We start from the raw sequence: 72,089 nt of genomic DNA, 5'->3' as shown, positions 1-72,089 counted from the left end.
TCCGAATATAGCCGACATATTTCCTGGATGATACAGAAGACGGCTTATATCGTATATGTAGTAGCAGATTAGTCAAGTATGTTTTGTACGGTATATTCGACCGTGAATGTAATATTTGATGTTATATTTTGTTGTTGTGTGAGACGACACTGTAGGATGAATTAAGTTTTGTAACAGAAGATATAAACCAAGAGAAAGGTCGTTATTGAGCGATTATACAGTACGAAGCATTTTAATTTTTATCATGTACTGTGAAGAGTTCTTTTCCGTCGAGCCTCAGTAAGCGTCATTTTCATTTAGCTTGTTTATGTACGATTGGTATAACTGTGTTATGGCAAAGTAAATCCAAAGGGCAGAACTCTTAATCAGTGATTGTTTCTCCCAAGGAAAGTTCGACCATGGAAAGACTGCACTTTTGAGGACATGCATGCAATCCTGGCTTTCCCGCCGAGCGAGTCACGCGGGCGCTCAAATGCGACTTCACCCTTACGGGGTCGTCTCACATTTTCGAATGGTCATTTATCTATTTCAATTCTGTCGATTTTCTAACCGTTCACGGGTCCCCCACCCCCACTCCTTTTTTTCGGCACTAGTTGTGCTATATATGTAACTTTACCTGAATAAAGAAAATGTACTTTTCACTTTGGTGTTATTCAGTTGCTGTATATTTTCAACAATCCCCACCAAGTAAACAGTTTACTTTCTTGACTAGCATTAACACACACACATATATACTGGAAAATATTTCGATTTCTACACAGCACAGTGACAGAGGCTTGTGCGGTTAGGTTAAATAAAGTGTGTACAAACAATACATGTACTTTCAATTTGTGCCCACATTATCAAACATATATGGACCGCCTCGGTGGCCTATTGGTTAGAGTGTACATCCCGAGGTCAAAATGTACCAAAGGCATTAAAATAGCACTTGTTGGCTCCAATGGTGCACAGCGCTAAGAGCTTCGAGCGGGGAGACCGGACTCGTCAGCCCGATGTCAGCTTATAAAATGATTGGCTGAAGTGTCTGGTGTCTTCGGTATGGTATTTCAGTGGCGGCAGCACTTTGACCGTATTCGCCCTGCCGATCCAATAATACACGGACCGTATAACATGACTAAGTTAACGTATAACGTGGCCACAGTAAAGAAAAATGGGCATGCGCAAAACAAAGATAACTTTTGGAAATACATATACAAGATACACTGGTTGAGCCAATCGCTATTGCAGTGCAAACCAGACAGATAGGAGAACATATATATGATGCATACTCTTCGCACCCATCGATACATTGTATTACACTACATAGCTTGTAACTGTCCCAAATGTGGTAAATATGCCTTTGGACATTACTTGAAAACGTATATGTCCTGTGTTTGTTGAAACAGATCACAGATTTTCAGCACACATAGAGTACATGGGTAGCGCTTTGCACTCAGTAATTTTCAGCTTTACAGCTGTAACGGTTTTCTCTTAACAGACCTTCAAATATGGTGGGAATTGCGCTTTTTCGCGTTTTCAACACAATTTGAGGTAAAACTACACGTCGCCAGAAAGTGCAGATTCATGATCAGGACGTCAAACTACGTCGGGTAGCATGCTTACAATGTTTGTGCCTTCATCCTAGACGCAAATGCATTTAAAATGCATCGTATAACATGGGGGCGTCAAAGTGCCAGATATAACAAGTCGGCCTTTGGACAATATTTGAAGCACTGCAACTCCCTCATCTATTGACACACTTCCATGATTTTCCGCACGCCTACAGTACACATATAACCCTTTGCACTTAGTCATTTTCAGCTCCACAGCTGCAGCAGTTTTTTGTCACGTGACCTCCAAATATGGGTGAAAATTCCACTTTTTCACACTTTCATAGCAATTGGCGACAAAACCGTGCGTGGGAAAAAACCACCAGATTCGTCATCAGAACATCGAACTACGCCTAGCAGCCAATTTAAAACATTGAAATTGACAACATTTTCATCGCCTGACAAATTGCCGAAGCTGGGATCGAATTCTGACATGACTGACAGGCGTCACGGGAAGGAGAAAACATAGACAAAAGAACAATTAAAGTTTGTACTTTCATGTCTCAATCCACGACCTGCCATGCACAGACACACTGCTCTACTGATATCTAGGCCGTTGTTAGAAAGTCAACACCTGGACCACAGCACATGGCGATGTCTGTCAATCACCCTGGCCTGGTTAGCGTATAGTAAAGAACACAAAGCCTGCGCAAAACAAAGCCTGCGCAAAACAAAGCTAACTTTGACATGTTCACGTCGTTTGCTGTTGTAGTTAGATCACTACGTCATCTAATAGAGTACTGTATAGCTAAATGTCATCCCACAACCGTTTCGGGAGATCACGGCCAGTGTAGTGAAAAATTGCGCTTTTTCGCCTTTTGATCGCAATTTGCGGCAAAACTGTACGTCGCCATCAAGAAATATGCCCAAATTCATGATTAGCACGTCAAACTACGTCTGGTGGCATGCTTACAATGTTCGTGTGTTCATCCTAGTCGCAAATGCATTTAAAATGCATCATATAACATGGGGACGTCAAAGTGCCAAACATAGCCAATCGGCCTTTCGACAATTTTTCAAGCCCTGCAACTCCCACATCCATTACGACAGTTCAACGATTTTCAGTACGCCTACTGTAACCATATAGCCCTTTACACTCAGTCATTTTCAGCTCCACAGCTGCAGCAATTTTGTGTCACGTGACCTCCAAACATGGTCTAGAATTGTACTTTTTCGCACTTTCATAGCAACTGGCGAAAAAAACAGTGCGTCGGAGAAAGAAAAAAAACACCAGATTCGTCATCAGAACATCCAACTACGCCTAGCAGCCTACTTAAAACCTTGAAATTGACAACATTTTCATCGCCTGACAAATTGGCTAAGCTGGGATCGAACTCTGACATGACTGACAGGCATCAGCGGTAAGAAAAAAGAAAGAAAGAAGAAAAATCATAGTTTGTACTCTTATATCTCAATCCGCGACCTGCCATGCAGCTCTACTGATATCTAGGCCGTTGTTTGAAAATCCACGCCTGGACCAGAGCACATGGCGATGTCTGTCAATCACCCTGGCCTGGTTAGCGTATAGTAAAGAAGACAAGGCCTGCGCAAAACAAAGCTAACTTTTGCAGGTCCACTTCGTTTGCTGTTGTAGTTAGATCTCTACGCCTTCTAATAGAATACTGGAGTTAGATGGGAACTGGAATCAATGTCATCCTACAACCGTTTCGGGAGATCACGGACAGTGTAGCCGAAAGCATCAGGTCAAATACTACAAACCCAGTCCAGTCCCCATCTAACTCCATGTTAAAGCTATAGGATTCCCATCTTTTTCTAAACAAAAAACGGTCTTGTCATTAAAACGCTTGTAGCGAAAAAACTCTTGATCGGAGCTCAAATCCGTTGACGAATGCTCAAAAGAGCATGTCTTGGGCTACAATTTCGTGCAGGTTGCACATTTCTAACTGCCATAGTTCTCGAGTTACAGTTCATTGAAGTTACGTCACTTTTTTGAGTTTTTTGCTTATATCTCAAAAACTTACACAGATATACAGAAAATACAATCAGATTCGGAATCAGCAGCTCAAGACACATCAGAATACGTTGAGAACAATTGAACTTTGAGAACTTTTTGTGACGTCACAAATTCGACCAATGGCGAACTTCCAGAATTTTGACCAGAAGTGAACCATTTTCGCAAACTTTAAAGAACTCGTGACTTACTTGCTGCATGTCAAATTTGAAAAGAATCGGTTCAGTGGTTCTGGAGAAGAAGATTTTCAAAAGTTTTACACAAAATCCAACATGGCGGCAAAACTACGTGACATGAAAAAAAAATGGAGAATTTATCCCTGGAAAATCTCCGCCAGAATTTGTGTGCAAAATTTGAGACCTCTATGTTGAACGGTAAAAAAGTTTCCTTGCTAACAAGGTCGGTGAAAAAAAAATAATAATAATAATAATAATAATAATAATAAGAAAAAACCGAACAATTACAAAAGGGATCCCGTTCGGGAGAACGGGATCCCTAATAATAATAACTAGAATGGATCTGCGAATAGCAGATCCTAGGCCGGGATCCCGGATCGGATCGATGACATTTCCCCTGCATGTCCTGTGGTTGTTAACACAGATCAAAGATTTTCGGCACACATAGTGTACGTATTTAGCGCTTTGCACTCGGTGATTTTCAGCTTTACGGCTGTTACGGTTTCCTCGCAATAGATCTCCAAATATGGTGAAAAATTGCGCTTTTTCGCGTTTTCATCGCCATTTGCGGCAAAACTATGAGTCTCCGGAAAGAAATAATTCCAGATTCATGATCAGGACGTTAAACTACGTCGGGTAGCATGCTTACATTGTTCGTGCCTTTATCCCAGTCGCAAATGCATTTAAAATGCATCATATAACATTGGGACGTCAAAGTGCCAAATATAGCCAATCGGCCTTTGGACAATATTTGAAGCATTGCAACTCCCACATTTATTGACACACTTCCATGATTTTACGCACGCCTACAGTGCGCATATTGCCCTTTGTACTCAGTGATTTTCAGCTCCACAGCTGCAGCAGTTTTGTGTCACGTGACGGCCAAACATGGGCAAAAATTGCACTTTTTCGCACTTTGATGGCAATTGGCGAAAAAACCATGCGTCGGACAAAGGAAAAACAACCAAATTCGTCATCAGAACATCGAACTACGCCTAGCAGCCTACTTGAAACCTTAAAATTCACAACATTTTTATCCCCTGACAAATTGGCTAAGCTGGGATAGAACTCTGACATGACTGACAGGCGTCACACCACGCAGACGGAAGACGGTTAGCGTTTAAATCCTTGTGTAATTAGGTCAAGTCTTAGAAAATTTCGCCAGCATCTCCCCTACCACCCACACTATTGTATATCTCACGTAGTCCCCAAGGAAGTCGCAAACCTCACTTCAAGTCTACATACAAATTTTCTTTATGCTTTCATCTTTCATATGAGAACATAAGTTATTGGTCGAAAATCAACACATAACTAGCTACAAGGCTTTTAAAGTCTCCATGCGACCTTACACCGTTTGTCACTGAGGCAGTCGGCCGGTCATTCCCTATGCGACACTATGCCCAGTGAAAAACGGTTATTCCTTGGCAGACTTGGCTGGCTTTATGTAAGGAAGAATGCAAAAACACAGCCCGTGTAACAGCAAATTTGAACTTCCACGTCTCAATCCACGACCTGCCATGCACAGAATCACAGCTCTACTCATAGCTCGGCTGTTGTCAGAAAGTCAACACCTGGACCACGGCACATGTCCATATCTGTCAATCACCCTGGCCTGGTTAGCGTATAGTCAAGAAAACAAGGTCTGCGCAAAACAAAGCTAACTTTTACAGGTCCACGTCGTTTGCTGTTGTAGTTAGATCTCTACGCCATCTAATAGAGTACTGGAGTTAGATGGGAACTGGACTGAATGTCATAGCACAACCGTTTCTGGAGATCACGGACAGTGTAGCCGAAAGCATCATGTCAAATACTACAAACCCAGTGCAGTCCCCATCTAACTCCATGTTAAAGCAACAGGATTCCCATCTTTTTCTAAACAAAAAATGGTGTTGTCATTTAAACGCTCCTAGCGAGAAAACTTTTGATCCGAGCTCAAATCTGTTGACGAATGCTCGAAAGAGCATGTCTTGGGCTACACTTTGGTGCAGGTTGCACATTTCTAGCTGCCTTAGTTCTTGAGTTACAGGTCCTTAAAGTTACGTAACTTTTTTTAGTTTTTTGCTTATATCTCAAAAAGTTACACAGATATGCAAAAAATACAAGCAGATTCGGAATCAGCAGCTCAAGATACATCAGAATACGTTCAGAACATATGAACTTTGAGAACTTTTTGTGACGTCACAAATTCGACCAATAGCGAGCTTCCAGAGTTTTGAACGGAAGTGAACCATTTTCGCAAACTTTAAAGAACTCGTGACTTACTAGCTGCATGTCAAATTTGAAAACGATCGGTTCAGTGGTTCTGGAGAAGAAGATTTTTAAAAGTTTTATACAAAATCCAATATGGCGGCCGAACCACGTGACTTAAGAAAAAAACAAAAAATATACCCCTGGAAAATCTCCGCCAAATTGTGTGTACAAAATTTGAGACCTCTATGTTGAACGGTGTTTGAGTTCTGCTGCTAACAAAGTCGGTGAAAAAAAAATAATAATAATAAGAAAAAACAGAACAATAACAATAGGTATCCCGTTCGGGAGAACGGGATCCCTAATAATAAGAAAAAACAGAACGATTACAATAGGGATCCCGTTCGGGAGAACGGGATCCCTAATAAGAAAAAACAGAACGATTACAATAGGGATCCCGTTCGGGAGAACGGGATCCCTAACTAGAATGGATCTGCGAATAGCAGATCCTAGGCCGGGATCCCGGATCTGATCGATGACGTTTTCGCCTTCATGTTCTGTGTTCGAAGGACACATGTTCCATATACACGGCTTTCAAAGTTTCCATGCGACCTTACACCGTTTGTCACTGAGGCAGTCGGCCGGTCATATGCATTCCCTCGAATAGATCAGCGACCTTGATGATTGTACGCTATGCCCAGTGAAAAACGGTCGTCCCTTGGCAGACTTAGCCCGCTATTTGTAAGAAATAAGGCAAAAACACGACCAGTGTAACAGCAAGTTTGTACATTAACATCTCAATCTACGACCTGCCATGCACAGATTCACAGCTCCACTGATAGCTCGGCCACCGTTAGAAAGTCAGCACTTATACCAGGGCACATGTCCATATCTGTCAATCACCCTGGCCTGTTTAACGTATAGTAAAGAGGACGAGGTGTGCGCAAAACAAAGCTAACTTTTACAGGTCCACGTCGTTTGCTGTTGAAGTTAGATCTCTACGCCATCTAATAGAGTACTGGAGATAGATGGGAACTGGAATCAATGTCATCCCACAACCGTTTCGGGAGATCACGGACAGTGTGGCCGAAACATCAGGTCAAATACTACAAACCCAGTCCAGTCCCCATCTAACTCCATGTTAAAGCAATAGGATTCCCATCTTTTTCTAAACAAAAAACGGTGTTGTGATTTAAACGCTTGTAGCGAAAAAACTATTGATCGGAGCTCAAATCTGTTGACGAATGCTCGAAAGAGCATGTCTTGGGCTACAATGTCGTGCAGGTTGCACATTTCTAGCTGTCATAGTTCTCGAGTTACAGGTCATTGAACTTACGTCTATTTTTTTACTTTCTTGCTTATATCGCAAAAAGTTACACAGATATACAAAAAACACAAGCAGATTCAGAATCAGCAGCTCAAGATACACCAGAATGTGTTCAGAACATTTGAACTTTGAGAACTTTTTGTGACGTCACAAATTCGACCAATAGCGAACTTCCAGAATTTTGACCGGAAGTGAACCATTTTCGCAAACTTTAAAGAACTCGTGACTTACTAGCTGCATGTCAACTTTCAAACTGATCGGTTTCAGTGGTTCTTGAGAAGAAGATTTTTAAAGATTTTACACAAAATCCAATATGGCGGCCGAACCACGTGACATAGCAAAAAAGTTGAGAATTTGTCCCGAGGTATTCACCGCCAAAATATGTGTGCAAAATTCAGACCTGTATGTTGAACGGTAAAAAAGTTTCCATGCGAACAAAGTCGGTGAAAAAAAAAATAATAATAATAATAATAACTAGAATGGATCTGCGAATAGCAGATCCTAGGCCGGGATCCCGGATCGGATCGATGAAGTTTTCCCCTTCATGTTCTGTGTTCGAAGGACACATGTTTCACATACACGTCTTTCAAGTTTCCATGCGACCTTACACCTTCCGCCATTGAGGCAGTCGGCCGGTCATTTCCATTCCTTCGAATAGATTGGCGACCTTAATGATGCTACGCTATGCCCAGTGAAAAATGGTCGTTCCTTGGCAGACTTAGCCCGCTAATTGTAAGAAATAAGGCTAAAAACACGACCAGTGTAACAGCAAGTTTGTACATTCACATCTCAATCCACGACATGCCATGCACAGACTAACTGCTCCACTCATAGCTCGGCCATCGTTAGAAAGTCAGCACTTGGACCAGTTCACATATCCATATTTGTTAATCACCCGGGATTGTTTAACGTATAGTAAAGAGCACGAGGTCTGCGCAAAACAAAGCTAAATTTACAGGTCATGTCGTTTGCTGTTGTAGTTAGATCTCTACGCCATCTAATAGAGTACTGGAGTTAGATGGGAACTGGAATCAATGTCATCCTACAACCGTTTCGGGAGATCACGGACAGTGTAGCCGAAAGCATCAGGTCAAATACTACAAACCCAGTCCCCATCTAACTCCATGTTAAAGCAATAGGATTAGCACCTTTTTTCTAAACAAAAAACGGTGTTGTCATTTAAACGCTTGTAGCGAAAAAACTATTGATCGAGCTCAAATCTGTTGACGAATGCTCGAAAGAGGCATGTCTTGGGCTACAATTTCGTGCATGTTGCACATTTCTAGCTCCCACAGATCTCGAGTTACAGGTCATTGAAGTTACGTCACTTTTTTTGAGGTTTTTTTGCTAATATCTCAAAAAGTTACACAGATATGCAAAAAATACAAGCAGATTCAGAATCAGCAGCTCAAGATACACCAGAATACGTTCAGAACATTTGAACTTTGATAACTTTTTGTGACGTCATAAATTCGACCAATGGCGAACTTCCAGAATTTTGACAGGAAGTGAACCATTTTCGCAAACTTTAAAGAACTCGTAACTTACTAGCAGCATGTATAATTTGAAACCGATCGGTTCAGTGGTTCTGGAGAAGAAGATTTTTAAAGATTTTACACAAAATCCAATATGGCGTCCGAACCACGTGACATGGCAAAAAAGTGGAGAATTTGTCCCGAGGTATTCACCGCCAGAATATGTGTGCAAAATTTCAGACCTGTATATTAAACGGTAAAAAAGTTTCCATGCGAACAAATTCGGTGAAAAAAAAATAATAATAATAATAATAACTAGAATGGATCTGCGAATAGCAGATCCTAGGCCGGGATCCCGGATCGGAAGGATGAGGTTTTCCCCTTCATGTTCTGTGTTCGAAGGACACATGTTCCACATACACGCCTTTAAAAGTTTCCACGCGACCTTACACCGTTAATCACTGAGGCAGTCGGCCGGTCATTTGTATTCCCTCGAATAGTTTGGCGACCTTAATGATGCTACGCTATGCCCAGGGAAAAACGGTCGTTTCTTGGCAGATTTAGCCCGCTATTTGTAAGAAATAAGGCAAAAACACGACCAGTGTAACAGCAAGTTTGTACATTCACATCTCAATCCACGACCTGCCATGCACGGACTCACTGCTCCACTGATAGCTCGGCCATCGTTAGAAAGTCAGCACTTGGACCAGTTCAAATATCCATATTTGTTAATCACCCTGGATTGTTTAACGTATAGTAAAGAGCACGCGGTCTGCGCAAAACAAAGCTAACTTTTACAGGTCCATGTCGTTTGCTGTTGTATTTAGATCTCTACGCCATCTAATAGAGTACTGGAGTTAGATGGGAACTGGAATCAATGTCATCCTACAACCGTTTCGGGAGATCACGGACAGTGTAGCCGAAAGCATCAGGTCAAATACTACAAACCCAGTCCAGTCCCCATCTAACTCCATGTTAAAGCAAAAGGATAGCACCTTTTTCTAAACAAAAAACGGTGTTGTCATTTAAACGCTTGTAGCGAAAAAACTATTGATCGGAGCTCAAATCTGTTGACGAATGCTCGAAAGAGCATGTCTTGGGCTACAATTTCGTGCAGGTTGCACATTTCTAGCTTCCACAGATCTCGAGTTACAGGTCATTGAAGTTACGTCACTTTTTTGAGTTTTTTGCTAATATCTCAGAAAGTTACACAGATATGCAAAAAATACAAGCAGATTCAGAATCAGCAGCTCAAGATACATCAGAATGCGTTCAGAACAAATGAACTTTGAGAACTTTTTGTGACGTCATAAATTCGACCAATAGCGAACTTCCAGAATTTTGACCGGAAGTGAACCATTTTCGCAAACTTTAAAGAACTCGTAACTTACTAGCAGCATGTCCAAATTTGAAACCGATCGGTTTCAGTGGTTCTGGAGAAGAAGATTTTTAAAAATTTTACACAAAATCCAATATGGCGTCGAACCACGTGACATGGCAAAAAAGTGGAGAATTTGTCCCGAGGTATTCACCGCCAGAATATGTGTGCAAAATTTCAGACCTGTATGTTAAACGGTAAAAAAGTTTCCATGCGAACAAAGTCGGTGAAAAAAAAATAATAATAATAATAATAATAAGAAAAAACAGAACGATTACAATAGGGATCCCGTTCGGGAGAACGGGATCCCTAATAATAATAATAATAATAAGAACTAGAATGGATCTGCGAATAGCAGATCCTAGGCCGGGATCCGGATCGGATCGATGACGTTTTCCCCTTCATGATCTTTGTTCGAAGGACACATGTTCCACAAACACGGCTTTCAAAGTTACCTTGCGACCCTTACACCGTTTGTCACTGAGGCAGTCGGCCGGTCATTTGCATTCTTTCATATAGATCGGCGACCTTAATGATGCTACGATATGCCCAGTGAAAAACGGTCGTTCCTTGGCAGACTTAACCCGCTAATTGTAAGAAATCAGGCAAAAACAACATCGTTGGAAAGTCAGCACTTGGACCAGGGCACATGTCCATATCTGTTAATCACCCTGGACTGTTTAACGTATAGTAAAGAGGGCGAGGCTTGCGCAAAACAAAGTTAACTTTTACAGGTCCATGTCATTTGCTGTTGTAGTTAGATCTCTACGCCTTCTAATAGAGTACTGGAGATAGATGGGAACTGGAATCAATGTCATCCTACAACTGTTTCGGGAGATCACGGACAGTTTGGCCGAAAGCATCAGGTCAAATACTATAAACCCAGTCCAGTCCCCATCTAACTCCATGTTAAAGCAATTGGATTCCCACCTTTTTCTAAACAAAAAACGGTGTTGTGATTTAAACGCTTGTAGCGAAAAAACTATTGATCGGAGCTCAAATCCATTGACGAATGATCGAAAGAGCATGTCTTGGGCTACAATTTCGTGCAGGTTGCACATTTCTAGCTGTCCTAGTTCTCGAGTTACAGGTCATTGAAGTTACGTAACTTTATTGATTTTTTGGCTGATATCTCAAAAAGTTACACAGATATGTAAAAAGTAAAGGCAGATTCGGAATCAGCAGCTCAAGATACATCAGAATACGTTCAGAACAATTGAACGTTAAGAACTTTTTGTGACGTCACAATTTCGACCAATGGCGAGCTTCCAGAGTTTTGACCGGAAGTAAACCATTTTCGCAAACTTTGAAGAACTCGTGACCTACTAGCTGCATGTCGAGTTTGAAAACGATCGGTTCAGTGGTTCTGGAGAAGAAGATTTTTAAAGATTTTACACAAAATCCAATATGGCGGCCGAACCACGTGACATAACAAAAAAGTGGAGAATTTGTCCCGAGATATTCACCGCCAGAAAATGTGTACAAAATTTGGGATCTGTATGTTGAACAGTAAAAAAGTTTCCATGCGAACAATGTCGGTGAAAAAAAAATAATAATAATAATAATAAGAAAAAACAGAACGATTACAATAGGGATCCCGTTCGGGAGAACGGGATCCCTAAAAAACAGAACGAATACAATAGGGATCCCGTTCCGGAAGAACGGGATCCCTAATAATAATAACTAGAATGGATCTGCGAACAGCAGATCCTAGGCCGGGATCCCGGATCGGATCGATGACGTTTTCCCCTTCATGATCTGTGTTCGAAGGACACATGTTCCACATACACCGCTTTCAAAGTTTTCATGCGACCTTACACCGTTTGTCACTGAGGCAGTCGGCCGGTCATTTGCATTCCCTCGAATATATCAGCGACCTTAATGATGCTACGCTATGCCCAGTGAAAAACGGTCGTTCTTTGGCAGACATAGCCCGCTATTTGTAAGAAATAACGCTAAAACACGACCAGTGTAACAGGAGGTTTGTACAGACTCACAGCTCCACTGATAGCTCGACAATCGTTAGAAAGTCAACACTTGGACCGCAGCACATGTCCATATCTGTCAATCACCCTGGCCTGTTTAATGTATAGTAAAGAGCACGAGGCCTGCGCAAAACAAAGCTAACCTTTACAGGTCCACGTCGTTTGCTGTTGTAGTTAGATCTCTACATCATCTAATAGAGTACTGGAGTTAGATGGGAACTGGAATCAATGTCATCCTACAACCGTTTCGGGAGATCACGGACAGTGCAGCCGAAAGCATCAGGTCAAATACTACAAACCCAGTTTTGTCCCCATCTAACTCCATGTTAAAGCAATAGGATTAGCACCTTTTTCTAAACAAAAAACGGTGTTGTCATTTAAACGCTTGTAGCGAAAAAACTATTGATCGGAGCTCAAATCTGTTGACGAATGCTCGAAAGAGCATGTCTTGTTCTACAATTTCGTGCAGGTTGCACATTTCTAGCTCCCACAGATCTCGAGTTACAGGTCATTGAAGTTACGTCACTTTTTTGAGTTTTTTGCTAATATCTCAAAAAGTTACACAGATATGCAAAAAATACAAGCAGATTCAGAATCAGCAGCTCAAGATACACCAGAATACGTTCAGAACGTTTGAACTTTGAGACCTTTTTGTGACGTCATAAATTCGACCAATAGCGAACTTCCAGAATTTTGACCGGAAGTGAACCATTTTCGCAAACTTTAAAGAACTCGTAACTTACTAGCAGCATGTCAAATTTGAAAACGATCGGTTCAGTGGTTCTTGAGAAGAAGATTTTTAAAGATTTTACACAAAATCCAATATGGCGTCCGAACCACGTGACATGGCAAAAAAGTGGAGAATTTGTCCCGAGGTATTCACCGCCAGAATATGTGTGCAAAATTTCAGACCTGTATGTTAAACGGTAAAAAAGTTTCCATGCGAACAAAGTCGGTGAAAAAAAAATAATAATAATAATAATAACTAGAATGGATCTGCGAATAGCAGATCCTAGGCCGGGATCCCGGATCGGATCGATGAAGTTTTCCCCTTCATGTTCTGTGTTCGAAGGACACATGTTTCACATACACGGCTTTCAAAGTTTCCATGCGACCTTACACCTTTCGCCATTGAGGCAGTCGGCCGGTCATTTCCATTCCCTCGAATAGATTGGCGGCCTTAATGATGCTACGATATGCCCAGTGAAAAACGGTCGTTCCTTGGCAGACTTAGCCCGCTAATTGTAAGAAATAAAGCAAAAACACGACCAGTGTAACAGCAAGTTTGTACATTCACATCTCAATCCACGACATGCCATGCACAGACTAACTGCTCCACTCATAGCTCGGCCATCGTTAGAAAGTCAGCACTTGGACCAGTTCACATATCCATATTTGTTAATCACGCTGGATTGTTTAACGTATAGTAAAGAACACGAGGTTTGCGCAAAACAAAGCTAACTTTTACAGGTCCATGTCGTTTGCTGTTGTAGTTAGATCTCTACGCCATCTAATAGAGTACTGGAGTTAGATGGGAACTGGAATCAATGTCATCCTACAACCGTTTCGGGAGATCACGGACAGTGTAGCCGAAAGCATCAGGTCAAATACTACAAACCCAGTCCAGTCCCCATCTAACTCCATGTTAAAGCAATAGGATTAGCACCTTTTTCTAAACAAAAAACGGTGTTGTCATTTAAACGCTTGTAGCAAAAAAACTATTGATCGGAGCTCAAATCTGTTGACGAATGCTCGAAAGAGCATGTCTTGGGCTACAATTTCGTGCAGGTTGCACATTTCTAGCTCCCACAGATCTCGAGTTACAGGTCATTGAAGTTACGTCACTTTTTTGAGTTTTTTGCTCATATCTCAAAAAGTTGCACAGATATGCGAAAAATACAAGCAGATTCAGAATCAGCAGCTCAAGATACACCAGAATACGTTGAGAACATTTGAACTTTGAGAACTTTTTGTGACGTCATAAATTCGACCAATGGCGAACTTCCAGAATTTTGACCGCAAGTAAACCATTTTCGCAAACTTTAAAGAACTCGTAACTTACTAGCAGCATGTATAATTTGAAACCGATCGGTTCAGTGGTTCTGGAGAAGAAGATTTTTAAAGATTTTACACAAAATCCAATATGGCGCACGAACCACGTGACATGGCAAAAAAGTGGAGAATTTGTCCCGAGGTATTCACCGCCAGAATATGTGTGCAAAATTTCAGACCTGTATGTTCAACGGTAAAAAAGTTTCCATGCGAACAAAGTCGGTGAAAAAAAAATAATAATAATAATAATAAGAAAAAACAGAACGATTACAATAGGGATCCCGTTCGGGAGAACGGGATCCCTAACTAGAATGGATCTGCGAATAGCAGATCCTAGGCCGGGATCCCGGATCTGATCGATGACGTTTTCCCTTCATGATCTGTGTTCGAAGGACCCATGTTCCACATACACGGCTTTCAAAGTTTCTATGCGACCTTACACCGTTTGTCACTGAGGCAGTCGGCCGGTCATTTGCAATCCCTCAAATAGATCGGCGACCTTAATGATGCTACGCTATGCCCAGTGAAAAACGGTCGTTCCTTGGCAGACTTAGCCCATTAATTGTAAGAAATAATGCAAAAACACGACTAGTGCAACACAAAGTTTGTACAGACTCACAGCTCCACTGATAGCTTGGCCATCGTTAGAAAGTCAGCACTTGGACCACGGCACATGCCCATATCTGTCAATCACCCTGAACTGTTTAACGTATAGTAAAGAGCACGAGGTCTGCGCAAAACAAAGCTAACTTTTACAGGTCCATGTCATTTGCTGTTGTAGTTAGATCTCTACGCCTTCTAATAGAGTACTGGAGTTAGATGGGAACTGGAATCAATGTCATCCTACAACCGTTTCGGGAAATCACGGACAGTGTAGCCGAAAGCATCAGGTTAAATACTACAAACCCAGTCCAGTCCCCATCTAACTCCATGTTAAAGCAATGGGATTTCCACCTTTTTCCAAACAAAAAACGGTGTTGTCATTTAAACGCTTGTAGCGAAAAATCTATCGATCGCAGCTCAAATCCATTGACGAATGCTCGAAAGAGCATGTCTTAGGCTACAATTTCGTGCAGGTTGCACATTTCTAGCTGTCATAGTTCTCGAGTTACAGGTCATTCAAGTTCTGTCACTTTTTTAGTTTTTTGCTTATATCTCAAAAGGTTACACAGATATGCAAAAAATACGTGCAGATTCGGAATCAGCAGCTCAAGATACATCAGAATACGTTCAGAACAATTGAACTTTGAGAACTTTTTGTGACGTCACAATTTCGACCAATAGCGAACTTCCAGAGTTTTGACCGGAAGTGAACCATTTTCGCAAACTTTAAAGGACTCGTAACTTACTAGCTGCATGTTAAATTTGAAACCGATCGGTTCAGTGGTTCTTGAGAAGAAGATTTTTAAAAGTTTTACACAAAATCCAATATGTCGTCCGAACCACGTGACATAGCAAAAAAGTGGAGAATTTGTCCCGAGATATTTACCGCCAGAATATGTGTGCAAAATTTCAGACCTGTATGTTGAACGGTAAAAAAGTTTCCATGCGAACAAAGTCGGTGAAAAAAAAATAATAATAATAATAACTAGAATGGATCTGCGAATAGCAGATCCTAGGCCGGGATCCCGGATCTGATCGATGACGTTTTCCCCTTCATGTTCTGTGTTCGAAGGACACATGTTCCACATACACGGCTTTCAAAGTTTCCATGCGACCTTACACCATTTGTCACTGAGGCAGTCGGCCGGTCATTTGTATTCCCTCGAATAGATCGGCGACCCTAATGATGCCACGCTATGCCCGGTTAAAAACGGCCGTTTCTTGGTAGATTTAGCCCGCTATTTGTAAGAAATAACGCAAAAACACGACCAGTGTAACAGCAAGTTTGTACATTGACATCTCAATCCACGACCTGCCATGCACGGACTCACTGCTCCACTGATAGCTCGGCCATCGTTAGAAAGTCAGCACTAGGACCAGTTCACATATCCATATCTGTCAATCTCCCTGGTCTGTTTAACGTATAGTAAAGAGGACAAGGTCTACGCAAAACAATACTAACTTTTACAGGTCCACGTCGTTTGCTGTTGTAGTTAGATCTCTACGCCCTCTAATAGAGTACTGGAGTTAGATGTGAAATGGAATCAATGTCATCCTACAACCGTTTGGGGAGATCACGGACAGTGTAGCCGAAAGCATCAGGTCAAATACTACAAACCCAGTCCAGTCCCCATCTAACTCCATGTTAAAGCAATAGGATTCCCGTCTTTTTCTGAACAAAAAACGGTGTTGTCATTTAAACGCTTCTAGCGAAAAAACTATTGATCCGAGATCAAATCTGTTGACGAGTGATCGAAAGAGCATGTCTTGTTCTACAATTTCGTGCAGGTTGCACATTTCTAGCTGCCATAGTTCTCGAGTTACAGGTCATTGAACTTACGTAATTTTTTTGAGTTTTTTGCTAATATCTCAAAAAGTTACACAGATATGCAAAAAATACAAGCAGATTCAGAATCAGCAGCTCAAGATACATCAGAATACGTTCAGAACAATTGAACTTTGAGAACTTTTTGTGACGTCACAAATTCGACCAATGGCGAGCTTCCCGAATTTTGACCGGAAGTGAACCATTTTCGCAAACTTTAAAGAACTCGTAACCTACTAGCTGCATGTCAAATTTGAAAACGATCGGTTCAGTGGTTCTGGAGAAGAAGATTTTTAAAGATTTTACACAAAATCCAATATGGCGGCCGAACCACGTGACATGAAAAAAAAATGGAGAATTTATCCCTGGAAAATCTCCGCCAGAATATGTGTGCAAAATATGAGACCTGTATGTTGAACAGTAAAAAAGTTTCCTTGCTAACAAAGTCGGTGAAAAAAAAAAAATAATAATAATAATAATAATAATAATAAGAAAAAACAGAACGATTACAATAGGGATCCCGTTCGGGAGAACGGGATCCCTAACTAGAATGGATCTGCGAATAGCAGATCCTAGGCCGGGATCCCGGATCGGATCGATGAAGTTTTCCCCTTCATGTTCTGTGTTCGAAGGACACATGTTCCACATACACGGCTTTCAAAGTTTCCATGCGACCTTACACCTTTCGCCATTGAGGCAGTCGGCCGGTCATTTCCATTCCCTCGAATAGATTGGCGACCTTAATGATGCTACGCTATGCCCAGTGAAAAACGGTCGTTCCTTGGCAGACTTAGCCCGCTAATTGTAAGAAATAAGGCAAAAACACGACCAGTGTAACAGCAAGTTTGTACATTCACATCTCAATCCACGACATGCCATGCACAGACTCACTATTCCACTCATAGCTCGGCCATCGTTAGAAAGTCAGCACTTGGACCAGTTCACATATCCATATTTGTTAATCACCCTGGATTGTTTAACGTATAGTAAAGAGCACGAGGTCTGCGCAAAACAAAGCTAACTTTTACAGGTCCATGTCGTTTGCTGTTGTAGTTAGATCTCTACGCCATCTAATAGAGTACTGGAGTTAGATGGGAACTGGAATCAATGTCATCCTACAACCGTTTCGGGAGATCACGGACAGTGTAGCCGAAAGCATCAGGTCAAATACTACAAACCCAGTCCAGTCCCCATCTAACTCCATGTTAAAGCAATAGGATTAGCACCTTTTTCTAAACAAAAAACGGTGTTGTGATTTAAACGCTTGTAGCGAAAAAACTGTTGATCGGAGCTCAAATCTGTTGACGAATGCTCGAAAGAGCATGTCTTGGGCTACAATTTCGTGCAGGTTGCACATTTCTAGCTTCCACAGATCTCGAGTTACAGGTCATTGAAGTTACGTCACTTTTTTGAGTTTTTTGCTAATATCTCAGAAAGTTACACAGATATGCAAAAAATACAAGCAGATTCAGAATCAGCAGCTCAAGATACACCAGAATGCATTCAGAACAAATGAACTTTGAGAACTTTTTGTGACGTCATAAATTCGACCAATAGCGAACTTCCAGAATTTTGACCGGAAGTGAACCATTTTCGCAAACTTTAAAGAACTCGTAACTTACTAGCAGCATGTCAAATTTGAAACCGATCGGTTCAGTGGTTCTGGAGAAGAAGATTTTTAAAGATTTTACACAAAATCCAATATGGCGTCCGAACCACGTGACATGGCAAAAAAGTGGAGAATTTGTCCCGAGGTATTCACCGCCAGAATATGTGTGCAAAATTTCAGACCTGTATGTTAAACGGTAAAAAAGTTTCCATGCGAACAAAGTCGGTGAAAAAAAAATAATAATAATAATAATAATAAGAAAAAACAGAACGATTACAATAGGGATCCCGTTCGGGAGAACGGGATCCCTAATAATAAGAAAAAACAGAACGATTACAATAGGGATCCCGTTCGGGAGAACGGGATCCCTAATAATAATAATAAGAAAAAACAGAACAATAACAATAGGGATCCCGTTCGGGAAGAACGGGATCCCTAATAATAATAATAACAATATATTATGCCACACTCCAGCGACGTCATACCAGAGGGAGGAAGTCTGCACTAATACCATAAAGAAAAACCAAGGGATTTCTCCAAGGATTGAGCCCATGCTGTCTGCGTCTACAGTACAATTTATAGGGGAAGAAAACTTAAAACAATGACACTATAGGCTGAAAAGGGCACATTTTTTCTATCTGGTGGTGTCTGCTGCATAATTTTGCAATTTTTCCTCACCTTACACGTAAAGTCTGAATACGGCAAAGCTGGCATAAATCGCTGAGTTCATCGGGTCCATCTTTAAAACCCTGATGTGTGTTTCCTCTTAGCCAATGAGAGTTGTTAAAACTGCCGGCTTGTTAGTGTAAAGTCGGAGCCTACGTCCAACATTCCGGTTTCCCGATCGTCAAGCGGAAAACGAACTGCACTATTCGCTGCCTTCTTGGAAGAAGAATTCTACCGGAAATGTACGAACTGCACTTCGGCGGTTTCCGACAGCAGTTTTCCCCCTAACACAGTCAACCACTCTGTCTACTCTGATGACTACAGGTATATGCGCAGTCAACCACTCTGTCCATTCTGATGATTACAGGTATATGCGCAGTCAACCACTCTGTCCATTCTGATGATTACAGGTATATGCGCAGTCAACCAGTCTATTTATTCTGATGATTACAGGTATATGCGCAGTCAACCACTCTGTCCATTCTGATGATTACAGGTATATGCGCAGTCAACCAGTCTATTTATTCTGATGATTACAGGTATATGCGCAGTCAACCACTCTATCTATTTTGATGATTACAGGTATATGCTCAGTCAACCAGTCTATCTATTTTGATGATTACAGGTATATGCGCAGTCAACCACTCTATCTATTCTGATGATTACAGGTATATGCGCAGTCAACCACTCTATCTATTTTGATGATAACAGGTATATGCGCAGTCAACCACTATATATTTTGATGATTACAGGTATATGCGCAGTCAACCACTCTATCCATTCTGATGATTACAGGTATATGCTCGGTCAACCAGTCTATCTATTCTGATGATTACAGGTATATGCGCAGTCAACCACTCTGTCTATTCTGATGATTACAGGTATATGCGCAGTCAACCACTCTATCTATTTCGATGATTACAGGTATATGCGCAGTCAACCACTCTATCTATTCTGATGATTACAGGTATATGCGCAGTCAACCACTCTATCTATTTTGATGATTACAGGTATATGCGCAGTCAACCACTCTATCTATTTTGATGATTACAGGTATATGCGCAGTCAACCACTCTATCTATTTTGATGATTACAGGTATATGCGCAGTCAACCACTATCTATTTTGATGATTACAGGTATATGCGCAGTCAACCACTCTATCCATTCTGATGATTACAGGTATATGCGCAGTCAACCAGTCTATCTATTTTGATGATTACAGGTATATGCGCAGTCAACCACTCTATCCATTCTGATGATTACAGGTATATGCGCAGTCAACCACTCTATCTATTTTGATGATTACAGGTATATGCGCAGTCAACCACTCTATCTATTTTGATGATTACAGGTATATGCGCAGTCAACCACTCTATCTATTTTGATGATTACAGGTATATGCGCAGTCAACCACTATCTATTTTGATGATTACAGGTATATGCGCAGTCAACCACTCTATCCATTCTGATGATTACAGGTATATGCGCAGTCAACCACTCTATCTATTCTAATGATTACAGGTATATGCCCAGTCAACCACTCTATCTATTCTGATGATTACAGGTATATGCGCAGTCAACCACTCTATCTATTTTGATGATTACAGGTATATGCGCAGTCAACCAGTCTATCTATTTTGATGATTACAGGTATATGCGCAGTCAACCACTATCTATTTTGATGATTACAGGTATATGCGCAGTCAACCACTCTATCCATTCTGATGATTACAGGTATATGCGCAGTCAACCACTCTATTCTAATGATTACAGGTATATGCCCAGTCAACCACTCTATCTATTCTGATGATTACAGGTATATGCGCAGTCAACCACTCTATCTATTTTGATGATTACAGGTATATGCGCAGTCAACCACTCTATCTATTTTGATGATTACAGGTATATGCGCAGTCAACCACTCTATCTATTTTGATGATTACAGGTATATGCGCAGTCAACCACTCTATCCATTCTGATGATAACAGGTATATGCGCAATCAACCACTCTATCTATTTTGACGATTACAGGTATATGCGCAGTCAACCACTCTATCTATTTTGATGATTACAGGTATATGCGCAGTCAACCACTCTATCTATTTTGATGATTACAGGTGTATGCGCAGTCAACCATTCTATCTATTCTGAGGATTACAGGTATATGCTCAGTCAACCATTCTATCTATTCTGATGATTACAGGTATATGCGCAGTCAACCACTCTATCCATTCTGATGATTACAGCACGTGATCGCTCAAACACGTGAATTCCTTTGTCAGCGGCTAATTGTTAAGATTTTGATCTGCAATGTCACATTTTTAACCGGTCAGCCAAAGATATTTAATGTCAGGCCTGACATTAAATATCTTTGGCTGACCGGTTTAATAACATAATTAAACACCATACACTTTCAGTATGACTGAGCCAAACGTTAATTGTATCTGGGATATATTGCAGCTCTGAAAGCCATGGCCGACCAAGGCTCATCGGCGGGTAAAATAGCAGGCGGCATTGTCGGGGCCCTTCTCCTAGTGGCTGTTGTTGTTGTCGTCGTCATCCTATACAGGTAGTCGCTTATCATGGTATAGATTATTTCACGGTTACAGTTCACAGAGCCTTAAAAAATCTGTGTCCGTCATACCGAAAAACGATGAGCATTTGAGGGAACAAATTCACGTGACAGCTTCAAGCACCCGTCATTGTGAGGAGGGTCAGTTCCTTCAGAAACTCCCCTAGTTTCCTACAAACTCTGTCTGGTCTCTTTCTGACTCTGTCTGGTTTCCTGCGGGGTGTACCAGGTTTCCTCCGACTATAATTTAGACAAGCGCAGTACAGGTTTAAATGTCCATGGGTTTGGACAAAAAAATTAAACTAACGAGCGGCTTGGTTAGAAACAGTTTGTTTCTACTACCCTTAAAACGCCTTCAGCGTTGTGTATATTTGAATGTCTGGAAACTAATGCTGCGTACAGCATTAATAGCTTCAGTAAACACAAAGAGTTCTGTGGAACGGTGGACAGGTTATAGAATATGTAAAGCGGTCACAACTTTGATCAATCTTTAGGTTGCGGCTGTACCAGGAAGGTTTAAGTCGAACCAACATTATTCATCGTGCTTCTGTCCAGATAACACCGATTTTCCAACTTCTGTTTTTTATGGTTTTTAAAGTTTATTTATTTCTTTTGCACCTTTTACTATTTACGACACTCCTGAAAGGAGGCGCAGCTCGTCATCCAGCAATGACAGGTCGTTATGTTTGTCCAGGAACCAGGCAGATAGACCGGAAAACCACGCTATTGGCATGGAAAACAGAGGTACAGTTCATAATACAACTGCTCTTGTCCACATCTGTACATGGCCGGTGCAAATGGATCAATTTCAATCCGAGCATCATTTGTTATCAAATATTTTAAACAAACCCACGTCTTTCTCATCTTTGGAAATTTGTTAGATGTATTGTTTGTATACACTGATTGTTTATACGCTATATCGTTGAAGATTTCCCACTTTATGCATGTGAACAATCCGAGCCTGACCTTTGACCCTTCCATTGTCAGGGCTCCATGCAGATAATGTACAAGTTCAGATGAATGAAGCAGATGACGCTCTACCCTATGAGAATCCAATCACAACTGTCGTGTCTGTGGGCGAGTTTTGGGAATATTATCACAGGAAAAAAGCCTCTGATGGATTCAGCGCCGAATACGCTGTAAGCTGGGGAGGTGGGGATATAGCTGTTTTACATGTTTTAGGGAAGAGGGCGGTGGCCGGGTGGTTAACGACACATAAGGACATGTGTTGTGCTCTCACTGTCTGTTGGGCTTTGTCAATAATAAGCAATCAACAGAGCTGACGGGCCCAATTTGCTTACCCGCGTTTGTTGAAGTTGTGCATATTACAACGTCAGAAGTGGGAAAGCTTTTCTTGCTTTTCGGTGGTTTCCCCCAGCAACTCCGATTTCGTCCATCCATAAAACTAACCGCATTCATATAAGTGAGACATTATTGTGTGTACCGCTAAACACGTTAAAAACACGTCCATCAACTACTGTACTGATGTCAACATAGCACAAGAGAACGTGAGCGTGGCAAGGCAAATCCAAGGACGGTAATCTTCACTGCGCTCTAATATGTTTCCTGCACCAGTAAACCTGCACCTGTAAACCCCCACCAGTAAACCTCCACCAGTAAACGTGCACCAGTAAACCCCCACCAGTAAACGTGCACCAGTAAACGTGCACCAGTAAACCCGCACCAGTAAACTCGCATTAGTAAATCCCACCAGTAAACCTGCAAAAGTAAACCCGTACCAGTAAAACGTGCAAAAGTAGACCCGCACCAGTAAACCTGCACCAGTAAACCCGTACCAGTAAATCTGCAAAAGTAAACCTGGCACCAGTAAACCTGCACCAGTAAACGTGCACCAGTAAACCCGCACCAGTAAACTCGCATTAGTAAATCCCACCAGTAAACCTGCAAAAGTAAACCCGTACCAGTAAAACGTGCAAAAGTAGACCCGCACCAGTAAACCTGCACCAGTAAACCCGTACCAGTAAATCTGCAAAAGTAAACCTGGCACCAGTAAACCTGCAAAAGTAAACCCGCACCAGTAAACCCTCAGCAATAAACCTGCACTAGTAAACCCCACCAGGAAACCTGCACCAGTAAACCCCTACCAGAAAAACTTGCACCAGTAACCTGCCGGCTGTTCTACAAGCGAAGTAGTGTTGTGCAACTTTTAAAGCACAAATTAATAGAATAACGAAATAAATGTGTGATATAATTATATGTATGGAGGCCTGTGATGTGATGTTTTGTGACATGACAGATAATGGTAGCAATACTATGGCATATTACATGCAGAGAACTCCTCATTCAGGTTTTCTTAGGTTTGAAGAAGTCGGCTTCCTAAATATACCAGTTTTCTATTTTATACAGACTTTTTTCACATGATTTCAAATTTTTCAGAAATTTCCTGCGGGGTTACAGGCAAAGCACGACGTGGCAGATCTGCCATGCAACAAAATCAAGAGTCGATACAAAAATCTAGTAGCATGTGAGCATTTTCTGTTCTGTCGTTCATAAGCAAGCTGTCTTTGAAGGGAGCCGTAATAAAACTAGTTGCAATAGCAACAATCACTCTGTAATTAAATATATATTGCTTCGTGTCTTGGCTGTAAGGCTAATATGTAGCATATGTATAGGTCTGAGTTGTGGTGGATACACAGACGTAGACGCCTCACATTTGTCCATTTTTATGGTTGTAAAATGTATCAATTGTCGTTGTCTACATATGTACTATATCACTGGGTATGGTTTCTTGTCTGAGCTACAGTTCCAATTGTTTTACATGGGGAGTTTTAGTGTTTGGTGCATACATAGATACAGATGTTACGATGTGTTGTATCTCTCAGATCTCCATATCTGTCGTTACCATGGCAACATGATATACAGTAATCCTTTGTCCGTCATGTGATCAGGCATAGCTTCATGTCCTCTCTACAACTCTAATTGTTTGCCATGTGCAGTTTTTATCTTTGGTTAACATGTAAATACGAAATTGACAATATGTCGGGCATCACATTTGTTTTTTAATTTTGCATTTGCCCTGGAATATTCTCTCTGTAGGGGTGACACAAGAATTCAAAGTATTTTGTACGTGCAGTTTTTCAGAATTGACGATGTGTCATGCCAAACTCTTGTCAGTTTCTTTACAGGTTTGCAACGAATATAATTCGTCGGGTGTATATTATGTTTACATGACCTCTACTTTCAGACGACCATTCGCGCGTGGTTCTAAAACCCTCGAACAAAAGTGGACAGTCGGATTATATCAACGCCTCGTATATTAATGTAAGTAGAACACAGACAGACAGTCGGGCTATGTCAACGCCTCGTATATTAATGTGAATAGAAAACAAACAGACAGACGAATTATATCAACGCCTCGTATATTAATGTGAATAGAACACAAACGGACAGTCGGATTCTATCAACCTCTCGTATATTAATGTGAAGAGAACACAAACAGGCAGAAAGATTATATCAAGGCCTCGTATATTAATGTGAGTAGAGCACAAACAGACAGATGAATTATATCAACCCCTCATATATTAATGTGAAAAGAACACAAACAGACAGACGGATTCTATCAGCCCCTCATATATTAATGTGAACAGAACACAAACCGACAGACGGATTCCATCAACCCCCTCATATATTAATGTGAATAGAACACAAACAGACAGGCGAATTCTATCAACGCCTCGTATATTAATGTGAACGCAACACAAACAGACAGACGAATTATATCAACCCCTCATATATTAATGTGAATAGAAAACAAACAGACAGACGAATTATATGAACGCCTCGTATATTAATGTAAATAGAACACAAACGGACAGTCGGATTCTATGAACGCCTCGAATATTAATGTGAATAGAAAACAAACAGACAGACGAATTATATCAACGCCTCGTATATTAATGTGAATAGAACACAAACGGACAGTCGGATTCTATCAACGCCTCGTATATTACTGTGAAGAGAACACAAACAGACAGACAGATTATATCAAGGCCTTGTATATTAATGTGAATAGAACACAAACAGACAGACGAATTATATCAACGCCTCGTATATTACTGTGAAGAGAACACAAACAGACAGACAAATTATATCAACCCCTCATATATTAATGTGAAGAGAACACAAACGGACAGTCGGATTCTATCAACGCCTCGTATATTAATGTGAATAGAAAACAAACAGACAGACGAATTATATCAACGCCTCGTATAATTATGTGAATAGAACACAAACAGACAGTCGGATTATATCAACACCCCGTATATTAATACGAACAGAACACAAACAGACAGACGAATTATATCAACCCCTCATATATTAATGTGAATAGAACACAAACAGACAGACGAATTCTATCAACCCCTTGTATATTAATGTGAATAGAACACAAACAGACAGGCGGATTGTATCAACCCCTCGTTAATGTGAAGAGAACACAAACAGGCAGAAAGATTATATCAACGCCACTTGTATAATTGTGGGTAGAACATCAATGGACAAGCGGATTCTATCAACCCCTCATATATTAATGTGACGAGAACACAAACAGACAGACGAATTATATCAACCCCTCGTATAATTATGTGAAGAGAACACAAACAGACAGAAATATGATATCAACGCCTCTTGTATAATTGTGAGTAGAACACCAATGGACAGACGGATTCTATCAACTCCTCGTATATTAATGTGACTAGAACACAAACCGACAGACAGATCATATGAAAGGCCTCGTACATTATTGTGAGTAGAACACAAACAGACAGTCGGATTGTATCAACGCCCAGAAAATTAATGTGAATAGAATACAAACAGACAGTGGGATTATATCATTATCCATGATAAGTATCAGATAAAAAAAAACAGCCGTCAAGGTCACTACACTGAACGATAAATACAGGAGACAGACACAAAGCCAGCCGTCATTGTCACTACACTGAATAACAAATACAAGATACAGACACAAAGTCAGCCGTCACAGTCACAGCACTAAATCACAAATACAGGAGACAGACACAAAGTCAGCCGTCATTGTCACTACACTGAATAACAATTACAAGATACAGACACAAAGCCAGTCGTAAAGGTCAGAGCACTAAATCACAAATACAGGAGACAGACACAAAATCGGCCGTCAAGGTCACTTCTCTGAATGACAAATGCAAGATACCCACAGAAACCCAGCCTTCAAGGTCACTACACTGAATGGCATATTCAAGATACGGACGCAAAGCAAGCCATCAAGGTCACTTGATACACAAAGCCAGTCGTCATTACACTGAATGACATATTCAAGATATATACACAAAGCCAGCCGTCATTGTCACTGCACTGAATGACATATTCAAGATACATACACAAAGCCAGTCGTCATCGTCACTACACTGAATGACATATTCAAGATATATACACAAAGCCAGCCGTCATCGTCACTGCACTGAATGACATATTCAAGATATATACACAAAGCCAGTCGTCATTGTCACTGCACTGAATGACATATTCAAGATATATACACAAAGCCAGTCGTCATCGTCACTGCACTGAATGACATATTCAAGATATATACACAAAGCCAGCCGTCATTGTCACTGCACTGAATGACATATTCAAGATATATACACAAAGCCAGCCGTCATTGTCACTGCACTGAATGACATATTCAAGATACATACACAAAGCCAGCCGTCATTGTCACTGCACTGAATGACATATTCAAGATATATACACAAATCCAGCCGTCACTGTCACTGCACTGAATGACATATTCAAGATATATACACAAAGCCAGCCGTCATTGTCACTGCACTGAATGACATATTCAAGATACATACACAAAGCCAGTCGTCATCGTCACTGCACTGAATGACATATTCAAGATATATACACAAAGCCAGTCGTCACTGTCACTGCACTGAATGACATATTCAAGATATATACACAAAGCCAGCCGTCATTGTCACTACACTGAATGACATATTCAAGATATATACACAAAGCCAGCCGTCATTGTCACTGCACTGAATGGCATGTTCAAGATATATACACAAAGCCAGCCGTCATTGTCACTGCACTGAATGACATGTTCAAGATACATACACAAAGCCAGTCGTCTTCGTCACTGCACTGAATGACATATTCAAGATATATACAAAAAGCCAGCCGTCATTGTCACTGCACTGAATGGCATATTCAAGATATATACACAAAGCCAGCCGTCATTGTCACTGCACTGAATGACATATTCAAGATACATACACAAATCCAGTCGTCATCGTCACTGCACTGAATGACATATTCAAGATATATACACAAAGCCAGCCGTCATTGTCACTGCACTGAATGACATATTCAAGATACATACACAAAGCCAGCCGTCATTGTCACTGCACTGAATGGCATATTCAAGATATATACACAAAGCCAGCCGTCATTGTCACTGCACTGAATGGCATATTCAAGATATATACACAAAGCCAGCCGCCATTGTCACTGCACTGAATGACATATTCAAGATACATACACAAAGCCAGTCGTCATCGTCACTGCACTGAATGACATATTCAAGATATATACACAAAGCCAGTCGTCATTGTCACTGCACTGAATGACAAATGCAAGATACAGACACAAAGCCAGCCGTCATTGTCACTGCACTGAATGACATATTCAAGATACATACACAAAACCAGTCGTCATTGTCACTGCACTGAATGACATATTCAAGATATATACACAAAGCCAGTCGTCATCGTCACTACACTGAATGACAAATACAAGATACAGACACAAAGCCAGTCGTCATCGACGCTACACTGAATGGCATATTCAAGATATATACACAAGCCCAGTCGTCATTGTCACTACACTGAACGGCATATTCAAGATTTATACACAAGGCCAGTCGTCATTGTCACTACACTGAAAGACAAATACAAGAGACAGACACAAAGCCAGTCGACATTGTCACTATATTGAATGTCATTGTCAAGATATATACACAAGGCCAGTCGTCATCGTCACTACACTGAATAACAAATACAAGGGACAGACACAAAGCCAGTCGTCATTGTCACTACACTGAATGACATATTCAAGATATATACCTAAGGCCAGCCGTCAAGGTCTCTTCTCTTAATGACAAATACAGGAGACAGACACAAAGCCAGTCGTCAAGGTCACTACACTGAATGACAAATACAACATACATAAACAAAGCTAGCCGTCAAGGTAACTTCTCTGAATGACAAATACAACATACATAAACAAAGCTAGCCGTCAAGGTAACTTCTCTGAATGACATCAACAAAATACAGACATAAAGCCAGTCGCCCGTGTCACAACACTGAATGACAAATGCAACATACATGTATCGTCCTTAAACGAGTTTGTTGAGTGCACAAGTTGTCAATAAATGAAAGGAGAATTTAACTGAACATTTTAGCATCTTTTACTGGCCAACCACGTCGCTGTAGACTATCACACATGTGAAATGTTCCAAACGCGTTTCCGTAGTTTGGTCGGCACAACAACACCATACAGCGTTGCAGACAGGAAAGCACACAGAAAGGTCACAGTTTCTCGATTCGCACTTCTGAATATTCCTCAGAAACTTTAACAAAGCAGGTAAAGTTAATTGTTGCGCCTCTGTTTACTGACAAAACAATCAGATTGAGCACTATCGAAGGGGAAAAATCACTCACTCACAATAAATCCGACATCGCTGATCCGACGTAGCGCATGGAGAGAGTCGTTCGACGAGAGTAGATAGTCTCTGGAACATCACGCAGTAGGACGAGAGTCCTTTCTACTTCGGACACCATGTTTCGTCTTTAAACGAGTTTGTTGAGTGCACAAGTTGTCAATAAATGAACTCAGGAAAGCAGAATTTAACTGAACGTTTTAGCATCTTTTACTTACCAACCACGCGACCTCGGGTACTTACGAAAACAGCACTAGGCATAACCTCGATAGCAAATTACGTCACAATACAGACATAAAGCCAATCGTCCGTGTCATTACACACAAAGTCAGTCTTCAAGATCACTAGGCTGAAAGACATACAAGATACAGGCATAAAGCCAGCCATGAAGTTCACTACACTGAATGACAAATACAAGAGACACACACAAAGTCAGCCATCAAGGTTACTACTCTGAATGACGAATACAAGATACCCACAGAAAGTCAGCCGTCTAGCTCACTATAATGAATAACAAATACAACATACATACACAAAGCCAGCCGTCAAGGTTTATACACCGAATGACATATACAAGATACAGACACGAAGACAGTCACCAATGTCACTACACCGATTGGCATATACAAGATGCAAACACAAAGCCCGCCCTCAATATCACTACATCCCATGACATATGCAAGATACAAACAAAAAGCCAGTCGTCAGTGTCACTACACTGAATAACCGGTGCACGATACAGACACAAAGCCAGTCGTCAATATCACTACACCCCATGACATAAACAAGACACAAACAAAAAGCCAGTCATCCAGGTCACTACACCTCATGACATATACAAGACACAAACAAAAAGCTAGTCCTCCAGGTCACTACACCCCATGACATATACAAGACACAAACAAAAAGCCAGTCATCCAGGTCACTACACCCCATGACATAAACAAGACACAAAGAAAAAGCCAGTCATCCAGGTCACTACACCCCATGACATAAACAAGACACAAACAAAATACCAGTCCTCCAGGTCACTACACCCCATGACATATACAAGACACAAACAAAAAGCCAGTCCTTCAGGTCACTACACCCCATGACATATACAAGACACAAACAAAAAGCTAGTCCTCCAGGTCACTACACCCCATGACATAAACAAGACACAAACAAAAAGCTAGTCCTCCAGGTCACTACACCCCATGACATATACAAGACACAAACAAAAAGCCAGTCATCCAGGTCACTACACCCCATGACATAAACAAGACACAAACAAAAAGCTAGTCCTCCAGGTCACTACACCCCATGACATATACAAGACACAAACAAAAAGCTAGTCCTCCAGGTCACTACACCCCATGACATATACAAGACACAAACAAAAAGCCAGTCCTTCAGGTCAGTACACCCCATGACATAAACAAGACACAAACAAAAAGCCAGTCATCTAGGTCACTACACCCCATGACATAAACAAGACACAAACAAAAAGCTAGTCCTCCAGGTCACTACACCCCATGACATATACAAGACACAAACAAAAAGCCAGTCCTCCAGGTCACTACACCCCATGACATATACAAGACACAAACAAAAAGCTAGTCCTCCAGGTCACTACACCCCATGACATATACAAGACACAAACAAAAAGCCAGTCCTCCAGGTCACTACACCCCATGACATATACAAGACACAAACAAAAAGCCAGTCCTCCAGGTCACTACACCCCATGACATATACAAGACACAAACAAAAAGCTAGTCCTCCAGGTCACTACACCCCATGACATATACAAGACAAAAACAAAAAGCTAGTCCTCCAGGTCACTACACCCCATGACATATACAAGACACAAACAAAAAGCCAGTCCTCCAGGTCACTACACCCCATGACATATACAAGACAAAAACAAAAAGCTAGTCCTCCAGGTCACTACACCCCATGACATATACAAGACACAAACAAAAAGCTAGTCCTCCAGGTCACTACACCCCATGACATATACAAGACACAAACAAAAAGCTAGTCCTCCAGGTCACTACACCCCATGACATATACAAGACACAAACAAAAAGCCAGTCATCCAGGTCACTACACCCCATGACATATACAAGACACAAACAAAAAGCTAGTCCTCCAGGTCACTACACCCCATGACATATACAAGACAAAAACAAAAAGCTAGTCCTCCAGGTCACTACACCCCATGACATATACAAGACACAAACAAAAAGCCAGTCATCCAGGTCACTACACCCCATGACATATACAAGACAAAAACAAAAAGCTAGTCCTCCAGGTCACTACACCCCATGACATATACAAGACACAAACAAAAAGCTAGTCCTCCAGGTCACTACACCCCATGACATATACAAGACAAAAACAAAAAGCTAGTCCTCCAGGTCACTACACAGAATAACATATACAGGATACAGACACAAAGCCAGTCGTCATGGTAACTACACTGATTGGCATATACAAGATATAAACACAAAATTAGCCATCAAGGTCACTTCTCTGAATGACATATACAAGAGACAGACACAAAGCCAGTCGTCATTGTCACTACACTGAATGGCATATTCAAGATATATACACAAAGCCAGTCGTCAAGTTCACTACAATGTTTAACAAATACAACATACAATCACAAAGCCAGGCGTCAATGTCACTACACCCCATGACATATACAAGATACAAGCCAGTCGTCATTGTCACTACACTGACTGGCATATACAAGATACAAACATAAAGCCAGTCGCCAATGTCTTCAATGTCATTCAGTGAGATCTTGACAAGATGCAGGCACAAAGTCAGTCGTCAAGGTCTCACTGAATGACAAACATTTATTTATTTATTTGATTGGTGTTTTACGCCGTACTCAAGAATATTTCACTTATACGACGGCGACCAGCTTTACAGTGGGACGAAACCGGGCAGAGCCCGTGGGAAACCCACGACCAACCGCAGATGGCTGGCAGACCTTCCCACTTACGGCTGGAGTAACAAATACAATATGCAGACACAGAGCCAGTCGTCAAGGTAACTACACTGAATAACATATACAAGATACAGACATAAAGCCAGTCGTCAAGGTCTCTCTGAATGACAAATACAGTATACAGACATAAAGCCAGTAGCCCGTGTCACAGCACTGAATGACAAATACAACATGCGGAGACAAAGCCAGTCGCCAATATCATTACACTGCATGACATACACAAGATACAAACACTAAGCCAACCGCCAATGTCACCACACTGAATGTCACAGACACAAAGCATAATTGTCATCGTCTATTTTGAGTGACTAAGATGACAAAACGTGGCTAAAATCTATACCCCATGATTCGTTTCCTCATCTTATTGATTGACGTATTACGAGTGTTAGGCGCTATACCTTTATGGGTCTGATTGATTAACTTATTACCAGTGTTATGCACTATTTTTTCTGGAACTTATTGCTTCACGTGTTACCAGTATTAGACATTATTCTTTTCTGGGTCTTATTGATTCACGAATTACCAGTATTATGCACTATTCTTTTCCAAGTCTTTTTGATTCAGGTATCACCAGTATTAGGCACTATTCCTTTCCAGGTCTTTTTGATTCTGGTATTACCAGTATTAGGCACTATTCTTTTCCAGGTCTTTTTGATTATGGTATTACCAGTATTATGCATTACTCTTTTCGTAAAACTTTATAAAATCACCTACCGTCACATTTGTGGGGATTAATTAACAAAGCTCTGCGTGCGCTGTGCCCAGATATATCAAGATAATTACATAGCCACATGTAGTTTACTGTCAATTTTTCAGCGTAACCGGTTTACACCGTTAATTCAACATGAGATGAAAACTGAGAAAGTTATAAGAAATTTGGCAATGGTTATTAATAAATTCCGATTCTACCCGTTGGTATGCAGATAATTTTGTGTTAATTTCACCACAGGGATTTGAGAAGCCAAAGAGGTTCATCGCATCTCAAGGTAAGTACGTTTTGTTCATAAACATCAGTCAGTTTGGCCTTAACGATATCTGCGAAAAGTAAGTGAGATGGTAAGGTCAGGATATGGCTCATAGCTGATGCATCAAACCTGTCCAAATATTAATACCTTTACAAAATTAATATCTTTATAAAACACGTTTTAAACATGTACGAGTATATATTGGTTTGTAACAAATTGTCAATTTTGGCATTGTTGTAGATGCTGCTGCCAACTAAGAATGCAACATTGTTCATTTCGGTCAATTTTATGCAGTTTTGGACCTTTTTATGTCATGATTTAGAGAAGGAGGAAGTTGTGGTTAGAACACATATTGTACAAAATTTGCATTTCAATGCCGGTTTTCTTTGGGTAGGATTTCCTTATTGAGGCCAAAACAATAAATTAACAAAAGAAATAAAAACACCTTAACACATTGATGTTAAAGAAATAAATACTAACTTCAGGTTGCACCTGTAGATTAGTGTTTAGCGATTAAAAACCCATAGTTGTGTGTGCCTACGTGTGAAGGTCTTCAGCAACCTGCAGATTGTCGTGGGTTTCCCCCGAGCTCTGCCCGGTTTCCTCCAACCATAATACTGGCCGCTGTAGTATAAGTGAAATAGTCTTGAGTAGGGCGTAAAATACCAATCAAATAAATAGTTGTGTAAGGACAGCGAGGTCCCGGGATTGAGTTCGAGCAGGTAACACTCGCATGTCTGTCTGATCACTCAATTTTCAGTTTCACATTCTCCACTGCTGGGACAGACATGTCAGTCGCCTTCAGTCTGATACGCACTCCGATTGAACGATAGACCACTTCGTCTCCTTTAATCACGATTTCGAGAATTAGTTCTTTCAGTCTTTCCTGTTAAGGAATTGCAGGTTGAAAAAAGTGTTTTCACCGTTTTTTTCTCGTCAAAACTTGACAGTGTTCCGTATCCTTTATCTCACGTCAGCATGAAAATGTCCATCATAAAGATGTTCTAACTCGGTGCGACTTGCAGAATTTTAATTCAGTGAATACGTTTGAGCTCTAGATCCATTTTGATCGAAAGGTGCAAATCATGCAAAAAACACCTGTCCTACGTGTATTTCCATTCGACCAGCCACAAGAGCCACTGCTATACACCAGCAGAAAGTATATAATAACATTATTTTATGCAGCAGTTTCTGATATGAATAACTGAAATGTACTATTTTTTTAGATTTTTAGGATCTCAATAAAGTTTTAGAAAAAGATCAGTGATAGGTGTGAAAAGGACAATGGTAATCCATTCTATTCGGATTTCTCTAAAGCCTGCACGACAACTGCGAATTTCTGTTAAAGTCAGCGTAAGATATTTGCTTCTGTTTATTCATTGTAACTTACTGTTCTAACTGAAGTGTGATACGCCAAGGTCGGAATGTCCTGACAAGCTCTTGATACACGAAGGTAGGGATGTCCTAACTGAAGTTTGATACGCCAAGGACGAAATATCCTGACAAATGCGTGATACTACAAGGTCGGAATGTCCCGACAAACGCGTGATACGGCAAAGTCAGGATGCCCTGACAAACGCGTGATGCACGAAGGTAGGGATGTCCTAACTGAAGTGTGATACGCCAAGGTCTGAATGCCCTGACAAACACGTGATACACGAATGTAGGAATGTGCTGACAAACGCGTGATACATAAAGGTCGGAATGTCCTGACTGACGCGTGATACGTTAAGGTCGGAATATTTTGACTGACGCGTGATACACGAAGGTCGGAATGTCCTGACTGAAGCGTGATAGGGAAGGTCGAAGAAGGAATGTTTTGTCTGAAGCGTGATAAGGGAGGGTCGGAATGTTCTAACTGAAGCGTGATACAAGGAGCTAGTGATGTTCTAACTGATGTGTGATACACGAAGGTCTGAATGTGGGGCCTACTATTAATGGGGCTTTACATTTAACTAAATGCCGTCTGTTGTGAAAACGTCTGTCATTATTGGTTGGTGCACACTCAGTAATTACTAGTAAGTCCATGTTGCCGTGTATATTTAGGCCGTCATAACAGAGATGTGTATACCAATAGTCAGCCAAAGCCAATGTTAAATGACCCAAGATCAATCGTTGTGTTATTTTTATATTTGTGAAAGAGCCCACTGACCTTATCATAAACGACTTTATGCGCATGATCTGGGAACAGAACGTTGGCACAGTTGTCATGGTAACAAACTTAGTTGAGGACACCAAGGTAAGTCACCCTAATTTACACTTTAAGTCACAGTAAGTTATGGCAGTATGGAACGCATAGTAGCACATCCTACATAATAAATATAGATATCAAGTGTTGAATACGTGACTGAAAGTTGAAATGGCACACATATTTCGGTAGCTGCAATAAAATTAATACATTTACCTATACCATTAGTAACTCATTAAGTACCATTGCAAACCCTGTTTTTAGTACGTATATAAATGTATAATTCTTCTTTGAATGAAAATTGTACTTGTCGACATTGTAGAAAAAGTGTAACCAGTACTGGCCGACCGAGGGCTCCACAAAGTTTGGTGTGATTGAAGTGACATTACTGAATGAGGAGTTGTACGCTAATTATAACATTAGGACTGTGCAGCTGAGTAACGCCATGGTAGGTCCCTCAACACCAGTATTAGGTGTAACTGCTACCTTAATGGTAAGACAGACTATGTGTTAAGCAGCTGGAATAAGCAGAGGACAGAACGAACTGAGGTAAACTGGCGCACTATTTATATATGTTACCGCGCAAGGAAATTGAGTACTTCAGTTAAAGCACAAGAATTTTCCCTCGGAAAACTCTACCGAGTGCATAGAAAATCTTTATTTAATAACTGACTTGAATTTATCTTACTTTTAACCTGTTGGCGGTCAGGTGTTTTAGTTACGGTATATCAGTTGGAGCTGTAAGCAGACCATACCAGTGTTCGGCAGTACATACAATTTGTTCGTACTGAAGGCTCCCGTATAGCCGGCGGCAGCTAGATTCGAACACGGGACTCTTACACAAGATCTACCTTTGGGAGTTCTGAGGCATAGTTCACCACTCCTATTTTATCCGTCCAGTTGTACATCGGTCTCATGTACTTCCTTGTGTCTTTATAGAGTAAGCCCAAGATTCTCACACAGTTCCACTTCACGGCCTGGCCAGACCACGGCGCTCCCTCCGACGCCTCCGTGCTTCTCGACTTCCGGGACAAGGTTGTGGAGCACAGCTCGAACTTGCCTGGACCAATTGTCGTCCATTGCAGGTATACAGTTGTATAGCTTACACGGTGTGAACAATGAAGTCAATTTCATTGGCGTGGTTTCCGTTATAGAATTTATAAGTATGAGGTTCAGACTAGGTGAGTGCATTCAAGGCCTTTTTTTATCTTTCTTACAACGGATATATATATAGTATTCACAGAATGCATAGGTATTTGCGTTATTGGTCAGTTTTGTTCTTTAATTGTTTCGTTTTGTTTCTTAAATTTGTCAGTTATGCATATGCTTATAGTACAGCTGTAGATTAAGAGTTCTTCACACACGGTCGCCACGGCGATAGGTTCCACGAAGTTGTCCTGGACGAGGTTGAATGTACCATAGCTTCATATGTCTATAATCAGTGTTGTCGTCCTGTTAACGCTAACCTTACACTGCCATGCCTACAAATGTATTGTTTTCCCATTTCAATATCATGTAAGCTTTTGTCTTATAACAGTGCCGGAATCGGACGGACGGGGACGTTCATCGCTCTGGACTACCTGATCAATCAGGCTAAGGCGGAGGGAATGGTAGATGTGCCGGCCTGTGTGGAACTTCTCAGACAACAGCGAGTTAATATGGTGCAGACACAGGTAATTCTAACCCCTATATATATAAACCCTGAGGGCGTTATGGTTTTACAGCCTTTATTGTTTAATGGTAATTCTAACAATGCTTACAGGCGTGATATGTAAACACTCCAAATGTAGTGAAATCTTACAAATCTGTGCATTTTGTTATTTTGTCAGGAACAGTATGAGTTTCTTCACGAGGCTCTGGCAGAAGCCCTGAAACTGAACAACAGTTCCATCCCGACTGTGAACTTTGCCGCCGTGTACTTTGACCTTTGCACCATCGACCCCGTGACTGAACAACCCAAAATGGCGGCACAGTTCAAGGTCCGTTACATCGTTGTGACTATAATCGATTCAAAACAACAAAGTTTTGTCACCATGAGAGAAACAGTTGCAATAAAAAATGATTTTGCATCTATTTATTACAGATTAGTGTTAAAAAATTTAAATGATTTGAAAATCATTCATTCTTAATGAAAGTAACCGAGAGGTAGATGCATGTGTTGTAGTAATGACGAGTATACCGTAGAAAAGGAGCTTTCTTAACTTCTCTAGAATATTGATAACCGTATCACGGTCCTTGGGAAAGGTGTGAAAACTGAACAACACAGGAATTGTTGGAATCCTAATGTATATTTCTCAGCAGCCAGCATAGATTTGGGGTTTATATATACTACCCAACAATTCCTTCCCGTCCGAGTGGCAAGGAAACGCTTGTTTCAGGGCTTATCCCTGTATTGCGGTTCTGGCCGACAGTGTGGCCCCGTAGTCGTGCTAAATGGTTCTGAAAGCTGTTCAGCCAGTTGTACTCAGTTGGTGGCTTGTGCATGAACGGCCTGGATTGTGGTTGTCTGGCCGCCCATGCTGTGTTTCCCAAGTGACATTAAGTGAAAGGTGGTGTCATGCCTAGTGATAAAATGACAGCGTCAGGCATGCTCAGATTATCTACAAAATACCCCAATTAAAGAAAAAAAATGAAACAAGTGATTGCTACGCTATTTATGCGATATAGGTAACCGATAAACGTTACTAAGATAAAATATAGCATAGCTGATTTACACGTAAAACGATAGTTTATTAAGAGCAAATGTGCTCATCAAGAACTAAGAATATGGTAAAAGTTGGACATTTGATTCACATCGATTCCTTAATGATACATTTTATTGTGCAGATTCTGGGGGAAGTCTCACCTCAGCTTGACGAAACCAGCCAAAAATCAGCCCGTCTGAAAGAAAACTTGCCCAAGAACAGAAACAAGAGGATCTTAGCAGGTTTGGTCATCAAATCTGGCAAACACGACACCCCCCCCCCCCTCTCACACACACACAGGTTACACTTTACACACACACACGCCACCACCAAAATGTTTAACGAATGAGTGAGTGAATTTAGGGCATTTTCCAAGCCCTGAAAAGGGATGATTCACGCCACTATGTTTAACGAGTGAGTGAGTGCTTGGGGTTTAACGTCGTATATGTTTTACGAAACAAGACTCTTAGACTTTTCTGTGATATTTAACGATGCCGCAACCAATCAAATCTTTTGTTTCAGTGGATAGGTACAGACCGTATCTATCGACGCCAGTGAGTGGCTGTAACGACTACATCAACGCCGTCTTTCTTCCGGTAAGCTGCGCTCTTTTCATTGTCAAACATTTGTGATTTTGTTAGCGATGTGCTGCCATCCATTCGGTCACACGTATCTTGTCTGTTGTAGGGATACAGAAAGAAGAGAGGCTTTATCCTCACCCAGACGCCTCTCCCAATCACGGTGGTGGACTTTTGGCGCTTGGTGTACGATCACGGCGTCCGTACCATCATCATGTCAGACCACGCCGATCCAAGGGATAAGGTTAGCCGAGCGTGGCCTGTAGTTATGTATATTGCCAGGAAACAAATGCAGGAAACAAGAGAGTAAATACTTGGGTTGTTTCTGTGTGTGAGGTTTTTGAACGTATGCGTGAACGACCCCTATCAGTAACGATATCAAAATCGCCTGGTTCTCGTAGAGCCGCTGGCTCCCCACCGGCGGACCCGCCCTCTGTACACAGCCACATGTGATTATTTACCGCCGGGTGTATCAGAACGACATTTCAAGTAAAAGATATGGTCTTCCATTATTTAACGAAAAGTAAATGCCACAGCGCGTGGACAGGCACAATTGTCCTATAACCATATAAACTATAGATATGTTTTAAGAATAACAACTGAAAACTACAGGTGGACCGAAAAAGGCTTACCTTCTGCGTAAGCAAACTTTCACCAGGTTGGCACCAAGCCAGTCCCTTCATGCAGTACAATTTATTAATACAACCTAATGCTGATCAGCTACAGCGTGATATTGATCAGTTACAGTCTAATCCTGATCAGTTACAGCATGATACTGATCAGTTTAATTTTGGTACAGGTTGATTGATAACCAACTTGTGATTGTTGTAACAAACTGTACCAACAAACTGTACCAATAAACTTTACCAATAAATTGATTTGTGAACGGTTTCATGTCAGATGATACCAGCGTGTTCCAGTTGGTACCAGTATGTGTTACACTCTAATAACTAGAATGTGGATAGTAAAAAACGTTTATGTCAAAATATGTGATGTTGTTAACAAACCGTTGATAATATCCGGAATACCTGAACGCGAACTGTGTTATTATTTCTGTTCAACAGAGCGTGGGTATATATTGGACTGACAAGAATGGGGAGTTTGGTCCATTCAAGACGGAAGTAACAGACGTGGATCAGAGAGAGGACTTCTCTACCTGGACTTACCACCTGATTTTCAAAGACGAGGTAGTCTGAAGTAAACACTTTGCTGTAACGCTGAATTTATTGCTTCGAAGCATCCGATACTACTCATTACAATTGAAACTTAGTTCCAAAAGTAAGTCTTTAAAGGATTTTAAAATATCGGTCTAAGTTGGTTGTGGCTTTGTGAAATCATTCAGGTCGGGTAACACACAGTCAAACACCATGGGACCTGGTGTCGTGGATGTTACGTTACCATGACAGTTACATCTACGTAACTATGCACGTGGGATTTGAGAGATACGCCACTCTGTCAGTAACAAATGTGTTTGTAAGTGTGTAGACTTGTCTGTCAGTGTGGTAACATATGTCTTTGTAAATCTGTAGGCTTGACTGTCAGTTTGGTATGTTAACTCTCAGGATGTACAACAGCTCAACAAAGTATTCTCGCAGTATCTATAAGAAAGGAACGCGCTTTACGGTAAATCACATTGGAGAGCTCAGACTATTGACTGATTGGTTGATGGGCACAAATCGATAACTTTGTCTTACTTGTTTTTGATTTAAATCTGCTGATGTCATTGATGATTGTTTAAAATGATGAAAATGGTTGTAATAATTCCCCGATATATTTTTTAAATGTCAATGGAATAATCGATATCAATTTTTTATGCTTTGTACTGTTGGGAAAGCAGAGGCTTTGTCTTATTGTCCGGGCAGTGATCTTGTCTTGTTGTCGAAGCAGTGATTTTGTCTTGTCGAACAAGCAGTGACTGTCTTGTTGTCGAAGAAGTGACTTATGGCAGAGGTCTTATGGCAGAGGTGCTGACTGTGTCCTTGATTAACCACTTACTGTGTCTCCGGTAGAGATCTGCAAAATACCCCTCCGCTATATTCATCTCTCTTCTCAGAAAGCACGTCAACCCGTTAAACAGTTCCGCTATAAGAAATGGCCGAAGAAACCTTCCCAGGAATCTATACCGTCATTTCTGACACTTCTGCAAAGCGTAGAAATCTGGCAAAGGGAATCTGAAAATGCCCCTATCTTGGTACATTGCAGGTCGGTCTGTTTGCCTTTCATGTATTTCTTGAATAATTAAGAATTCATGGCACATGCGCTACAATTGCATGCTGTGACCTTAACATGTATCTTATGCTGAATGATGGTCCACTTTACAAATGTATGCTGTGACTTTTACGTTTGTCATCAGCTAAATGACAATAGACTTTACTTATGTGCATCTATACTGTAACTTTTACGTTTGGTATCAGCTAAATGACAATAGACTTTACCTATGTGCATCTGTGCTGTGACTTTTACATTTGTCATCAGCTAAATGCCAATAGACTTATGTGCATCTGTGCTGTGACTTTTACATTTGTCATCAGCTAAATGCCAATAGACTTATGTGCATCTGTGCTGTGACTTTTACGTTTGTCATCAGCTAAATGACAATAGACTTTACTTATGTGCATCTGTGTTGTAACTTTTACGTTTGGTATCAGCTAAATGACAATAGACTTTACTTATGTGCATCTGTGCTGTGACATTTACATTTGTCATCAGCTAAATGCCAATAGACTTATGTGCATCTGTGCTGTGACTTTTACATTTGTCATCAGCTAAATGACAACAGACTTTACTTATGTGCATCTGTGCTGTGACTTTTACATTTGTCATCAGCTAAATGACAATAGACTTTACCTATGTGCATCTGTGTTGTAACTTTTACGTTTGGTATCAGCTAAATGACAATAGACTTTACTTATGTGCATCTGTGCTGTGACTTTTACATTTGTCATCAGCTATATGACAACAGACTTTACTTATGTGCATCTGTGCTGTGACTTTTACATTTGTCATCAGCTAAATGCCAATAGACTTTACTTATGTGCATCTGTGCTGTGACTTTTACATTTGTCATCAGCTAAATAACAACAGACTTTGCTTATGTGCATCTGTGCTGTGACTTTTACATTTGTCATCAGCTAAATAACAACAGACTTTGCTTATGTGCATCTGTGCTGTGACTTTTACATTTGTCATCAGCTAAATGACAATAGACTTTACTTATGTGCATCTGTGTTGTAACTTTTACGTTTGGTATCAGTTAAATGACAATAGACATTACTTATGTGCATCTGTGCTGTGACTTTTGCGTTTGTCATTAGTTAAATGACAATAGACATTACTTATATCATCTGTGCTGTGACTTTCACGTTTGGCATCAGCTAAATGACAATAGACATTACTTATGTGCATAACTGTTATTGTATGTCATGACTGTTACGTTTGCCATCAGCGTGACTCGTACACTTACGATCAGTTGAATGACAACCCAATTTAGCTCTACACCACAATGCCACCTGGTTTTATAAAATTTGCTTATTCAACAGTGTTAAAAGTTAAGCTCAAATTATACAGGTCAAAGTTCACATCGAACAATTAACATATTTTATGAAATTTGCAGAGCTTTAATATATTTGTTTGGAAACGATGTTAATGGAATCCACCGAAATCCGTGTTTAATTGCTGTCATACACAAGTATAGATCTAAATATTTTCTTGTTACTAATGCTAATAATAATAATAATAATGATCCTCCTTTGCTCAGGGACGGAGTGACGAAGAGTGGGTTGTTCTGTGTGGCTTGGTCCGTACTAGAGAGGCTGAAGGTTGACCAGAACGTCAATATCTTACAGACTGTCAGACAGATGAGGAACAACAGGCCGGAGATTATTACTGATCTGGTATGAAATCAGTTGATGGTATATTTTTAGTTTTAGTTGTTTATCTATTCCGTGGATGTTTTCGCCGTGCTCAGAAATATTTTGTTCATTCGACAGAAACTTATATGGAAGAAGAAACCTGTGCCTGAGAAAACCTCCCAACCAGTCCCAGACAAGTCTACTGTCTTCTAGCCGCAGTCCAAGCCACTGAACATTTAGTTATACCAGAGGGCTATAAAGGGACAGGACAAATAAAACACATGCAATATTTGATTTTGTTTGCTTTATGACATAGACGAAGGTCACACCAGACCTTTCAAGAAACATAAGTTTTTGATGCAAGTTCTGTCTATTTATACCGAGAGCTCATAGTGTTCGTGGGCCAGGATAAGTGGGGGATGTATACCTGTGTGTTTTATGATTTTTCCTAACTCTTTCCTTTTATACTGATTCATTTGTTCCAGGAGCAGTTTAGATTTCTACACCAGATCGTGATCAACTATTTGGAGAACTACCAAACCTACGCCAATTTCGGCTAAGATGTTCCCCGAGCTATCCTTAATGACAGTAAACCCCTTGTTGTTGATTGACAGAAGTATTTTCCAACTGGAAACACCTGGTTTATATCCGCATAACCACCTTAATATACCGATTCATGTACCATGAAGAGTGATGTTTTCTTATCAAGTCGAACTCAAGTTTGAACACCCAAGAAAAATGTTACGCAAGTTGCTTTGTTTCTGAAGATTGAGTTTTCGCTGCTTCTGTTTGCTGTTTCTTTCACTTTATGCTTATTGTTTGTTTATTGCGCTGAACTTTGGATAACGGCTTTATTGGGACAGAAAGACATCGTAAATCGAAGCTGGAATGGATATTTTTTGTTTTTACATGTGTGTAATACTTCCGTGGCTGTCTTTTATACCTACATGTGCATAATACTTAGTCCCAAATAATGTATTCCGAGTTTCCAGGAATACATTCCCAAAGTGTATACGTGTTCCCAAAGTGTATACGTGTTCCCAGAGTATACATTTGTTCCCAGAATATATATATGTTCCCAGAGTATATACATGTCCCAGATTATATACGTGTTTCCTGATAAACTTCAGTTTATGGCTATCAAACTTTGGTCTCTTGCGCAAATTTTGAATTAATCTAAAACACCTGCACCTTTAACTTCATATTCTAAAGGCCATAGGAACACAATTCCACATTTATGTTTGTATTTTAGGTAGCTTTATGGAATGTATGCCGATTTCCAGAATGTTGAATTCAGTATTTTAAAAGTATATTCGTGTGTAAACACCATAGTGTTGTTCATTTTACTATCATTTTAGGGGTTGCCTTAATTATCCTTTCGTATTCCATGTAGCCAAGTTTGCTTCAGTTAGGAAAAACTGTTAACATACATTTTTCTGTAGCTCCTGCATGTACACATGTAGGTTCTGGGGAATGTGGTAGCCTTCTCTACTGCATCTGCATAAACCAGGATTCTGCTGCCGAACTACAAGGTATATGTCACAGAAGTCTGGGACCCCCGCCTTTTTTTTTTTTTTTTTTTTTGCATGTAGTTGTTTTCTAACTGTGATGACAGTTAAAATAAAAAAATACGATTGACATAAATGCATTTGTTTTACCTAATTCTGATGCCATGGTGCAGGGGATCGTATCAGTTGCTGCTATTTAAACATTTACTGATGAACACGTAGCAACGGTTACAAGTACGACCATTACATGTAAGACCATTTGCCAACCGTAACAAACAACCATAACATAAATCTGGTTGTATTCCTCACTTCGTATGTCCTAAAGGATTAGACTTTCGTGTGCTCTAACGGATGAGACTTCCGTGTGTTCTAAAGGATTAGACTTCCATTTGTTCTAACGCATGAGACTTCCATTTGTTCTAACGCATGAGACTTCCGTGTGTTCTAACGGATGAGACTTCCGTGTGTTCTAACGGATGAGACTTCCGTGTGTTCTAACGGATGAGACTTCCGTATGTTCTAACGGATAAGGCTTCCGTATGCTTTAACGGATAAGACTTTCGCATGGTCAAACAGATGACACTCCCGTATGTTCCAACTGATTAGGCTTTCGTATTTTAACGGATTAGACTTCCTTATGTTCTAGCGGATTACATTTTCGTATGTTGAGACGGATGAGACTCCCGTATATTCAAATATTGACTAATCTGGATGACACTTAATACCTTATATTTAAAATTTGCCTATTAACTGGTCAGTTCCTCGTGCTGGGGTACCTGAGCCAAATTGCTCGTATAACTTTTATCGTAAATGACTTTGGCGAGGATTTAGCCCCATAAAGCAACATGATTCCTCAGGAAACTTTCTTAAAACGGTTTGTGAAAATGCAGCATGATAATGAGTTGGTTGGGTTTCCAGACAGTCCAGCACTTTATGAGTTTTAACACCAGCTCTTTGTCCACACCTTTTCCAAATATTCCCCTACCACGTGTTTTCTTTACCTAATAGTACGGCCAATAATAAGTCAGTCCATGGTCTTCCTGAGGAGACTGATGTCCATATCACAACATCCTTGTTTTGCTGAAATGTAACGAATTGTTTACAGCTGTCACGTTTATACATATGCTGTAGTTTTAAATATATCTCTTCATTCACACATCACATATATGAGAAATTTACATAATTTGTTGAAATACTGTGCTTTATGTTCTATGTTTATGTAGAGTTTTATGTAAACGTTGCATACGCATGGCCACGATGAAGTGCTGATGACGAATTGCACCGGACAGTGGACAGGACACCACAGTTGTATCTGGATGACACTGGACAGGACATCACAGCTGTATCTGGATGACACCTGACAGGACACCACAGTTTATCTGGATGACATCGGACAGGACACCACAGCTGTATCTGGATGACACTGGAGGGGACACCACAGCTGCATCTGGATGACACTGGACAGGACACCACAGCTGTTTCTGGATAAAAGGTTTATTAACAGAACAAACCGCCCACGTGTGATCTCGGACACATGTGTTTTGGTTACAGTCAAAACAGTCACTCACTTTACTGGAGCACATCATAGTTACTCAAAATAGGAAAATAGGAAAATTCATGGCATATGCGGATATATATATATATATATATATATATATATATATATATATATATATATATATATATATATATATATACTGCCAGAAGTTACGGATCTTAAATACAGAGATCACGGAGTGACCGTTACACAAAAACACCTTGACTTTCAGTAGTAAGATCTTACAATGCCTATGTGAATTTTTGTTACCTGCCTGTACATGTAAGTGGACTCTAACAAACAAGCCATTCCTATTTGGCTTGATAGCTCAGATGTGAGCCCAGAAATCTACCTTTTCCTTCCTCAGTCCCATGAAGCGGGTGTGACGTTTGTCAAATGTTAAAACGTTCACTGCATATGTGACAGCTGATTACAGGTTCTCACGTCATAGCATAGGAAGGTACAGAGACACCATGAAGTTTCCTGATCCAGCTCTGTATTGTGGCAGACATGCAGTAAAAGTATATGCAAGGTTTCTCACATCTATGTGCATCCAGCTAACCCCAAGTCTCCCGCTCGACTGACTACTTCATGTCACTGCGCAAGTCTCTTACTATTGTACGAGTGAATACGCGGGCACATATAGTTCCGTATTTTATACATGGAACAAGATTGATCACGCTTATCACAGTGTACAACATTCTCTGTGCGTAATTTCAAAATGCCTTAGCCATTTGACTTTGCTCCAGTATCAAATGTATGGTGATCTGGAGGATATCTCAAGCGTAGGCTTATATGCAGTTGTTATTGAGAAGCAGGCTTGTACGTGTTGTCTTCGCCCAGCTATAATAAAAAAAATGGAAAAAACGTGTTAATTCAGAACTAAAAGCACAGAGCCACAGTGACTTAAATGTGGCGGGCGACCAACATGAGGAAGTGTGGCGGGCAACCAACATGGGGAAGTGTGGCGGGTGACCAATATGGAGAAGTGTGGCGGGTGACCTACATGGAGAAGTGTGGCGGGTGACCAACATGGGGACGTGTGGCGGGTGCCCAACATGGGGACGTGTGGCGGGTGACCAACATGGGGACGTGTGGCGGGCGCCCAACATCGGGAAGTGTGGCGGGTGCCCAAAATGGGGACGTGTGGTGGGTGACCTACATGGGGAAGTGTGGTGGGTGACCAACATGGGGACGTGTGGCGGGTGCCCAACATGGGGACGTGTGGCGGGTGACAAACATGGGGACGTGTAGCGGGCAACCAACATGGAGAAGTGTGGTGGGTGACCAACATGGGGAAGTGTGTCGGGTGCCCAACATGGAGACGTGTGGCGGGTGACCAACATATGGATGTGTGGCGGGCGCCCAACATCGGGAAGTGTGGCAGGTGCCCAAAATGGGGACGTGTGGTGGGTGACCTACATGGGGAAGTGTGGCGGGTGACCAACATGGGGACGTGTGGCGGGTGCCCAACATGGGGACGTGTGGCGGGTGACCAACATGGGGACGTGTGGCGGGTGCCCAACATGGGGAAGTGTGGCGCGTGATCAACATGGGGACGTGTGGCGGGTGCCCAACAATAATAATCCCAGAGGTTGATCGCCGTCGTTTACTCTTGATCATGACTCAAACACCTAAACAAATAAATAGATAAATAAATATAAACACTTTTTAGAATATGTTGCAACCATACATAAACAACACATTACATATATTTTCTAATAATACATGCATCAGGGTCATGTATGCTCAGATAAAATACAAATCTGTCTGCATGGATTCATTCATTCTTTTATACATTCCCTTGACAAACAAATATAGCATATTTTACTCCTGTCTAACCATATTATACATCGCAATTATTTAGTGAGTATTTTAAGACACACGGGCGTCAAATTCTGCGTCTTGATATAATAGTTGTCAAGAAAACAAATAAATGACATCAGGGGAGATCACGCTCCACCGTAAGAATAGTTGTATTGCCTGGCAAAGAATCGTACTCGTAACGTTTAAGACAGGCATATGCCCATGCCAATATGACAGCACAATATTCACTTCTGCGACCAGTTGCTTGCAACCTACGTTCTGTCTATATCTCCTCGTTATATTAGCTTAATACTTCTATTTCTCGGTCCCCTGTTTTACAATTTGCTGTAAGCACGACGAGAGTTCAGTTAGTAATTTTCGTTCCACGTCTTTAGCTACATTCATTTCCTTACTACTTTCACTGACAGTCAAATGGACTGGATTGAGTCCTTTTTCTCTTTTACACATACCGTTTTCATCCTTAAGCTTTCCTGAGCCTGTATCGTTAGATATCACCCATTTCCCGTACCGCGGTACATCGACCTTGTGATGGGAATGCTTCCTCGATTTTCTTACCTCCTTCATTTCTCCATTCGTCTTTTTCTTAAGAAATCTCATTTTAATCGGGTGTCGATGAACGCCATCTTCTCTTTTTGTGACCGAGCTTTCCTTAAAAGCCGTTACTGACTCCATTCTCTGACTGCAGGTAACTAGGCCGGATAACACAGTAGGAACTTTAACGGGGAACTCGGTGTAGGCCTGTTACCCCTACAACCTGAAGCCCAAATAAGCTATACCGGTACTCACTTATAGTCACAGATCGCGGCTCAGTTATTTGTCCATAAAGTCCGCAATAACAAAATCAGCGGCCGGCACACGAGTGGGGCGACTTCAGGTAACCGATACTGAATGAAAACTGACGAGAGATCTAGGTCTGTTATATAGGCTAGGTCTCTGTGGTCATCGGCAGAACGTAGGCCAGGCATGAAGACGTACCACGTACGTTATTCTACGCAAGGCCTACATATTTCACGTGCAGGCTACAGACTGAGGACGTGGGAGTCACGTACAGCCCACGTTAGTCTATGTGATAAGGTGGCTATATACTGTGCACCTGAAATATATCATAGGCTAAAGACAACAGTTGGATTATTAATTAGGTCTACAGTTGTTGACTTGAATAGGCGCCCGTCAAAGAACCTTTGGAAAATATTATATATGTAGCCCTTTGGTCATCAAAAATATATTTGTCTTTATTGACTAGCATGAAACTATCTTTAATTTCGATCTTAATGCGTAAACAACTCCTCCCGTTTATTTGTATATTATCCTGCACTTCCACACGCCCCTCGCGTTTTCTTTGTTGTTTACACGTACATCTGTATTTAGGCTTATTTGACTAGTAATGTTGATGAGATTGAGAAGAAATGACAGCGTAGTTGTGTATGGTGAAAATAGAGACCCATTGCCACAGTCCAGTCTTTACATATATTTCGTAATGGCTGGGCACAATTTTTAAAACAACAAGACGAATATCAGTCATCTTCATTCAAAAATCTTTGTAGAGTTTGAGCTTGTGTAGTGAGGCTTCCATTTTAACTCTGTTTCCGCATGAGGTTGAAAATAAAAAGGTCGGGCAAGTAAGCATGATATCATGCTCATCGTTATGGATTTACGGTTTGGTGTCAGCGAACAAAAATAAATTGTGTGGCTGGTTGAAAAATGTTTTGCAATAATGTATATAGGAGTGTAATTAAATATTATGTCAAAATGCTGAGTAGAATGTGTTAACTAATAGCAGATTGTTGAATTAGTTGATGTTTTAGATGAGAGTCCTATAACATAACCAGGTTTAGCTCCAGATATGGTTTTGTATTCCACAACATTACTTGTTCTGTTCGATTCATAATTTTAATCATTGACTGTACTAAAGTGAAATATACATAGATGTGGCACAAACACCATTAAAAAAGCTCACATATCACATGAAAATTACCTTGAATTGTGAGCATTTAAGATAGGATCACCTTTGTACACACTCCATGCCCATGTTTTTGTGAATCATGAAAGTGACAAAAAATGCAGCTATGTTCAGTAAGATACACATTGTGTACTTTGTTTTAGATTAGAAGACAGGAAGCAATAACCTCTGTGTTGCTAGTATGAAATGTGAACCTATGAAGAATGGGCTATTAGTACCAATTCATTGCATTTTGGTGATGGTCCAAATCCCGATTCTTCACGATTGATAGAAAGCCTTCCTTTTTCGTGTTCAGTCATAGGTCACACCAGACGTGGGTTCCATTCCACTCTCAAACAGGGAACTTTCAATGTTACCCTTGTTCAGTTGTTTGTGGGGCCTTGGTGTCAACAGGAAATAGTTGTATATAATGTTACAGGAAGAGCTCACTGCACATCTCCAGCCTTTCACCACTATCAGATACACTCGTATCAGGAGGAGTTACAAGTTTCCTCCTATGAGCATATGTCAGATGTGGGAGAGTTTGCCAGTTACTCGCCAAAGGTGGATGGTTTACCTTGGCCACTCTGCTTCCCTCCACCACACCAACAAAATCTGGCCGCCATCAAATAATTGATATAGTTTGATGTTAAGCAGCAATCAAAAATCTTGGAGGCTATTAGTAATAGGCGCCCCTCTCTTGTGTATGCCTTTACGACTAGTTAGTCCGCCGTCCACAACTATGACATGTCAGTTACTTGCGAAAGGAAATCAACCTTTTGCAAGTAACTGACAACAAAAAATTACAGATTTCTCTGGATCAGAGGATCGCACCCTCACCATATAATACCTTCTAGTTAACACAGTTGATTGGAGTTTTACGACTTTAGCCAGACATATGTCATAGGTTTGACAACATTCGTAAGGAGGGAGACATATTATATGGGGTCGTCTGAATGACAATGTGTAAACATTAGTCGACCAAAGGCAGACATGTACAACATTCTGTTATATGCGGTCGCTTGAATGACACCGTGTAAACACTGGTCTACCAAGGGGATACATTCGACATTCTCATTATGGGCGTCTGAATGACACTGTGTAAAAGATGGTCTACCAAAGGCAGACATATACAGCATTCTGTTTTATGTGATCGTCTGAATGACACCGTGTAAACACTGGTTGACCAAAAGTAGTTATATACGACATTCTGTTATATGCGGTCGTCTGAATGACACTGTGTAAACACCGGTCGACCAAAGCAGACTTGACATTCTCTCATATATGGTCGTCTGAATGACCCTGTGTAAACACTGGTCAACCAAAAATAGTCATACACGACATTCCCTTATATATGGTCGTCTGAATGACTGTGTGTACGAAGTATGTGTTGTGTACTTGGGCGACCGTTTTAAAATAAAAAGTCATTTAGGTGACCAGCTTAACTTTGGGCGACCATTCTTGGTGTTTATGGGAATCCTATATTTCTAACAACTTTGATATATATACAACATTGTCCTAAAAGGTATGAAAATTGGCATATTTGGGAATACATTTTTACAAGAAGCATAGATAAATAAGTGGTGTAAAGATAAATAACTCCAAATCAGTGGTGGCTTTAGGAAATCTACACAGGTCTTTTAAAAAGTTACACATTTCTTTCCAAAGGTTCTTGGTGTTTATGGGAATCCTATATTTCTAATAACTTTGATATACACAACATTGTCTTAAAAGGCATGAAAGTTTGTCATTTGTGCGACATATTAACACCTAAACACACGGTCTTATAATAGATAAAATATCACATGAAAATTTGTTATTTGGGCGACATGTACAGATGTGGTCGCCTAAATGCACAAAATGTTTGTGCACAAGGTAATGTGTCATTTGGGCAACATATATGCGGTCGCCTAAATGACGCATTGACTTTTGCGCGACCAGATATATACAGTGAATTGTGTATATTTGTTATTTGAAAGATGATGAATTATTTTTCTATGCTGTTCGATGTGTAAATGGTTTAAGATGAAAATAAAAAAATTTTGTTCCACAGATGTTTATTTTGAGCGAATATATCAGTTTATGAAAGAATGGTTGCCCAAATGACTATTTTTCAGGAATGGTCGCCCAAATATACAATAAAACATACATATATATATATATATATACATGACGACGAAAGTCCAAGGGGCACGCACAGAGTCTCGATTAACCAGGAAGTCATTGATAAGTGAGATGATTACAAGATAGGTCAAGTGACCCGTGCTGGGTGTTTAACCAATCAGGCCACCCCAAAATACAACCTTTGATCACACGACATTCACAGTTTACAAACCCTTCAGTTACACAGTGTATAGCAGTCTTACACGAATAACATTATACACATAGTTAAACATCAGTGATCACAGGCTGCAAAATGCTGACTCTGACTCAAGCCCAATTCACCAGTATCCCCCTGTAATGAGTGAGTAACATGTTCACAGTTTTATCACAAAACGTCATCCCAAAAGCCGGATAAACAATAGACTATACCATCTGGGCTCGAAAACTTAATGCGACAAGAGCTCTCCTTTACTGTGTAATTTTCCATACTTTTCGGAAAGCATCACGGCTTCAGTGAGCGATGTGCACTACTCATTTTTCAAATAATGACCGTATATTTGCTGGCAATTTTCTTTCTTAAGAAAGTGTTTACGTCATACTGCCCGCCGAACACGTGACACGTCTTGTGATAACTGGTCTAGCTCTGGGTAGTTTAGAGCAGCCGCGTACAGCAATCTGCGGATGGTCTACCGGCCTCTGCCCAGTTTCCTCCCGTTTCCGCCGTTGTATAAGAGTAATATTCTTGAGTACGGCGTAAAACACCAATCAGATAAATAATTAGAGCGGCCACTTTGTCAGTGTAACTCTGTTTGTGTTAATAGGGCTGGTGACAACCTGATTTCCTTTGCAATACAACATCAGTATACAATAACTTGTCTTCCTTATGAAGAAAGCATAAATATGAAATGCCTTAATGTCTTTGTAATGTTTAGATGAACAGACTTTGCCGACTTAAGCTTAGTTGCATGATCCTTTTACACCGGATAAACTTTTCCAGTTGCATCGGATTTATTGCTGAGAATTTGTTTTGCTTTTATTTTGTTTCCTTCTCTGACCTCACGCAGCTTGTCAACCGCTCACCTCAGTTGAATGAGCACAATTAGCGGGATATTTTTCAATGATTTATTTATTTATTTGATTGGTGTTTTACGCCGTACTCAAGAATATTTCACTTATACGACGGCGGCCAACATTATGGTGGGTGGAAACCGGGCAGAGCACGGGGGAAACCCACGACCATCCGCAGGCTGCTGGTAGACCTTCCCACATACGGCCGCCAGCATGAGGGCATTGGTGAGAGACTGCTGGGTCATTACGCTGCGCTAGCGCGCTAACCAACTGAGCCATGGAGGCCCCCTATTTTTCAATGACTGTAAAGTTGTGTAATAATTCTTGTCATATTGCATGGGGTACTTTGTTCACTGATTAGGGTAGACACGAAAACTTGTCATATTGCATGGGGTACTTTGTTCACTGATTAGGGTAGACACGAACATTGGCATAATATTGGAATCATGCAACATCTATTAAGGGAATGACAAACTTGTATTAGTTGATCACTTCACGGAAAACTACTCTTCGTGCATCTTTCTATACACAATTCTGTGAGAACAGACTTAAATGTGTTAAACTTTGCCGACTTAAGCTTAGTTGCATGATCCTCATTATGATCGTGTCTTATAGAGACTCGGTATATGAGAATAACTGAAAGCAAGTCTCTCTGTAGATCACAGGGTAGTGTACAGGAAACATTTCCACAACGGACAATAGCAAACAAAATGATTGCATGTAAATATTTCGGACCACCTTTGGGACCTCTAGTAACCAGCATTTCCTCGTCTGTGTTATTCATGGTATTTTGTGGCCACATTGCATCTCTGTATGCAGCAAATCTCAATCAACTTACGTGTTTGTCACAGCCGAAAATGATTTGCAGAAGTTACGAGTCAGCGACTTGCTTATTCTAGTTCGCCGCGCGGTTACTCCAGTTGGCCGCCTCTTTATAACAGTTGGCACACTCTTATTCCATTTGCCCTACTGCTTATTACAGTTGGCTGCACTCTTATTCGAGTTGGCTTCCTGCTTATTACAGTTGGCCGCCTGCTTATTACAGTTGGCCGCCTTTTTATTCCAGTTGGTCACTAGCTTATCTCAGTTTGTGACTTGCTCACTCCAGCTGAAAAACTAAAAATATATCTTAATAAATTCTTTTGTTTTTCATAAATCTATTACGTTTTCCTTTACTATCCAGAATTAATTGATTAATTAATTGTCTCTTGTGCATGAGGAGATGTGTTTGATGGAATAACCAGTTTGGTATGATACTCTGACCTGCCTTGCAGTGTTTAACTTCATATTGGAGGAGCCGTAAGCACATGATTATGTTCCCATAGATACATAATGTATTTCCACTGGTTGCTCTATGCTATTGTAACCAAATATTCAAAAACGTTAACTTATAAACACAATTTCAAAAACTATTGTCTACATGTAACTCTACCTTTTGTAACAGACAGGAGGCCATTTGCACATAGCCAGTTTTAACATGGACCCAAATTTGAAACATTGTCCAAATGAATGGTGTCCACAGCAGTGTAAATGCATCTGAACAGATTCAGTCCAGCGATATAGAGAGACATAGAATGCCATATATGAGTATTTTTTTATTTCAGGTGTGTAATTCCTGTGTTAGGGAAATCCCGTTTGTCATGCCTTTCTACTTGGCTTAAAGGCTGTAGCGGTATATGCCGCAGCTTAGATGTCGACTTTCCTCTAGAATCGGGAACACACTTACGGTTTATAAAATTTGAAGCTCCATGTAACCCTTCCCTGTCAAACAAGACGCATGCTAAACTTTATATGACTTATAATTTGGAATGCCATCAAAGTGTACGATGGGATTTATGCTGTCTTACTGGTCACGTAAAATGTAATCGAATAACTTCCTGGTTAATTTGATCACATTTGAACTGACCATCTTGATTCCGTGTGACAAAAAAAAATTCACCAAGCTTAAGAGGAAAAAATGTAACCGATAATTGCCATCGGTAAGACATTTACTTATTTATCTGCTTGCTGTTTTACGCCGCATTCAAGATTTTTTCTTTTATATGAAGGCGGACATTTTTATAGACTGAAAAGACCTGAGTGCTTGGGTAAAGCCACAACCCTTGGGCAAATCACTGACAGGCTTTGTCACGTGTGATGTACAGATATGGACAACATACTGGTGGAACACAAGTGCCCTGTAACGAATGTCAGACTGAGCAAATGACCATGCAACCTTTGTCGTCAAAGCCTCACATACTCTAAGAACGAGGTGAATTCACACGGCTAAGGCCAGAACTGACCTCGTACCCTGTTTGTTCTAGCAGTTCATAGACGTGCGTCTGAACCACTCGGCCACAACAAGCTCCCCTCAGTAATAACTGTATAATAACAAGACTGGGTTAGGGCCTATACATAAAATGTAATGATATATTTATGAACGGAGCTCACCTAATATCGACATGTGCAAAAAATACCTCGCAAAACAAAAACATTTAACTGGTTCTTGATCACGAGGTTTGTCATGTGCCTGCGTGGTGACGGAGGCTGTTTGCTCTCTGTGCACCAGCGTTCTTTGTCCACAAACCTAGCTTCCCCTGCCCACAAACCTAGCTTCTCCTGTTCACAAAATTACCTTCCCCAGCCCACAAACCTAGCTTCCCCAGCCCACAAACCTAGCTTCCCCTGCCCACAAACCAAGCCTCCCCTGCCCACAAACCTAGCTTTCCCTGCCCACAAACCTAGCTTCCCCTGCCCACAAACCAAGCTTCCCTTGCCCACAAACCAAGCTTCCCCTGCCCTCAAACCAAGCTTCCCCTGCCCACAAACCTAGCTTTCCCTGCCCACAAACCTAGCTTCCCCTGCCCACAAACCAAGCCTCCCCTGCCCACAAACCTAACTTTCCCTGCCCACAAACCTAGCTTCCCCTGCCCACAAACCAAGCCTCCCCTGCCCACAAACCTAGCTTTCCCACAAACTATCAGGGACAAAATAGTTTATATGGTGTTAGAATACTAATCAGATAAACAGTGTAGTCAGTACATGTGGTTTTGAGGACTCATAGTAACTCAAAGTTTATGACATATTTGTGCTATTTGTTCTACAGTATTGACAGATTTATGCTATTTGTTCTACAGTATTGACAGACTTGTGCTATTTGTTCTACAGTATTGACAGATTTGTGCTATTTGTTCTACAGTATTGACAGATTTGTGCTCTTTGTTCTACAGTATTGACAGATTTGTGCTATTTGTTCTAAAGTATTGACAGATTTGTGCTGTTTGTCCCACGGTAATGACAGATTTGTGGTGTTTGTCTCACAGTAATGACACATTTGTGTTGTTTGTCCCACAGTAATGACATATTTGTGCTATTTGTTCTAGAGTATTGGCAGATTTGTGCTATTTGTTCTACAGTAATGACAGATTTGTGCTGTTTGTCCCACAGTAATGACAGATTTGTGGTGTTTGTCGCACAGTAATGACATATTTGTGCTATTTGTCCCACAGTAATGACATATTTGTGCTGTTTGTCCCACAGTAATGACAAATTCATGCTATTTGTCCCACAGTATTGACAGATTTGTGCTGTTTGTCTCACAGTAATGAGATATTTGTGCTATTTGTACCACGGTAATGACACATTTGTGTTCTTTGTCTCACAGTAATGACATATTTGTGCTATTTGTCCCACAGTAAGGTATATTTGTGCTAGTTGTCATACTGTATTGACAGATTTGTGTTATTTGTTCTACAGTAATGACAGATTTTTGCTGTTTGTCGCACAGTAATGATAGATTTTTGGTGTTTGTCGCACAGTAATGACATATTTGTGCTATTTGTCCTACAGTAATGACAGATTTGTGCTATTTGTCCTACAATAATGACAGATTTGTGTTGTTTGTCCTGCAGTATTGACAGATTTGAGCTGTTTGTCCCAGAGTAATGAGATATTTGTGCTATTTGTCCCACGGTAATGACAGATTTGTGGTGTTTGTCTCACAGTAATGACATGTTTGTGCTATTTGTCCCACAGTAAGACATATTTGTGCTAGTAGTCATACTGTGTTGACAGATTTGTGCTATTTGTCCTACAGTAATGATAGATTTGTGGTGTTTGTCGCACAGTAATAACATATTTGTGCTATTTGTCCCAGAGTAATGACATATTTGTGCTGTTTGTCCCACAGTAATGACATATTTGTGCTATTTGTCCCACAGTAGTGACAGATTTGTGCTGTTTGTCTCACAGTAATGACATATTTGTGCTATTTGTCCCACAGTATTGACAGATTTGTGTTCTTTGTCTTACAGTAATGAGAGATTTGTGGTAGACTAAAATCCTTAAGTGTACCCTATATAACAGTACTTCCAGGCACCAATTACGACATGAAGTACTGATATAGCTTAAATAAGGTAAAATAAATATATACGTCAACTTGTGAAATGTTATGTTCATATTAGCTACACACCCGGGTCTCTTCCCGTTAACGTTTAAGTGGCCTGTATTCAGACAAAATCAGCTTTACAGGTGAACCGATGCCTGGTCTACTCCCCGGAACACACAACCGATAAGCGCTATATAGAGCGTCTAAACATGTCACTCGACCACCCTTACAACAGACAGAACGTCGTTAGTAACCAGACATATACCAACAACCCATGTGCACATGGTGATATGTTCACACGTACGACCTAGCCTTTAGTCTTACGGATAACTTACAGCAGCTCAACAAAAATGGCCGCCTTCATCGCCTGGATTCTGATAATCAGCAGCATTTTACCAGGTAGGTTATCTTTCGTTTTTCACAAAAGTTTCACACTTTCCCTTAATTTATTAATTTAATGATGAATTAATAATGATTGAATAACTAAACATACGATTTATTTTACTGCCAAGGAACTTCACCTAACAGGAAGTATATTTATTACACGGATCTTCCACTGCAAATCTACCACCTTGGTGGTGCCGATGGCGTGGTAAATTATAGGAACCAGAAGATTTTTCGAGTGTAGATTTATTAAAGGTGGACAAAGGCAGTCGGGAAAAGAATGACCAGCAGGTCGAATTATCTTGTGTTTTGATGATCTCACACACGTATCATGAGCCAAGTTTAATTTTACTGACATTGAAGTTCAGAAAGACGTTCCAATTTTGATACAGGGTGTGCTGTGAAACAGATAGATCTACTTACTTTGGACTGTAACGCTGGTTGAGTGGGTGCAACTTGTGCCCCCCTTCTGGCAGACGTGCAGTACATGTGTGTCTGCACAATAAAGGTGGTCCGGTGGATGCAGGTTGTGCCCCCTGCTGGTGGACATGCGGTACATCTGTGTTTGCACTGTAAGTGTGGTCTGGTGGGTGCAGATTCCCCCTTCTGGGCGGTACATGTGTGTCGGAACTGTAACTGTGGTCTGGTGGGTGCAGGTTGTGCCCCTGCCGGTGGGCGTGTGGTACATGTGTGTCTGCACAATAAGGGCGGTCTGGTGTGTGCAACTTGTGCCCCTTTCTGGCAAACGTGAGGTACATGTGTGTCTGCACTGTTAGGATGGTCTGGTGGGTACAGATAGTGCCTCCTGCTGGCAGACGTGCGGTACATGTGTGTCGACATAAAGGTGGTCTGTTGGGTGCAGTTTGTGCCCCCTTCTTAGCGGTACATGTGTGTCTGCACTGTAAGTGTGGGCTGGTGGATGCAGGTTGTGCCCGCTGCTGGTGGGCGTGCGGTACATGTGTGTCTGCGCTGTAAGTGTGGTCTGGTAGATGCAGATTGTGCCCCCTGCTGTCGGACGTGCGGTACATGTGTGTCTGCACTATAAGTGTGGTCTGGTGGATGCAGATTGTGCCCCCTGCTGGCGGACGTGCGGTGCATGTGTGTCTGCACTGTAAGTGTGGTCTGGTGGGTGCAGATTGTGCTTCCTGCTGGCAGATGCGCGGTACATGTGTGTCTGCACTGTAAGTGTGGTCTGGTGGATGCAGATTGTGCCCCCTGCTGGTGGGCGTGCGCTACATGTGTGTCTGCACTGTAAGTGTGGTCTGGTGGATGCAGATTGTGCCCCCTGCTGGTGGGCGTGCGGTACATGTTTGTCTGCACTGTAAGTGTGGTCTGGTGGGTGCAGATTGTGCCCCCTGCTGGTGGGCGTGCGGTACATGTTTGTCTGCACTGTAAGTGTGGTCTGGTGGGTGCAGATTGTGCCCCCTAATGGTGGGCGTGCGCTACATGTGTGCCTGCACTGTAAGTGTGGTCTGGTGGATGCAGATTGTGCCCCCTGCTGGTGGGCGTGCGGTACATGTTTGTCTGCACTGTAAGTGTGGTATGTTGGGTGTAGATTGTGCCCCCTGCTGGCGGACGTGCGGTACATGTGTGTCTGCACTGTAAGTGTGGTCTGGAGGATGCAGATTGTGCCCCCTGCTGGTGGACGTGCGGTACATGTGTGTCTGCACTGTAAGTGTGGTCTGGTGGGTGCAGATTGTGCCCCCTACCGGTGGGCGTGCAGTACATGTGTGTCCGCACTATAAGTGTGGCCTGGTGGGTGCACATTGTGCCCCCTGCTGGTGGACGTGCGGTACATGTGTGTCTGCACTGTAAGTGTGGTCTGGTGGATGCAGATTGTGCCCCCTGCTGGTGGACGTGCGGTACATGTTTGTCTGCACTGTAAGTGTGGTCTGGTGGGTGCAGATTGTGTCCCCTACCGGTGGGCGTGCGCTACATGTGTGTCTGCACTGTAAGTGTGGTGTGGTGGATGCAGATTGTGCCTCCTGCTGGTGGGCGTGCGGTACATGTTTGTCTGCACTGTAAGTGTGGTATGTTGGGTTTAGATTGTGCCCCCTGCTGGCGGACGTGCGGTACATGTGTGTCTGCACTGTAAGTGTGGTCTGGTGGATGCAGATTGTGCCCCCTGCTGGTGGACGTGCGGTACATGTGTGTCTGCACTGTAAGTGTGGTTTGGCGGGTGCAGATTGTGCCCCCTACCGGTGGGCGTGCAGTACATGTGTGTCCGCACTGTAAGTGTGGTCTGGTGGGTGAACATTGTGCCCCCTGCTGGTAGGCGTGCGGTACATGTGTGTCTGCACTGTAAGTGTGGTATGGTGGGTGCAGATTGTGCCCCCTGCTGGTAGGCGTGCGGTACATGTGTGTCTGCACTGTAAGTGTGGTCTGGTGGATGCAGATTGTGCCCCCTGCTGGTAGGCGTGCGCTACATGTGTGTCTGCACTGTAATTGTGGTCTGGTGGGTGCAGATTGAACCCCCTGCTGGTGGGCGTGCGGCACATGTTTGTCTGCACTGTAAGTGTGGTCTGGTGGGTGCAGATTGTGCCCCCTGCTGGTGGGCGTGCGGTACATGTTTGTCTGCACTGTAAGTGTGGTCTGCTGGGTGCAGATTGTGCCCCCTAATGGTGGGCGTGCGCTACATGTGTGTCTGCACTGTAAGTGTGGTCTGGTGGATGCAGATTGTGCCCCCTGCTGGTGGGCGTGCGGTACATGTTTGTCTGCACTGTAAGTGTGGTATGTTGGGTGTAGATTGTGCCCCCTGCTGGCGGACGTGCGGTACATGTGTGTCTGCACTGTAAGTGTGGTCTGGTGGGTGCAGATTGTGCCCCCTACCGGTGGGCGTGCAGTACATGTGTGTCCGCACTGTAAGTGTGGTCTGGTGGATGCAGATTGTGCCCCCTGCTGGTGGACGTGCGGTACATGTGTGTCTGCACTGTAAGTGTGGTCTGGTGGGTGCAGATTGTGCCCCCTACCGGTGGGCGTGCAGTACATGTGTGTCCGCACTATAAGTGTGGTCTGGTGGGTGCACATTGTGCCCCCTGCTGGTGGGCGTGCGGTACATGTGTGTCTGCACTGTAAGTGTGGTCTGGTGGATGCAGATTGTGCCCCCTGCTGGTGGACGTACGGTACATGTGTTTCTGCACTGTAAGTGTGGTATGGTGGGTGCAGATTGTGCCCCCTGCTGGTAGGCGTGCGGTACATGTGTGTCTGCACTGTAAGTGTGGTCTGGTGGATGCAGATTGTGCCCCCTGCTGGTAGGCGTGCGCTACATGTGTGTCTGCACTGTAAGTGTGGTCTGGTGGATGCAGATTGTGCTCCCTGCTGGCAGATGTGCGGCACATGTGTGTCTGCAGTGTAAGTGTGGTCGGGTGGGTACAGGTTGTGTCCCTTTCTGGCCTTTGATTTGAACCATACTCCTGATTTGAACATTTGAACATTGGGAATGCAGTAAGGGTAGCAATGCTTCAGCATTGTTTGAAGATTCATCTTGGGCTGAAATATTATAGTAAACTGACCAGAAATACCAGCGAAAGTGATGCTCTTAGCGGACCAGTCAGCGAGAGTGACGCTCTTGGCGTATCAACCAAAGAGAGAGAGTAACACCATGTCGGATCAGCCAGTGAGAGTGACATTCTTTTTGACTCAGTCAGCAAGAGTGAAACTGTGGGCGGAACAGTCGGCGTGAGCGACTGTAATATGTGCATGGAAAAACTCGTTCTTAATTATGATGTCTATCACTCCATTCACAGTTAAATGCTAGCCACAACATGGTAAAAGTATTAACTTTGCTTTGAACATCTTAATGCAATTTTCTATGTGTAGTCATTTAGATCAACTTGAACAAGAATTAAATACAAGCTTATATTTTAGGCTTACACCCTCACCCTAACAACTTGAACATGTCACATGCACTATTTGGTTAATAGAATAACAATGATACCTTTCACTAGGCATACATGTACTTCAATAACAAGATTACTTTATAATAATAATAATAATCCGAAGGGGATCAGATAGTCATATCCTGTGAGGATCAGTCAGTGAGAGTGACTCTCTGGGCGGAAGAGTAGGCGAAGATGACACCTTAGGCGGATCAGACAGCGAGAGTGGCGCCCTGAGCGGATCACTCAATAAAAATGACGCTCCAGACACATCAGTTTCTTTGTATAAAAATGTTCGTGCAGCTGATTAGGCTGTACAGAAATGCCCTTAATGACATGGTCCCTACATGTGTTCAGAATAAGTTATATAGAAACACTTAATGTCTCTACCTCTTTTATCTCCCTCAGCATGGTCAAGACAATGCCTTGATGGCCTGGACGGACCTTCTTGTCACCGACGTAAGTTAGCCTCCACTTACTCATTTCCACGTTGACACCGCAACAATGCACAACGAATGTACACGAGCATACAGCTCACAATTTACACACAGGTACAGGTCACACATTGCAGATAGACTCTCCTGACATTTGTCACGTGAATACCTGTCATACGTTACACACATTTACCTGTCACCCCCTATACATACGAATTCATCTCACTTTAAACGTTGATACGGTTCGCATTTCCATACACAGTCAGCGGTTACTACAAAAAAAAGCTTTTCAAATTTTATACATGGATACTAGTGATTTTTCAAACTTAAGCCTATACTGAGAGAAAATACTTTACACAGATATAGCCTTTACACTATACACATCAATACTCATCCCAATTTCAGGTACATACCCGTCACACTTTACACATGAATACTCATCTGGTTTACAGGTACATATCCGTCACACTTTACACATAAATGTTCATCCCAATTTACAGGTACATATCCGTCACACTTTACACAAGAATGCTCATCATAATTTACAGGTACATATCCGTCACACTTTACACCTGAATGTTCGTCCCAATTTACAGGTACATATCCGTCACACTTTACACATAAATGATCATCCCAAATTACAGGTACATATCCTTCACACTTTACGCATGAACACCGATCCCAAGTTACAGGTACATATCCGTCACACTTTACACAAGAATGTTCGTCCCAAATTACAGGTACATATCCATCACACCTTACACATGAACACACATCCCAATTTACCGGTACATATCCGTCACACTTTACACATGAACAGGGGTCTCTCACCAATGCAGTCTCTGTCAGTTCAAGTCCTGGTCATTCTGGCTTCCTCTCCGGCCGTATATGGGAAGGTCGGACAGCAGCCTGCGGATGGTCGTGGGTTTCCCTTGGGCTGTGCCCGATTTCCACCCACCATAATGCTGACCGCCGTCGTATAAGTGAAATATTCTTCAGTACGGCGTAAAACACCAAATAAATAAATAAATAAATAAATCATCCCAATGTATAAGTACATATCCATCACACTTTACACATAAATGATCATCCCAAATTACAGGTACATATCCGTCACACTTTACACATAAATGTTCATCCCAATTTACAGGTACATATACGTCACACTTTACACATGAACACGGATCCTAATTTACAGGTATACATCCGATATCGGCCACATTTTACACAAGATAGTGGTCACACTTTACACAGAGATACTGGTCACTTTACACATAAACAAGATACTTTACACATAGCTAGCCGTCGCATTCCACACATAGATACCTATTGATTACACATATAATCTTGTCTCACTTTACACGTACTTTGCAGACACAGAGGTACCGGTCAAAGTTTACACACAGATACAGGTCAAACTTTGCACAGAGATACCGGTCACACTTTATACATTGCTAGCCTTCACATTCTACATACAAATACTTGTTTTTAGACATACATTCTTGTCTCAGTTTACACGTACTTTGTAGACACAGATATACTGGGCATATTTTACACATGGATATGCGTCACGCTTTACACATTTATAACGATTAAACTTTACACGTAAAACCAGTTACCCCTTCTGCGAAAAGATTTATGTAACGCGCTACCCATAAATAACGGTCACACTTTTTACTTTACAAAATCCACATAAAATTTTACACTAACCGCGCTTTACCCATACACACCGGTCAAGTTCCACGTGTATAGATATCTGTTAAACTTTACACATAGTCACCTGTCACGTTTTGCACATACATACCGATTCATGTGAAGTGTAGATTTCTGTCACAATTTGCACATAAATATATGTTTTATGATTAAAATACGCATACAGGCTACACGTTACTCATAGATACGAGCCACGTCTTACACATAGGTGCCGGCCACATTTTATACACAGTCAACGGCCACATTTAACACACAGTCAGAGGCCACATTTAACACATAGTCAGCGGCCACATTTTACACACAGTCAGCGGGTCACATTGTACGCATAGATACCTGTCACACTTTACAAAGATACTAGTTACACTTTACAAAGATATCAGTTACACTTTACAAATCGATACAGGTCAAGCTATACACACAGATACCGGCAGATTACACACAGTCAGCGGTCACATTTTACAGTGACACCGGTACACAGAGAAACTTGTCAAATTTAACGTGGGCCTTTTGACACCGGTTATACTTTACACATAGATACCAGTCCAGCTTTACAGGTGCAGATATCGGCCATACTTTACACATAAATACCGGTCATACTTTACACATAGGCACCAGTCAAACATTACACATAGATGCCAGTCGAGCTTTACGTATAGATATCAGTCATTCTTTACACATAGATAGTGGTCATACTTTACACATAGGTGCCAGTCAAACTTTACACATTGATTCCGGACAAACTTTACGTATTGATACCAGTCCTTCTTTACACATAGATAGCGGTCATACTTTACACATAGGTACCAGTCAAACTTTACACATTGATTCCGGACAAAGTTTACGTATTAATAGCAGTCAAATTTTACACATAGATAGCGGTCATACATTACACATAGGTATCAGTCAAACTTTACACATTGATTCCGGAAAAACTTTACGTATTGATACCGGTCATTCTTTACATATAGCTACCAGTTAAACTTTATACATATATGTGCGGTTGCTGTGAGTCCAGGTCCCTCTCATGCTGGCTTCCTCTCCGGCCGTAAGTGGGAAGGTCTGACAGCAACCTGAGGATAGTCGTCCGTGTACCCCGGGCTCTGCCTGGTTTCCTCCCTTCATAATGCTGGGCGTCGTCATATAAGTGAAACATTCTTGAGTACGGCGTAAAACATTAATCAAATCAATGAATTACACACAGCTGTCAATCTTTGCTGAAGCGGTGAAGCCGTGAAGGAAATCTATCTGCCTTTATTGGATTTAAAGGAGACAACAGATAGTCGTGATGGTACATCTTATTTGGATCTATGCCTATACAAAGACGAACAAGGTCTCCTTTCACACCGCCTTTACGACAAACGGAATAATTTCAATTTTGACATTGAAAATTATCCTTATTTGGATAGCAATATACCTGCATATATTATATAAAGGGTCATGCATATGGCGTATACATATCTCGCCTTGTGGTATTTGTCAGATCTTGCGTAAATTGTGATGACTGTGTCACAAGTTGTTAGTTCAAAAACTAGTTTGTCAAGGATGCTCCATCAAACGCCTTCATTCTAAGTTTCTCAAATTTTACAATGAGTATAACACTCTCGTTGGAAGGTATGGACAGAGCGTTCACAATCTTTGGCGATCTGCATTGTGATCAACCTCATAGACGGCGCTATTATCCTCAGGTACATATCTATCGCGTACATTGTATTTATCAACATAGATGGCCCTGGTTACTGAGTGTCTATCTTGTAGACAGCTTTTATACAGACCAGCATGTCATGTGTAACATCATAGATGGCGCCTCTTGTAGTATGAGATCTTTACATATTAACGGGAAAGATGTAATTGTCCGTTACTTTTGAATCACAATCTGTTCGGTTAAGGTCTGTAACTCTCGTCATTTTCGAACTGTATCTAAAACCGCTTAGCCTGGGGCTAGGGGCCGTAAAGGTAGTCATGTTAATTACATCTGCATGATGCCTTTATGAACAGTTGCAGTCAAAGCGCCTCTGAGATACCTTGTGTAATTGTTATTTGACCTGGAACTCATTTATGGACTACGAATTTGAACTTTTATATGGAATTCATGCCTGGAATATCCACTGGCTGCCCGGCATCATTGAAAACTGATGACCGCTTCTCGCTTGTGTGCTACCGGCTTTATTTCCTATTTGTATAATTTCTTACATACCTTTTATCTTTGGGAGCTAATGTTCAACGTTGTTTTGGAAATGGATCTTGCGATTATCGACTTAGAACGCTCTTTACGGACTACGAATGGTATACGAATCTCGGACATGATGCTTATATTTGCACATAGATGCGGTCAAACTTTACCTATAGATACCGATCATACTTTACACATAGCTATCAGTTAAACTTTACACACACGGGTACGACTCAAACTCTACACATAGATACGAGTCAAGCTTTACACACGTAGATACCGGTCATAATTTACACATAGGCACCAGTCAAGCTATACACATTTAGGTACCGGTTAGACATTACACATGTAGATGCCGGTCAGACAGGGGTAGATCCAGGGTCAATCCCAGGTCGAGTCACACCTAAGACCTTGAAAGAGAAAGTTGAAGCTTCCTTGCTTGGTTCAGCATGAAGCGGATAGTGCAACGACTGGTTGACCCGTATTAATATAATGGCTCGGGTGAGGCGGGTTACATGCCTTCGGTAAGGCGTCTCACTGAAGCAACACTAGATAAAAGAGCGGTGGAACATCAGAACCAGGCACTGACTTTCTGTCTAAAGTTACACAGGCCTTACAGTTCGCTACGGTTTTCTTCTTTTTTGGTATTTCAGGAAATGTGGCATTGGACAGGCCAACAGCTCAGTCTTCTAACTACGACGATACACAGTATCTCTCTAATGCTGCTGTGGATGGTGTCAAGGGTGATACTTTGGAGACTCCATGTACTCACACGGCAGAAGACGGAGACTCTGATCCGTTCTGGACGGTCACACTAAATCAGTCATACTGGATCTATACGTTCACTATCTACAACAGACATGAAAACTGTGGAGAACCAAAAGCATGTGAGTAGTGCCTCTGTATTCTTAAGCTAGAACTGATATACAATGAAGTAGGTCCCTTGTATAACACATACAATACACCTCGTATAACACACAATATCTGCACACACAATACCCCTCGTATAACACTGACAATATCCGCAGTACAACACACACAATACCCCTCGTATAACACACAATATCTGCAGTATAACATATACAATATCCGTAGTATAAAACACACAATATCCCTCGTATAACACACACAATATCCGCAATACAACACACACACAATATCCCTCGTATAACACGCACAATATCCGCAATACGACACACACAATATCCGCAGTATAACACACACAATATCTGCAGCTAACACACACAATATCCGCAGTAAAACACACAATATCCGCCGTATAACACACACAATATCCGCAGTATAACACACACAATATCCGCAGTATAACACACACAATATTCGCAGTATAACATACACAATACCCCTCGTATAACACGCACAATATCTGCGGTATAACACACACAATATCCGCAGTATAACACACACAATATCCGCAGTATAACACACACAATATCCGCAGTATAACACACACAATATCTGCAGTATAACACACACAATATCCGCAGTATAACACACACAATATCCGCAGTATAACACACACAATACCCCTCGTATAACACACAGAATAACCGCAATACAACACACACAATATCCCTCGTATAGCACACACTATATCCGCAATACAACACACACAATATCCGCAATACAACACACACAATATCCGCAGTATAACACACACAATATCCGCAGTATAACACACACAAAATCCGCAGTATAACACAAACAAAATCCGCAGTATAACACACATAATACCCGTAATTCAACTTCAATTTTGCGCATTCAGTGTGGGACTTGCAAAATTTATCGTTGGATGTAAATATGTCGTACAACATTCCAAATTACAGTTTACCTTAAATACTGAAAAAACAATTTGCTGTTCGCTATTTTTTTCACATTTACCAACAATTAAAATTTCAGGAGAAACAGGGTACATACAGAATTCATATTAATTCGAGTGGAGAGGGGGTAGTGGCTCCGATTCCGAGGGGGTTAGAACGCCAGCACGGCGTAATGATTCAGGCACCCCTCACCAATGCGGTCAATGCTAAAATACCATTATTCAGAAATGTAAATTAACTTGTTTTTAACTACGTTGAGGCATTCCAATCTCATATAAGCTTTGTTATAGCTGTGTACAACCAGACCAAGCTGTATGTACGGCACATGTACTTAACATATCATGATAGTATATGTGTATATGTACTGTGAAGTAATACAAGACGAGAAATAGAAATAAAGAATAATAATAAATATACATTTCAAGAACTACATGCGTATTCTTGAGTGTATGAAACCAAACATTTTAACGGACACATATCAGAGAAAGTACATGTAAGTATATGTAGGCCTATTTGTCCCTATGCTGGGCAGTAGGCGACCGGGTATTCGGCCTGTCTCGCCTGACTGAATATATTGGACCACATAACACAGGCCATGCACGATCTATAATAGCCCCTATTGTAACAAAAATCTTCAAATTTTGATAATTCCATTGCTGAAATTGGTTGGGGCCGCGTTTCACCACAGTGCGACTTATACATGAATGTACGACTTATACATGAATGTGCGACTTATACATGAATTTGCGACTTATACATCAATTTGCCGTCCAGAATGAATATTCTTAAACCTTAACCCTGAGTGCTAAAGCAGAAAAGGTGAGAATATGATGTCGTCAATTTATTACTGGCTTGTTTATTTGATATGTACATTTATAGGATAGATGGTGTCTAGCGACGATGGCGCGATGTTATTACTGAGCTGTGTAACCAAAGCCAAAAACCAGCTGCTTTATATAATGCTTACATGTACAATCAGCGGTCGTACACACCTGGCTGATGAAATACGTGTCTGTGAAATGTTGGTATATATACTGACTCGCTATCCCAGAGTTGACGGTGCGATTATTGACAGAATTGCACGAATCACAAATAGTGCGATTATTGACAGAATTGCACGAATCACAAATAGTGCGATTATTGACAGGATTGCACGAATCACAAATAGTGCGATTATTGACAGGATTGCACGAATCACAATAGTGCGATTATTGACAGAATTGTACGAATCACAAATAGTGCGATTATTGACAGGATTGCACGAATCACAAAATAGTGCGATTATTGACAGAATTGTACGAATCACAAATAGTGCGATTATTGACAGAATTGCACGAATCACAAATAGTTGCAAGTTCAAGAAAATAACATTAAATAGACATTTATCTTTATTTACTCCTATATCAGACTTCATGTCTTTCACATGCATTTGTTTAGGAGACGATCGTGACGTGGGCCCAATAAGTGTATTGTAAATGATGCCAGTCGAAGGCATCAAGGGTAACAGAATTAAAAGGTCGGCCAGGACGTACCAAACTAGAATTTTTTGGTTTTTTTTATTTCGCTTCGTTTACTGTCTTTATCTGCTTAGGTGATAGTTGCCTTGTTAGTTTGAAAATTCAACGTTCTGATCACGAAGGTATCCACGCCATCAGTCGGCACACCTTGTGCGTTCAGCCCTTACAACTCCCATCCAAACTGCGCGTGAGCCTGGTATGTGAAATATCACGACTGCTGCTGGTTGGCATTGACCGATAACACCGTCCTTTTACGTTCGATATACAAACAATAATTCCGCATTTTGCAAATGTTAATTATTGTTGAAAATCGTTCAGTGAATATACAAGAACATGCGGTGAGAAAGCTGATATTCAGACAGGAAAAATTCTATAATGTTCAGCTTCTGTTACCCCCTTACACGTTCACTCTTCCAGGCGGGGCCAGGCTGAACGGATTCACTGTGTCTGTAAGAACCTCGTCTGGGGCTTATACTACATGCTATCAGGATTCAACGAACAGTACTGACGGTCCGGGAGACGTCATCAATGAGAAATGTACCAGTCCAGTTCTTGGAAATACGGTCAAGATTTCCCTGTCATCTGGCAAAATTCTTACACTTTGCGAGGTCCTTATTTATGGTAAGTATCTCCTTTAGCAGTGCTTGCCTACATTTTTATATGAGCGCCTCAAATGAATTTACCATTTCTAACGCCTATAAGGCCTCATCTGTTAAACCACTCTTGTCACACAACACTATGCACCACTCATTTTTCGAGGAAAGTTAAGAAAAATTTATTTACAAAGCTCTGTGAAATTAAACCATGAATCGTGACATCTACTAACCTGAAATTTAGGGTTTCCTCTGCGTTGTCTTCCTCGTCGACCGCTGATCGCCACAAAAACAGGTTTACCGCAATCTTGAAGCAATTCTAAATTCATTATCCTTGAATAATGAAGACCGTAACGTCGTGATTAGAAGTCAACGTCGTGATTAGTGAAGTCAACATTTATCTAACGTTCTTTTAACAGTGTACGTCTTGCTTTCGATCTACACGTTCTACGAGTTTATATCTCTTTTCGAACGATTCTCACTCGGTTTTAATGACAGTTGGCGAAACTCGGCTATTAGAGCGCCAGTCACATTTCTGACAATATTGGCTCATTGCATCTCCCAAATCATTGAATACACCGATTGCACTCTTTACGTGTTTGTGATGTTACTCAACATATCCTTCGTTAATAAATTTGTTAAATGAAAAGAAGTGTACCTAATGGGCTGACTTTAGCCTGAACATATCCTTTCACTAAATAAATATCGAATGATTGCACTCCAATGATTGCTTCAGGTCAACATAATCCGACATGTCTGTGTGTTATTTCAAATATCGCAAGGATAGCACTACGAGATATGTTTTCCCAAATAAACTCACTGCAAGTTCCAAGAAAATAACATTCAATAGACATTTTATATCCTTGTTTTGCATCAGATAGAACTTATCTATATTTACTCGTATGTCAGACTTCATGTCTTTTATGTGCGTTTTTTCAGCAGGCGATAGTATATATATATATATATATATATATATATATATATATATATATATATATATATATATATATATATATATATATATATATATGAATAAAAGTGCCATAACAACATGTTAAATACGCAGGTGTACATGTTGTATTTAGTCTTTAGGAAATAGTCTAACAACTCGTAAAACCATCTACAACACACAAGCTCTCGAGAACCATTGGTGTAAGCTGGACAGTCACCTTCAAGATCACCCCCCTACCCACCCACCTACACTGTATTTCAATGGCCTGGTGACGACCATGGACACCAATAGCATTTCCACTGGCCGGAAAGAAACATAATTCTATGTACCGTATTTTAAATTATAATATCTTTATTTGCTGCCATTTGGTGTTTGTATGGTTTGAAAAAAAGGAAGTTGTCGGAATGTAGATAAAACATGAATTACATCAATGAAATTGTGAAAAGACTGTTTAGCTGGCGCCACAGAGTTACACGCGATTTTAGCAATCCCATTAAGGAATGTAGCCCTACGGTTCCTCTAAAAGTGATATCGGTATGTTAAAAAAATTCAAAGAGGGCAATAACAACTTTTAAGATTTCACGTACCTGTACCCGAGATATTTGTAAGGTCGGTCGTACCATATTTTATAGATCGTTCGCACAAGGTCTTTAATATGTCGTTAACACTCATGGCCAGCATTCACACTCTATGTACCGCACCCCGACATCTTCGCATGGCGCAACTTACAATCCCCAATGTCAACCTGCAATAAGAGTAAACATGATTGAACTTGCTCCAACACATCGACAGCAAAGGATGTAACCGAAAAGGCCAAACCTGTGGAGCTTCTCTGATATGACTGCTCTGATCTGAAAAGATGTAGTGATGTAAAGACGTGTATCACCTCTGGTGGCATAGAATGGTAGTATCTGTAGATAAAGAGCGACTGTGGAAAAGAATGGCAAGTCCGCCCGCTCCTGTTCCATGTACAATCCCACTTATATTAGTAAATCATGCCTTAACAAACATCTGCTTATTCCAAGCTGCGCAGTGATACTGTTTATCGTTAAATTATGACAAATCAGTTTAACTTAAAAGGCAAATGGCGGTGGGCATAAGTTCCACAATCGTAAATGTTACTTGTACTCCTGTTGGTTAATCTCTAATATGAGAGCGTGTCCGCTGGGTGTGTTACACGCACTTGAATGTAATAACATCGGTCAAACCCAGCGAATTCCAATGGCTTCCTCCAGGTTGTCTTCAGTCTCCGTCTACCTGTAGTATTTACGTCCGTGTACCTGAAATTGCGGCATGTCCTCATTCAGCGTTTGATCAAATTATAGAGCTAAATATCGGTTATTCTTTTGTTTTGATTTTACCTGTTTATTTATCTCACGTTTGCATTACTTCTATTCTGAAAATGATAGTATGTGAACACGGCTGGTACGGTGAGAAGTGTGACAGACAGTGTGTGACGGCTACAGACTGCCTCAGGTGTGACACCGCGGGGACAAAATGTGTAGGTACGATACAGATCATTTACAAGATGACATATTCCTTTGTGCTTCATTTGAATAATGGCAGAATAAAGACAAATTGGGTTCTCTGCATATATCCACTAGAGCCAAAAACTCTGAATGTCTAGCATACTAACGGAAATAAAACAAAAGCAGATCACTAACTTATCTATCTATCTTTTTTTTTTTTTTTTTGTACACCACAGCAATCTAGGCTGTGGGAAAACAGAACCAAATCTGTCCGCAGTATGTAAAACATACCTACATCCTTACTGACAGGACCAGCCCATCATTATATGACTAAAACGTCACAACCGGCAGACAGATAGAGCCAGGACAGACACAAGAAA

At 41.2% G+C, this 72,089-nt stretch overlaps 1 protein-coding gene and 2 long non-coding RNA genes across 3 annotated transcripts in view; all 3 read left to right on the top strand.

Moving 5' to 3' along the window:
* The window catches only part of LOC135481334 (uncharacterized), a 3,238-nt gene extending 2,671 nt beyond the window's left edge, over positions 1-567 (top strand). Inside the window, exon 3 of the long non-coding RNA XR_010446003.1 lies at positions 1-567. This exon is cut by the window's left edge and continues 1,305 nt beyond it. This is a non-coding gene — a long non-coding RNA (uncharacterized LOC135481334).
* A 21,865-nt stretch (positions 568-22,432) lies between these two features.
* On the top strand, positions 22,433-24,700 carry LOC135481331 (uncharacterized). Its single transcript, XR_010446002.1, has 3 exons — positions 22,433-22,556; positions 23,815-23,902; positions 24,623-24,700. It is a non-coding gene; the product is annotated as an uncharacterized LOC135481331 (long non-coding RNA).
* Positions 24,701-35,405: 10,705 nt separating this feature from the next.
* On the top strand, positions 35,406-43,967 carry LOC135481329 (receptor-type tyrosine-protein phosphatase kappa-like). The gene is made up of 10 exons (XM_064761167.1): positions 35,406-36,382; positions 36,835-36,970; positions 37,127-37,276; positions 38,124-38,223; positions 38,504-38,577; positions 38,669-38,803; positions 39,624-39,746; positions 40,613-40,761; positions 42,317-42,452; positions 42,896-43,967. Exons 2-10 carry the CDS (start codon positions 36,905-36,907, stop codon positions 42,968-42,970), a joined length of 1,008 nt encoding a protein of 335 aa, XP_064617237.1. The 5' UTR covers positions 35,406-36,382; positions 36,835-36,904; the 3' UTR covers positions 42,971-43,967.
* The last annotated feature ends 28,122 nt before the right edge of the window (positions 43,968-72,089 follow it).

Source organism: Liolophura sinensis, unplaced genomic scaffold (assembly GCF_032854445.1).
Source record: "Liolophura sinensis isolate JHLJ2023 unplaced genomic scaffold, CUHK_Ljap_v2 scaffold_23, whole genome shotgun sequence".
In the NCBI taxonomy this organism is placed as follows: Eukaryota; Metazoa; Mollusca; class Polyplacophora; order Chitonida; family Chitonidae; genus Liolophura; species Liolophura sinensis.
This window is presented reverse-complemented; position numbering and strand designations above follow the sequence as displayed.

Bases quoted from the DNA above. Each gene is read 5' to 3' on its own strand.
- LOC135481329 (XM_064761167.1), top strand. From the start codon at position 36,905: ATGGTAGATGTGCCGGCCTGTGTGGAACTTCTCAGACAACAGCGAGTT. The intron at 37,277-38,123 runs GTCCGTTACATC...TTTATTGTGCAG, and splicing joins AAATGGCGGCACAGTTCAAG to ATTCTGGGGGAAGTCTCACC. The intron at 38,804-39,623 runs GTTAGCCGAGCG...TCTGTTCAACAG, and splicing joins ACGCCGATCCAAGGGATAAG to AGCGTGGGTATATATTGGAC.